The sequence below is a fragment of the Micrasema longulum genome, unplaced genomic scaffold (genome assembly GCF_059751315.1).
Source record: "Micrasema longulum isolate JH-2025_06_02 unplaced genomic scaffold, ASM5975131v1 h1tg000773l, whole genome shotgun sequence".
NCBI classification, from domain to species: domain Eukaryota; kingdom Metazoa; phylum Arthropoda; class Insecta; order Trichoptera; family Brachycentridae; genus Micrasema; species Micrasema longulum.
The window spans coordinates 3245-75333 of NW_028277967.1; the positions used below are offsets into that span (position 1 = coordinate 3245).

Consider the following 72089-nt stretch of genomic DNA (forward strand, 5'->3'; position numbering starts at 1 on the left):
TGAATTTCTTAGTTTGGATAATCAGTCTAATGAATTTCTTAATACAGACAAACATTCTAATGAATTTTTGAATTTGGATAATCATTCAAATGAATTTCTGCATTAAGACAATCATTGTAATGACTTTCTGCATTCGGTCAATCATTATAATGGATTCTGAATTTTTAAAATTAATTATTGGTTCTCGGACTTCAAAGCTAGTTATGAAAACGAACCACCTTATACCCAATATTTTCCTCAAGCACTTACTCTGAAAACTCAGAAGTTTGGTGTTTTGAGTTTTGGTTAGGTTTCCCATATAAAAATACCGGCATTATACAAGAGTTGAATAAATATCATTTCCTTTTGACCGCACAGACAGCACGCATTGTTTCAAAAGTTGCTGCAATTCCTGGGCAAGTTGCAAGCTCTTTGCGCGTGCCACCATACCCAGCTATATGAACTCACAAGTATTTAATGATTTAAAAAAAATAAATATATATTTATTTATTTCACATGAAACATTATATTTTTTCTTTTCTATATAAACACCTCACTGGGCATAACCCGTTTCAAGGCATTCATTCACTTTATTTTATGTTCTAGTACGTGCACCATGTACCAATATCATGATAAATATAAAATAATAGATAACACTGTATTGATATAAACATAAAACATAAACAGCAGACATACAACAATAATTCCGAGTTCAAATATACTACTGTTTTGGTGGGTCGACCATCTCAAGGCAGTTTTCAGGACCCAAATCCAGAAGCCATTTTTTAACAAACAAATTAAATTTCTGTTTATTTGTATTCAATTTTAAATCAAGAGGTAGAGTGTTGTAAATTTTGGGAGCAAGGTACATGTGACTTCTCTGACCAAACGATGTTGTCATTTTAGGTGGCACAAATAGTTGTCTCTATTTTTATCTTGTTTCATAGATTGTATTATATTTACTGCCACCATTTTTATGTGTGTGAACGAAAAGTGCCCTAGCGTACAGTTGCCTGACGTCCAGAACACCTACTCGTTCAAACTGTTGGTTCTTATTTTCATCTGTCACCCCAACTTTAAGCATGTACATATTCTATGTTTTGTGATAAATAAAACGCATTTATAAAAATAATTTAGTTTCTGTATTTGTTTATACACATTTTATTAGCAAATGATACAATGCAATATATCAAACACAATTCATTGAACAAAATTTCATAAGAATGACTTAAGACAATATATAAATTACGCTTAAAAATAACATTATTCAATATTGGCAGTGATAATTGTTACAATAGACCATTTACAATCGATTGATTCCTTTCAAGTCAAATTTATTTCCAACAATTTTGGGTAAAATCAAAATCGAAGTATAAAATTATGCACTTTGAAATTATAAATAATCGTTGCATTTATGCTGACATGTTGTAGGTTATAAAAATAGTAAAATATTGCATTTAATTTAACTTATAAATGGCTAGTTTAACTTTTAAAAGAAAAGTGACACTTGGAAATTGGTCGATACTGTCACTTTTGTTTTTTAAAAATAAAATTCTAATTGGCAGAGAATAAAGAAGCGTGTGGTATTGGGGGAATTCTGTGACTGTTTTCTAGATGTGTAGGGGGTTTGTGTTGTTGTTTATTTTACGTTTTTCTTCCGCTGGATCTGGGAAGTATGGCCGCTGTCCAAATTTGGAACTAACACTGTATTCCTTCACTGTCATACAGAGAAACTATAATGAAGTGAATGTACTGACCATGTATATTTGGTGACTAATGCAGTGAGGTTACAATGAAAGCTTTTAAAGTTTCTATGTTTTGTTATTTTCGCCGTTTGGTTGTAAAGAAATATTACATTTTTGCTAAATTGGTTTAAAAAAATTGATAACAGTCTTTATGAACAGTTTCAGAAAAGGGGTGGGCGCTTTTATTGTATTGATAGTGAAAGCTAAGAGTTCTTATTTAAAAGCAATCAGATTATTGTATGCAGTACTGATTTCAATATTTTTTTACTGTAAAAATACAGAAAAATGAGAAAACTCATGTTGAACAAAAGGCAATTTTCTTAAGTATTTTTAAGATTCAAATGAAAAATCTGTTCAGAATAAAAATGAAATGTTTCTCTAGTGACACAATTCAAATCAGGAGTTCAATGACATTTTAAGCATGGTTTATTTTTATATTTTAATTAAAATTGCGAGTTTTATGTTTGAAACCACAAAAAACGAAAATGTTTTTAATAAGTATGTATTTTTAGATAAAAAAAATCTGGTGCTTGTTGGAAATCTGAGTCATTAAATACAATTTAAATTGAGATATTTCTTGATAAAACTCATTCAGATTCAAAGTATCTATCAAACTTCTGTGTTTAGTTTTACTTTTGATTGTCGAGCGGTTTTATCTAAGTAGACATCTTCTATGGAAAAATTGCTGTTAGTTTATGAGGATTCACAAAATACCAAGGTTATATTTTATGCGTGGCGAATGCAATGAGGACATTAGCAGACAAAACTCTAAGTGATCGTACAAGGAACAACAGAATAATAGAGATATTTGAGGCTGAGGACATCATAAGATAGAGTAAACAGCGAAGGAGGGACTCGTACAGTCATGTCCAAAGAATGGACACCACTAGACTCCCTTACATTGCACTACATAACCAGCCTCATGGGAATTGTCCTTATGGAAGACCTCCCAAAAAATAGGACAGCTGGGAATCCACCTCATGGGAGCAACCCTCTGGAGAACAGACTACATAGGTCCAAAGCAAGGCAGAAGATTACTAAATTAACTATGGTGTAATAAGACTACATAAATACTTACATACATTTGAAGGTGAATGCGAGTATCTAAATGATGATTTAAATTTAGTATTCTGTCATTAACCTGAAGCCTTTACACATTGTAAAAATAATTTTAAAAATTAAAGGAGTTCAACATATCAATTGTTTAAAGTCCCATGTAAAGTGTCAAATAATAAGTTGAATGAAAGAATTGTAAAGTCTGAGCAACACAATTGGCGGAGTAGGGAGGGCGCTAGTGTAGCTTTCTGCTTACACAATGCATGAAAATGTTTTAGTACTTAAACTGGCCACTCACATAACTGAACTGGTGAGACTATCGGAGACTATTAGGTACAGTTTGACCGATGCAAATCGGTGAAGCGGTGAGGGCGCCGGTGTAGTTTTCTGCTTACGCGGTGTATATATGACATGTTAGTACTAAATCTAGCTGTCCGCCAATTTGGACTGGTGAGACTATGGGATATAATTAAGGTAAGACATTTATGAGTATTTGTTTGTTTCTGGTGGGATCGCAGTTTGTTTTGTTAAATCAATACTTGTATCCACCGCTGGGGGCTCCGTAGTTGCTGTTTGGCTTTTGGTCTGGAAATCTGGCCTCTCCTTCATAGGAAACCTACAGAATAAAAACAGTATATATGAACAAATGAAAGAAACTGGCTTTATTTCTTGTAAATGGAGGTCAGTGGTAAATAAGCTTCTTAAGTCACTGCGATCTGTGAAGATTTATCTTCTAAGCCTACATCCTTACCGCTTAAGGACCACATTCGAGATAACTCGGGTAAACTTTACTTGCAGAAAAGATTACTCTCAAATATATTCGGGTGAAGAAATTATTTTATACGTGAAACTATGTGATATGTACTTAATGCATGTATTCTGAAGTCATTCAAGTTTTAAAATATGCGCAATCTTTGATTTTACCTCTGCGTTGAAGCCGTTCTTCCAGTCAGCTGTGTATCGGACAATCTGCAGTCTTCCGTCGGGGAGTTGAACTCTGTATTCTCCTCTTGTGATGTCGCCGTCAGAGACCGCGTTGTGGCTGTAGTCGTTGCCGTACTCTGCTTCCTTTACAGCGTAGTTGAAGTCGAAGGGCATTCCTGGCTCATGGTGATGGTGATCGTCGTGATGCTCCTGGAATGAAAGCAAGGAATGTTTAACTAGATGATGGATCCCACTTCGCCTGTTTATCTGAGAGAGCTCCTCCAACCTTTATCACAACATGGACTATCTCTTCGTTCTAGTAACGAGAGAACCCTTTTAATACCCTTTCATCGCTCTAATTTTCTTGCCTCCTCTTTCACAGTAGTAGCTGCTCGATTGTGGAATAATCTACCCATTAATGTTAGAAAAGCCCCTTTATTTACATTTAAGTCAAGATTGAAATGTCACTTCCGGAATATTTGAGTTTTTCCTTTCTCCTCCCTCCTCTTTTCGTAGTATAGTGTAGATTTTTAGTCAATTTTTATTTGTTAAAAAAATATATATGTACATTAAAGTTTTGTTTTATAGTGAAAATATTACAGTATACCTACAATATGTTCATATACTACTGATTTTCTCTTTGGGTAGGTAGGTGGAAATTGCTTTGCTAAATATTGAAACTGTTCCTTTATCCTTCTTTCCTTCCCATCCCCTCTCCTCTCTTCATAGTATAGTGATATTTTTTTATATTCATAGTGTAGTGTTAATTTTTTATATATTTTTATTTTGTTAATCTTTGTTTTTAATTTTTGTATAAAATTGTAATGTTCAATATGTCCATGTGCTTGTAATTTTCTCAAACTAAAAGGTTTGGGTAGGTTTGAATAAATTGCCTTAAGGCAATATGCCCGCCTTTATATATATATATATATATAAATTGTATATGTATATAAAGTGTTAAATAAATAAATAAATGTCTGTAGGACTATTGCCTACCATTCTACTACCCTTTTCTATAATCAAGACAACCGCTCCAGGATTTGGACCACATCAATAAATGGACCAAAAACTAGCTAATCTCACTAAATGTTGAAAAATGTACTGTTCTTCACATAGGCAAAAACAACTTAAATACTTATCTTTTGGGTGGTGTCCAACTCAAACCCGTAAAGTATCAAAAAGATCTCGGCATAATCATATCAATGGATTTAAAATAGGAAGCTCACATCACGTATATTGCCAAGAAAGCCAAGTCAATAATTAGCTTGATTAAAAAGGCATTCCAAAATATTACTCCAGAGATATTTCTCAAAATATATATAAGACCTATGTAAGACCTTTATTGAGTATGGATATCAAGTATGGATTCCCTATTTTACTAAAGACATCGAGCTACTGGAAAAAGTCCAAAGATGTACCACAAAAATTCAAATTACTCAAAAAGATGCCTTACCATGACTCCAAACCTGCGAAATTAAAAAATTCCTGTTATTTTCTGAACACATCTCGTACGAGTAAAACATGTGATGATTCATAATCAACTCTGAAGATGGTTTCTGCAATGGTAACCGAAACGTCGGAACGAATCCAACTAACATGGGATCACCCAAAAAAGATACACGAAGATATTAGAAGCAAACTTAGAAAGCTCCACCAAAAATGGAAAATTTGTTATTGATGCCAAAATAAACCAAATATAAAAAACTACCTACCTAAATAATAGCGTAATTCAAAACCGTCTCTAAATCTTTCAAAAACAGATTTCAATTATACTACTCGTCACCGCAAACTTGGCATTCTCCATTGAGTTAGTGAAGCATAATTAGAAATCTCACAATTATTTTTTTTTCAAATATCTCCGTAACTCCTTCAATGGAGATTCCTAAGTTTGCTTCAAATACCCTCACATGCTGATAATATTGACCGTGAAAATCTAAACACATGTTTAACTATGTATAAATGTGATTCCAATCCGCTGTATTATTTCAAAAGCAATCAAATCTGGCACTCACTAATCTGGATAATTAGGGTTTTACTATTTTTTTACTTATTTGTATAATAGTTGAATAATGTTATTAAATTTATGTAACTTACATGGTGGGGCGCTGGGGTTCCATAAGTTGGTCCAGGGGTAGGTTGAATTGGGCGAGAAGGGAACGGTACCTGTAATTTAAAATTTAACTTTTTATAACACAGAATGATAATGAATGATAAATTCAACACACGTTTGACAAAAATGAAAAACAAAAATTGAAACAATCATGATCATTCCATGTCCGCTCCCTAGTTGTAGCATATGGTGTCCAGGCATCTCTGTCGGCTGAAAGCTCATGTGCATCCACCCAAGTCAGGTTCTCGCCCCGAAGTTGTGATATAAACTGCCGACCAACAGTCAGCAGTGGACGTCCAGGACGTTGAGAACCTGATACTTTGTAAAATAGGCAATTCAATTCAATTTATTTATTTTAAATATAACATATACATTACAAAAACATATTCAATACGTACATATTATAAAAAAGAAAAAAAAATACAGGAAAGAGACTCATGTCAAAGTAGTCAAAGAATCCTGCTCCGGAAAACCCCTTCGGATACATGGAACAGATCAATATCCAGAGCGATGTTGTTCAGCATAGCGGTAGCCCTTCCAACAGGCATAACCATAGGCACGTTGGTCCTGAATATCGGAATATGAAACAATCTATGCTGACGCTGTCTTAGGTAATTATCAGGAACATACAAACCAATGCTCATCATAATTTCTGAATTATCGATTACACCGCGCAACAATCGATAAAAATGTGTGGTCAAATACACATTCCTTCTAGTCTCTAAACTATTGTAGCCAAGCATACCCTGGAGAAACTCGGTCGGGTAGAGCCAAGGATAATACCCTCACTCTCTCATGTAGAGATATCTCAGAAACTTCTTTTGGATTTTCTCTATCATAAGAGAGTACTTCAGTTCATGTGGCCCCCAAATCACCGAGCCACTCTCGAGTCTACTTCGCACCAAGCGTAGTTAAGGCTCTCGGGAGGCATCCGCAGTACATGGTCAAGCCAACCGAATCACCTCCGCTTGATGACAGCTGTTACCGGAGTTTGCTGCGAACGTTCTCTTATCACTTCATTCTGTACAACGTCAAACCACCGCACAACCAAGATTCTTCTAAGACACCTATTCTCAAAACTCAGTATTTTGGGCCCTAGTGAGGTGCCACGATTTGCATCCATAGAGGAGAATAGGTGTTATGCAGGCGTTATATAAGCGGCATTTGGTTTTCACTGAGTAAATATCCGATCTCCAGATAGCCTTCATACTGTTGAATGTGGCGCCTGCTACTGCTAACCACACTCCCAGTTATTTTTGAAAGCTGCCATTTTCGGTAACATATACTCCAAGGTATTTGAAACTCTCGACCCTTTCGATGATTTGGTTTGACAGTCAAGGGATTTTGGGCATCAAGGCATGAAGTATTACACAGTACATGCGATATTAATTATTAGCGTGTCTCTATGTTTGTATTTTTTTGATACATAAGGAAATTCAGGGTTTTTTATTATTTAATAATAGACTGACCCAAAAATATTTTTTTTCAATTTTCATAAATCGTATTATCAGTGTTACGATTTTTTTAAGTTACGCATTTATGAAGCGGCTCCGCATGTGACGTCAGAGGTTCTTTTCCGCTTATTATCGATCAGTTCTGCCCATCGGTTCATGTACAGCAAGCAAACCGGAAATCTTCCATAACTCTCTTATCACTTGTTGATTCATATGAACAAGTGACGTCGTTCAGCAGACAGTTTTTTTTTTTTTGCACAGGAATCTTTGCCTTACAATTTAATGCTCCAATTTTTACCGCGCGCAAGAAAACATTTATTGTATCCAATTTTTTGTAGGGCTGAAGTTCCTTGTTATTTCTTGTGGAGCCTGACCACCCAAAAACCTGGTGCCAAAAGTACGGCATACAAATATTAGAAATAATTTTCGAAATCGCAGAAGTTCCGGCATAGAAAATTTCATTCTGATACTTTTTCTTTAAAAAAACAAAATCCGTTCAATATTAGAGTTTGTCCAAATATTTGTAGACAAAAGACTGGATTTCACGACCTCGGGAGTCATTAAGATTAACAAATTACGACAACATAAGTCAAATAAATAACAAAAGTCTACGATGTATGCAAGAAAAGCGATTTGCTTATGAATGTTGATAAATCGAAAGTTATGGTTTTTGAAAGGGATGAAAATATAACTAAATGTGAGATCAGTGTGAACGGAGATATTCGGAATCAGGTAGAAGAATTTGTGTACTGGGAAGTATGTTTACTAGGGCTGGAAAGGAGGGTAAGTGCCGGGAATAGGGTGAACGGTGCACTGAAATCTACTTTGGCAAACAAATGTTTATAGCAGGAGACTAAACTAGCAGTTCACAACGGAGTTCTAGTGCCAACTCTAATGTATGGAATTGGAAAAATGATGATGAAAGTAGGTTGAATGCTATCGAAATGCGATCCCTCAGGCGAATGTGTGGTAAAACGATGTATGATAGGTGCAAAAATGTCGAGATCCGTGAAGTGTGTAAGGCTGAGACACGCCTTATCGACAGAACCAAGAAAGGGGTGCTGCGTTGGTTTGGACATGTAGAGCGAATGGACAGCGAAAGAACGGTTAACAGGATCTACGATGCGAATGTTGATGGACACAGAAAACGAAGAAGACCGAGAAAGACATGGCACGACCAATTTCATCCCTGTGTAAGTTGTTAATTAACAATAACAATAAATCCGTTCAGTTTTGGGGTCCCGAAATCGGAAATACGAGACCTCGATTTTGTTGATGTAAGTTAGACATAATCAGAGTGACGGAAAAATATATTCAAGTATTTATTCATTAAATTGCTCTCCCACCGCGTATCCCAACAACATGGATATTCACAGAACGAGTGGATCACGATTCTGATATTTTGTATTTTTTCTAACTGGTCGCGGTACGTAAGTATTAAATGTCAAATAAAATTTCGCAGATAATTGGACATATATTTATAATATAATAGGTAAACAAATTTTTAAGTTAAATAATAGGGTATTTTCACATTTTTTACTCTATGGATGCATGAACAGGCACAATGAAGTATTTAAGTTTAAATAAACTTTTAAATCAGTATGTATTTCACGTCCGCGAATCGAACACAGGGCCTCAATTCGGGGGTTAAGGGTCATAAGGGCGAAACTACAAAAACACAGTTTTGAGACAAATGATAAAACAGTTTTCAAAAAATAATACTGTCTTTTAAGGGTAACAAATAAAGAAAATAAAAAATACAGTTAATAGAGCATAAAATGTTTTAGAGTTAAAAATATGAAACTACGCTTTCGTCTATATGACCCTAACTTGCGCTTACATGAGTAAATTAACAAAATGATGTAAAAGGTGTTTTATTCTTCTGACTTTAAACAAAACGCTTCATTTGTAGTTTCACACAAATTTAACTAGGTAACTACTTATAGGATGAGTTTCATCTTTTTGTCACTAACAGGATATTTTGTTTGGATATCAGATTAGTACTTAACACAAAACAGCATTTTTTGTAGTTTCGCCCTTATGACCCTAAGCCCCCGAATTATGAACGCTTGTGTAAAGTGGCCACTTAAACCACTAAATGACAGGTCATAAGCCCTGTAAATGCATATAATTACATATTTCCTTATCAAAAATGTTTTTCTTCTCTGCTGCAACTAACTGAGACCTAGATAACCCCGAGGGAGGAAATCCAGTCTTTCTACAAACATTTGGACATGCTTAAAACATTGTTGTATCGCGACTTGTTTAGCATTCATGGTAGAAGATACAAAAATGTGTTTTTGTGGATTACTCAAAAATGCCTTTCTAAAAATTGTAAAATAATGTTCTCCTCACAACAGTAATATGTCGATTAAATAAATCAATAATTTCATTATGATACAATCAAACTGAAATTAACATTGAACAAATCCAGAAATGCGAAAGTAGTTAAAAATTACGTACACATTTGCTGTTTAATCGAAAATAATGACCATTACGTCAGTTGAATTTGGTTTTTTTATTTCTGACCGGAGGTTATCTAGTCAAAGTTCATTACAACCTGTATTTAAATCTAAAAAAATGTATTGGTTATTTACATCAGTGATTTCTAGGTCACTATGCCTTTATAATGCCGTTTATCATTTTACGTCAATCAGACCCGATTCGCCTACCTTGAACTATCAACAATTATGAATTAGCAGTGGAAGATTCTATAGGTTACTAAGTTCCGTGGTGTTACGTCTATAATATGTAATATTTGTTTCGCATCCAGTAAATAAAGTTGCTCTCTACCAGACGAAATTTGATCCTAATTGCGATGTTTCTATTCAATAATTATTATTAAATGTTCGTGCGGTTTTTTTTAAATAAAAAGCAATTGCTAACTCTTATGTGGCTGTGACGTCACACTGATCGACATGGGACACAAAATTTGATATGTCTCTCTTATTTTTTGAAATGACGAACTCGTATTTTTTGTAATACTCAAATTAACGTTTTCACGTCGGATTTGGAAAGTAAAATTTGCATCTCTATGCTGAATGTTAATACAAAAAATATTTATCCTTGCTACTCGAAGAATGAATGACCGCTAATTCAGTAACACATCCGCATAAGAGAGAGCACGAAGATAGAATTAATAACAAGGAAGACAGAGACGATGTTCTTTGGCGGGTGTTGTGTAAAACATATTCAGTCTCCAGTCGGTTGATGACGGTGATATGCTGAACGCATAAAAACTGAATCATAAATACGCCACTCATTTTACGCACGCGCGTAAAATGAGTGGCGTATTTATGATTTTTAATTTATTTTGCTATAACAGGGCTAAATTATATGTTTATTTGCATTCATTATGGAAAAGGAATTATTAAACAGCATGTCTCCGTGTTTTTTTTTCAAATGTCTGAACTTAAAAATATTACGTCTTTTACTAGTGGTAACACGATGTTACATCACCGCGCGCAAAGGGATTATTTGCCACAGTATTTTAAGAGTTAGAGAGGCACTTGTGAACTTCTGGAAATCTGTAGATAAATTCAGGACACAGCAAAACATACGAGGGCGGATTGAAAATGAAGCTACCTAAGTAGGAAAAAAACATTTGTTTTTTTCAAAAACCATTTATTTCTCAACATAGTCTCTTTTTACTTCGACACACTTAGTAAGACGATATTCCAACTTTTTTATACCATCTGAATAATGCGATTTCGGGAACCTCTCAAAATACGCGTTAGTTTCGGTAATCACTTTTTCGTTTGAGCTGAATCTTTTTCCTGCGAGCCATTTTTTCAGGTTTGGAAACAGGAAAAAGTCACTAGGAGCTAAATCTGGACTATAAGGTGGATGATCAACCAATTCGAAGTGTATTTCACGTAATTTTAGCATCGTATCTAATGCTGCGTGAACCGGTGCGTTGTCTCGAAGAAAGAGATTTTTTTTCTTCTTTAAATGTGGTCGTTTTTCCTTGATTGCATCATTCAATTGATCCAATAATGCACGATAATACTTTCCTGTGATTGTGGATCCTTTTTTAAGATAATTGATGAGCAATATTCCAAGTGCATCCCAAAATACAGTGGTCATAACCTTGCCAGCCGATTTCACTGCCTTTGCCTTCTTCGGAGCACTCCACCAGCTTCCACCCATTGTTTCGATTGATTTTTGGTTTTAGGTGTATAGTGGTGCACCCACGTTTCATCAAAAGTTATTAATCAACTCCGAAAATCAACAGGATTACGCTTTATCATGTCCAAACACTGCTGTGAAGTGGTCTCTTGATTTCGTTTTTGTTCGACACTGAGCAAACGCGGCACCCATCTTGCCGATAGCTTTTTCATATGCAAATGTTCATGCAAAATATTGAACACACGTTCATATAAGATGTTTACCATTTCAACAATCTCACGCAACTTTATTCGGCGATCATTCATTACTATATCGAGGATTTTCTTGATATTTTCTTCAATAACAACCTATTTGGCCTTACTATTGATGGTATTGTTGCAGTGCTTGTTCGGTCACGTTTAAATTCAGCAATAAAATATTTTACCATGTAATCTGACGAAACAGATTCATCGTAATGTTTATCGATCTTTTCTTTTGTCTCTTTCACCGTTTTCCCTTTCATATAATAGTGTTAAATCACTGCATAAATTCGCTTTTTTCCATTTTTAAAGAAACACAAAAGTTGTTTACCTCAAACGACTACAACAAATAAATTAATAGATGAATTTGGGTGACATTTTAACAGCTGCCGTTTGACAGATCGCAATTTGGAAAAAAAAAACTTTTTTATGTTTGTGTTGCCATCTAGCGCGCTAGGTAGCTTCATTATCAATCCGCCCTCGTTCAGACGCGATCAGCGGGAAGGATTAATAACCTTGGCCCTACCACTCACTCGAAGCTAGCACAAAGAAACTTTACCTTCCTGGCTCCGAAATTTTTTAATCAACTTCCTGCAGCCATAAAAAACTCCACAAGTGCCAATGTGTTTAAGAAAAATGGTTGCAAATGGTTGCTGCACATCGATAGGGACGAGGTTGTCAATTTTTTTATTGTTCGTGATTAGCAATTACCAAAAATTGACAAATCTGCTTTCCTTCCGTACTTTTATTTGCTTTTTATATATCTAGATATTTTTGTTTTTTTCATTATGCATTTTTGTATTATTTAATTTAGTACTCAATCTTATTTGGCATATTACTTATTACTCCTATTTCTTACAATTGTGTAGAGTGAGTTTATAGAAGCCATATCTCAATTATCGTTTTATATATATATTATTTTTTCTGTTGATTTCAATGATACTTTTATTTAGTCTTTTTTTCGATACTTCTATTATTATTATTTGTTTATTTAAATACATAAGTTTATTGTACATTATTTGAGACATAAGTCCCAACTCCGTGGGACTAAAAGTCCTGTGTTGAGATGGGACTAGCAATTAGTTGACACAGACACATGAGTATATCACCACAAATATAGGATCAGAAACACAAAAATAATTTTTAAAAAACATGTATATGGCACATCAATATGGTAAACGATAAACTCAAACATTCGGAAAATCATCAAGGAGTTTCCCACTCAAATCCCCCACACTAAGGAAAATCCTGTCTTTAACTACTTTCTTGAAAATAGTTTTTGTCCTTGAGAGTTTAATACGCTCTTCCAAAATATTGAACACTCTCATTGCGATACATAAGAGATGCCTCTGAGCAAAAGTCGTACGGGTTTTGGGTATGACATAATTCATGCTAAATTTTACTATTATACTGTAATTTTGGATATTTGATTATGTATGAATCTAAATTTAATAATCTTTTTTAAATTGCATCTTTTTTTGGATTGTTATTATATTGCATCACATGTCAATATATTTTAACCTAGTAAATTTTACTATGTATTTTTTATTGTTAATTATTATGGCTTGACACGGGCACAGCCTAAAAAGCCTTGATAAGTTCACTTATATTTAAACGAGTGTAAATTATATTTAGATATTTTTTTAATTTCGCCTTTTTTTCATAGATTCATAGCTGAAAGCCTTCGGTATAATTTTTAACTAAAAATTTGATGCTTTTTTGAAAAAACGAAACAATCGACGAAAGAATACGAAGGTGACACAATTTACATTCTTCTTTTGCAATTTCCCAAAAAGTTGATTTTTTTAGATGAGTCGTTTTCGTCCTAAAGGTGCGATATTATATTTCTAATTGTAGAATAAAATAAAACAGAAAAAAAATATTATGTATTTTACCAGATTTATTGATTTTAATAACAGCCAGATCTAATATTAAATGAAACGTCATACACAAATGCGGAATGTATGAGGTGACATTCATTTTGATGACATTTTGAGATCATGAAATTTTTAGAAAGTGATTATTACAGTTTTTTGTATTAAACCGGCATGGCTGTTTTAAACAGAACATAGAATCGACCTTCCTAAATTCGATAACATCAAAATCTTTGATCGGGTAGTGGTCCCGTGGCTAGTGTCTCGGACTCACGGCTCAAAGGTCCATAGTTCAGATCCCACTCTAGCCCAACTTGATCCCATTTTCTAATAGTGAGTTATTTACAACTCGTTGAAAATGGCCTTCAAAATGAAATATTTTGGTAAATTATAAGAACGCAAATAATTCGTTTTATTATTTTTTTTTTTCTGAATTGTGGACTGGCTGCTTTCTGCATAACTACGTTCAATTGTATGTTTCTTTGTTGAATTACCTCATAAAAAAATAGGGCATGGGCCACTGAATTACAAAAATTTGACACTCAAATCAAATACACATGAATCCAAAATAAATACAATGAATTTTGCTGTATAAATGAATCGATGAAGATTGTTTTTTACCTTCGTATTAGTGTTTGTCCCTGGGAATGGCACCAGAGGTGGTTCATAGTTGTATCCCTTATTCGGGGGAAGATACCCCTGTGGAGCGGACAATACTGAGCCCAGAACTCCGCACACTACAGCCAACGCTAATCCAACCTGCAAAAATAATATTATTTGTTTTTAAATCTTGAGAAAAACACATCGCACCCCGGGAATAATAACAACGACAACAAACCACAACGCCGTTTCCCCGAAAGGGTAGGCAGAGAGGATAGAACGCCACATCACTCTATCTTTGCATACAGATCTTGCTTCCTCTACATTCATACATCTTCTCATGCACGCGCGTCGGTTATTTCGACTTTTGACATGTCCATCTTCAAGTTTTGTTAAATTTAATCATGCCATGTCTTTCTCGGTCTTCCTCGTTTTCTGCATCCATCAACATTCGCAATGTAAATATTTTTAGCAATTCTTTCGCCGTCCATTCGCTCTACATGTCCAAACCAGCGCAGGGCTCCTTTCTTGATTTTGTCGATAGTGCTTATCTCAGCCTTACATAATGTACGGATCTCAACATTTGTGCATCTATCATACATAGTTTTACCACACATTCGCCTGAGAGATAGCATTTCTAAAGCATTCAACCTACTTTCGTCCCTGTTTTTCCAAGTCCATATTTCGCTCTCATACATCAGGGTCGGGATCAGGACTCTATTGCGAACTGCTGATTTTGCCTCTTGCGACAAACATTTATTTGCCAAGGTTGATTTAAGTGCACCGTTCACTCTGTTCCCGGCACTCACCCTCGTTTTAATATCATTCTCAGTCATTCCATATCTAGTAAATATACTTCCCAGATACACAAACTCCTCTACTTGTTTTAGTATAATTCCATTCACAGTGATTTCACATTTAGTCATACTTTGATTTCTTTCAAAAACCATCACATTCGATTTGTCGACATTCATCACAAATCGCCTCCCTCGCATACATCGTAGACCTTTGTTACCAAGAGTTGCAGTAATGAAAATCGTCATCGGGTTGTGGTCCTGTGGCTAGTGTCTCGGACTCACGGACCAAAGGTCCGTGGTTCGAATCCCACTCTACCCCAACTCGATTCCATTTTCTAATAGTGAGTTATTTACAACTCGTTGAAAATGGCCCTCAAAATTAAATATTTGGGTAAATCATAAGAACACAAATATTTCTTTTAAAAAAAAAAAATGTTTTTTATATTTTTCAATTATTTAGGAAAAACAACAGTTTTTAAATAAGAAAAAAATTTATAAAAATACTACATATATCCAATTAAAGTTTTGAGAAAAAAACATATAAAATGGTCGGACTTATCATGCGAGTATTGAAACCATTTAAACATGCAGAGACATATGAAAATCTTTATAAAACATTTGTTCGTCCCCAGGTAGAATACTGTACTCCTATTTGGTCACCTTACTATAATGTTAGTATTAATAAACTAGAAAGGATCCAACAAAAAATCTTTAAACAGGTCGAATACTGGTTAAACCTTAACTTCTCTAACCATGCTGAAAGTATGCAGTACCATGGAATAAACTCTCTTAAAAATCGAAGAATAATGTTAGAGCTGTTATTTTAATACAAATCAATAAATATTAAAATTGATTCCCGTAATCTACTTGAAAGACTTCCATTCCTTGTGCCATCTAGACCGACAAGACAAAGTCTTCTGTTTTACACAGATAACGCGTCAACAAACTATTTGAAACAATCTACAATACCTAGAATATGCGACTAATATAACAATTTATCAGGGGCGAATCGTCAAAATAAGCGGTTATGCACAGCTTACCATTATATTTGACTTTTAATAATAATATTTTATAGTAACCATGTTTATGGGAAAATAAATAAAATAATTGTTATTTATTATAAATCACCATATATATATTTCGACAAAAAAAAATCTATGAAGTGCGCCTAGCGCCAACGTCCAGCCCATTCTCACTGAACGACGAAACTAGACGATTACCTCAGCTTATTCTTCCATACAAAAAAGTACACTGTATTTTTTGTCTTTAACCCAAGTCGGCTTTTTTAGTACTAAAACAAACTTGCAGATTACAAATATTATTAGAAGATTCTCTATTTGGAAACTAGTATTTCGAACATTATTTCCGAAGGACTATTTTTCTTTGATAAGATACCGTTGACATATTATGTATCACATAAGACAGGTGGCGTTCGCAGTGGCCGTTTTAGGCATTATTCATTTAAAAAGAAATCGGCCAGTGCTCAAGTCTTGACAGTACCACGACAGTATTGTCAATGACAGATCATAATGGAAATATCTGCTGAATGTTATTGTGGTATTTGTTAATAAACTTTTGTACAAGTTTAGTATTGTATTAAAATAGTGTCGAATAAAGCTACGTATATCGCGTGGTTAATAATAATTGTTGTTTGAGTTGATTTTTACAGAACCACATAAAAAATAGTCCTATATAATAACATTACTTACATGTTATGTAGGTACTTATATTTAGTACAAATTAATGAACATTTTTTATAGATTACCAATAAAATAAATCACGGCTCGCCACTGCAATTTATTTACCGAGGCTGATATTTTTTGTGACAGTGTATGTAAATTTCGGTCAAAAATCATAGAAATATTGAGAGAAGCGGATATTTAACTTTATTATTATAATACATATTTTTCATTTATTTTCTTTTACATTTGTTATATTTAACATAATTTAAATTATTGCATTAATGTAAACCATTTTTTTTGGTGTGTGCATGAGTGTCCTACACTTAATATACAAAGAAATTGTCAATATTTGTGTACATACTGTTTGTTTACCAAATAAAATAAAATAAAGTTTTTCACAAATATAATGACAGAACATGTGACACAATAAAGAGGAAAAATAATAAATTATGGGCCTTACATGTAAATCGTAAGAAATTGACATTGTTAAGGACATATTTATGCATAGAAAATTATCATAAAGAAAAACAGAAAGACACAATGGTATTTAGTAGCTTGGTAGGAGTGGAAGCGGGAGAGAGGTGTTTATAATTAATTTGATTCAGTGATCGTTTGAAAGAAGACAACTTGTTATCAAAGAAATCAAGACTGGTATGTTTGTTGGCAGACCTAAGAATTCTGGGCAAGGGGAATGAAAACCATAGTTAGTTCTATGGTTATCGGTATAACAAAGCTAGTTTTGTCTGAGGTTTCTAGTTGGGATATTTAATTTTATTGAGCTCAGTAGTTCAGGCGCATCAAAGAGTGAGTTGAGAATTTTAAATAGGACTAGAAGGTCGGATTTATTTCGACAGTCTTGAAGAGAATATGAAGAAGATATGGACCATCGATAAAATAGTTTAAAATTTTGAAGATGAAAGACAGATCAGAAATGCTTCTAATAATGATTCCTCATAATGATTATTAATTATAGTAACACATTAGCAATGCTCCATTAACTATAGTAACACTCAAATAATTGTTTAATGAGTTACGCAATGCGACTAATGGATACCCACTTTTTTGTTTGTTTTACACTCCCGTCAAAATTATTGTTATCATCTTTAAAAAATAACACACATTTTTTTAAATAGCTGTATTTCAAAAAACCAACCGCTTTTGCGTTTGCTCGTTTGAAATATTACGAATTACTATAAAATGATAAATTTTATGAATGTTTCGACACAAAAATTTTGAAAATGAATTCGTTTCAAATTTAGTACACTCAAACGTCCGGTTCCGTTTCGAGAGACACCGGCGTAAAAAAAATAATTTGGTAATGTATCCAAAATAAAACAAGTTTATTGGATTATAATTCTACTTTATTTTTTATAAAATATACAAAGAAATTGTGACGCGTTTCGTCTTGTTAGGACATTTTCAAACAAAAAAACTCTCCTATAATCCAATAAACTTGTTTTATTTTGGATACATTACCAAATTAAATATGGAATTCTACCAATTGTCTGCATACACAATAAGTAAAAAAAATTGGCGTAACATGAACACAAATGTAATAGAAGTTACAAGGTTAGGTTCTGTGTCAAAATTCTAAGAATAATCTAACATGTTTATTTAATACATATCCTATATATATTTAAATAAATTATAAATGCATTTTAGTACAGTTTAAATTCGTTTATAAAATAAATAATAATATCTTAATATAAATAATGTTTTTTTTTATAATAAATACTAACCAACTAGTTCGTCGGTACTAAATGAAATTCCCACACTTTTTTGAAAAAAGCATCCAATTTCATTTGCTTCGATTGTTACTTCCTTTCTTGCAGAATCATAGCATAAACTACAAATATTTTAATCTTCTTTTAATTTTAATAATAAAAAAAACATATATTCATGTATTTTTATTTTTCTTAAAAATAAAATGAAAACCAACTCAGAAATAATTTCACACAAACAATAGGCTGCTCGCGTACACGGTAATAGAATAAAACCACGTGTAAAAGTGTGTCTGCTATTAGAATCGCGGCGCCTACTGTCACCTGGTGTCGGCCAAACCGGGGAATCCCACGCCGGCAGCAACCGTCCTAATTGTAAATGAGCGTAAATCGAACCGGCGCAAAACGACGTTTACGCGTATTCGGAGATTTTTGCTATATGTATAATAAATTGGGTGTTTTAACATAAGTTGTGTCCTTTGTTACAAATTTACAAATGAGCTTTGCCGTTCAATTAAACGCCCTCTTATCGCGTGTACGAAAACATTTTTCATATTTAATTTTCCATAGCACTGAAATTCCTCATTGTTTACGTTTTTCGAGTCATCTTGCCGTAAAACGGCTTTCATAATGAAGGTTGGATCAAAAAATATACTGAATATTTGGATTGATACTTTTAGTAAGTAATTGTGAGAGCCTATTATTTTCCTAGACTGGCACACATGTTTATAAATAATCACTAACCGACAATGATTTTGTTACGTGAACTATTTTCACTAATTCTAAAGGAATTTTCTGCCAAATCAGAATGTGTCCGTCACTCTTTGTTTTTCTTAGTTTAAAAAAAAAAAATCTCCCAAATTGACATATCTCGCTCTTCATAGATATTTAATTTACAGAATTTCTATTTTTTGTAGCTTAAAAAAATATATATCTTTAACCGTGCACTTTTATGTAACAGCGTATTGGTGAAGATAAATCTGATTTTGGACAATAATTGGGCAACTCGAGGTTTCTCGACAATGATTCATTGAACGTAGTTATGCAGAAAGCAGCCAGGCCACAATTTCTAAAAAAATAGATATTTGTGTTATCGGGTGCAGTAAGGTCAATTCTATGTTCTGCTAAAACAGCCAGCCAAAAAACTGGAATAATTCGCTTCTGAAAATAGCGTTCATCACAAAAACGGCATGTTTCAATTATTTAGAAAAACTGTTATTTTTTTAAACGCCTTCACGAAACAGCTTTATTTGTGAAACTGTAACTGTTATTGTAATTTTTATAAAAAAAACGAAATGCCCACCTTTAGTGTGATCGGCGATTTTTAAGATTATTTCAGGGCAAAAATGACGGACGCCAGCTGACGTCTCGCGGCTTTTGGTTTACGACTTTTTGACGAAAAACCGGACCGCATTGATGTCCAATACCGTATTCACCGGACTTGACCCCTTGTGACTTCGAAACTTAGAAACAAATACAATTATTGATATTTTTGCATCCTTTTAAAAAATATTTTCTATTAAAAAGGTCTTGCAACTTGAATTATAAAAATAATTATAAAAATTAAAAGTTCGCACAGAGGCACTTCTTACATGTTGGTCGTCCAAAATCTTTCAATCTTCTAACAAAGGAACTACAAAACAGTAAATCACTGGTACAGTTAAAAGTAGGTTTGAGGTCTTGGATTAGCATGGAAGGAACACACTCTTTAAAAAAAAAACATGTTTTTGTAATATCAGCATATGTTTTGGTTTTCTTTTTCTTTTATTTTCTTTTCATGGTCATGTCATACCATATTTATATGCTATAAACTTTTTAATAATTAAAAAAGGAATGGCCCACGCTCAGACGCTGAAGACTTTGTGGGCATTTTTTCCAATTTATGTTATAGCTTAATTTTAAGATGTATTTTTCCAAAGTGTATTTTTGTAATTATATTTCTATGTAAATAATATATTTATTTGTACTTTTACACTGTTTGTGTTCTTTTTTTTATACGGAATAATGTTCCCTCACTGGGGTGTCCCGTGCCGAGGGAAACATTTTACAAAATGTGAAACATGCCTAAGATTAGCTATTTAACAATATTAACAAACAAAATAATATCAATAAAAAAAACGTAAATAAACCAATTAACCTAATTAAAATTAACATAATAAACAATAAATAACAAAAATATTCATAAAAAAAAAACAATTTAAATAGACTGATTTAAAAAAATTCATAAACGGTGCATACATTTTACATATTTGTCTTGATCCACTCATCGATCCGTGCGCAACCCACCTCCACTATCTATTTCTTATTAGCAATTTTATATTGTGAGAACTTACTAATTGTCCTTATGGATAATGGAAGTAGATTGTACACTTTAACCGAGTAGTAGGTCAATCCTCTTTGACCGAAGGTTGTAATTATTTTTTTATATTTTTGCAGCATCAGGGTGGAGTGTCTAGTAACTCTTGTATTTGTAACGGAAGGTAGAGAATAATGTTTACGTGCGTATAGTAACAATGTATGGAATTTTTTATATATAACTTTTATTTTATTGGTTGGTTGGGAGAAATTTACATTAAGCAATAAGCCCGCTAATGTAAAATTAACATTATACACAAAATGTAAAATAAATTGGTGCTGGCTGGTTTATTTGCTTTTTTATAAATACCAAACTTGATACAGTGATTTGCTCAAATAATGTACATGTGTGTTCATATTCAGTAAATTTTCTCATCATTACAATTATTTCTGAACAAATATTTAAGTGTTTCAGCTCGTTTAGAAATATAATAAAACATTAAGGCACGGATTCTTTTAGAGCATTAGCCTACTTAGAAAAATTCAATTAAATGTTACAATTAGCCAACTGGAAAATGAATCAAGGATCCAATTTGAGCAATTTGAATAAATTCTTAAAACAATATCATGAATTGATTGTTGATGATGTGGCGCCTCCGTCATAGACAATCCTCAAGGACCTACCGAGGAGCGAAACCACATAAGCGAACGCAGCTCGTCAAGTTACCAGCCTGCGGTTCGATGCCCAGCCGGAAGTAGAGGGAGACAAGAACAAAGGCTATAAAAAGCGCGAAGTTCAAGGCCCGTTCTTCTCTCCTTGTCCGAAATTCAACTGCAGTGCTTCCTCACATAAAATTAGTCTTCTATAAAACACGCGTTAGAAGTAAATTTGAGTTAAGTTAGATTTTATTGAATGTCTAATAAAATATCTTTGTATTACACGCCAGTTTCTTATAAAATAAATAGTGTTATCCATGTAAGTAAGCCGTTCTTATTTCTTGTGTGATAAAATATATTTATATGAATCCTTTTCCCCGCCACCTTCTGAAAAGAACGTAGTAGGGTGTTGAGCGAGAGGTCATAAGGCACCGACGGGACCGATTGCAGGCTCCAACAGGGGCGCGAGGCCCCGAACGGATGGATGCGGGTAAAAAGGAAGATAGCCTAATCCTACCTCACGCACACGCCTGTGAGTACAAACAGCGTGTAAAGAGGGACCCCAACAGGTAAGCAAAACGCAATACACCCACAATGACAATGAAAGACTGATTGAACGCATTAACAAAGCTGGGAAAATATTGCTTATTATAATGTTAATTTCTTTTTGCAATATTTTTAAACATTATGTGAATTTTCGATAAATGAATTGTAATCCTGTACCGTGGGATGAAAACGATTTAATAGCAACACTCACATACAAAACAAAATAATATATTATTAAAAAAATAGGAGTTGATTATTTTTGCCTTGCTTATCATGTACAAGGCTCATATCGTCGGGCCAATGCCAAAATCGCGAATCTACATTTTTCCTATTTTGAGTTTAATATACCGCGTTTTAAATTTATTTCAACAGAGATAGAAAATCTTAATCGTCGTGATGCTGATCCTAAGCTCTTTTGAGTAATGAGTTTGCTGACCACTGTCCCAGTATGAAACAGTCAGCGATAGTGGTATAATTGATTTAAAAGTGTATAAATTACAACATGAATTTGCCGATTATTCGCACGCAGCGACTTGCAAATCAATACAGTGATGATTTAGATTTATTTTATACCACGCCGCTGATGATCAAGTCCTGTGTTTTGAAAAAGAATTAACAATTTAAAATTCAAATATGATTAGTTCGTTACTTTTGCTTTTTACTCTTGTGTGTATACTTGTTTTTTAAATTTAAATTTATTTCAACGGAGAGGGAAAACATTTTTGAGAAGGTAATATGGAAGTCTAGGCATTTACAGGGCTTATGACCTGTCACTGGCTGGTTTAAGTGGCCACTTTACAGACTGTGTAACATTCACCATTCTGCCCGTGTTTGAACATCCATATTTCCTCAACTCTTCTATCTGTTGACTTTTGTGAAGTAAAAGAGCTGAAAACTTTATCACGCGGGTGAGATTCATCCGGCTGAACCAAATCGCCTACTAGGCAACGCCTGAAAACAATTTTTAATTTTGTCTACTTCTTCTTTTACCAGGTCGTTAATTCAACAATGTTTGATTATGTCTAAATGCTTGCAGACTGGCTGGATTTTCTCCTCAGGGAGTTATTCATTATACTCAAATATTTTTATTTGCAGAATGGTGAATGTTACACAGTATGTAAAAAAGCACCAAGCCAAAATTTTGCTGTTTTGACTTAATGATGCGATTATACTGTTGAAAAAATACTCTACTATCTGCACAATCGCACCGAGTCCTAGCTACACTACAAGTCGAGATGTTTTCTTTAATAAGTTAGTTTAGAGACTAAAAGGAATGTGTATTTGACTACACATTTTTATCGACTGTTGCGCGGTAGATCGATAATTCTGAGATTATGATGAGCATTGTTTTGTATGCTCCTGATAATTACCTAAGACAGCGTCAGCATAGATTGTTTCATATTCCAATATTCAGGACCAATTTGCCTGTTGGAAGGGCTACTGCTATGCTGAACAACATCGCTCTGGAAATTGATCTGTTCCATGTATCCGAAGGGGTTTTCCGGAGCAGGATTCTCCTACTACTTTGACATGAATCTCTTTCATGTATTTTTTTCTTTTTTATAGTATGTACGTATTGAATATATGTTTGTAATGTATATGTTATATTTGAAATAAATGAATTGAATATAAAATAAATCCGTTCGGGGAAAAAACACCGAAGGACAAGGGACGCCGTACTGGTGGGCTATCAATAACAATATTTCCGATGTATTCAGCGGAGCTTATGGAACAGTACTGACTTGAGAAAAGGTGAGATTGTTGGTCGGCGATATGATATCCTGGAGATGTCTAGTAAGTGACGTCAACATGATTCACTCAGGGGCAAACGTGGCCATTATTATTTTCTGTCTTTTCTCTTTTTACTAATTAATTTATTATTATTATTATTATTTTATTTTATTTTATTATTTTACATATTTATTACAGCAATATACAAGTAATTATTTATACAACAAATTAATTCAGTAGTAAAAGTAAGCAAACATATTTTTTATTTTTGCTGTTGGTTCATTTAAACTGCCTAACTAGGGATAGCTTCCCCGTTCTAAGGCAGTAAATTATGTATTTTATAATGATATTTAAAAGTATTTACAGTTTTATCATAATGTGTGCTTTTTCAGTCTTAAAGGTAAACAATGAATATCCAGAGAAAACATAAATAATACTAAAATCTCTATATCCTAAGTCCCAAGTCATTACTAGTAAAACAAGCAACCAGCTTACGTCCTTCTACATCGGACGACAAATTCTCTGACTCCCTCCGACCAATATGGATTAAGAATGCAGTCAACACCTTCCTCAGCCTGGCAATCCTACCACATTTCTACGAAACTGGGATAAGGTTATATACCCTCGGGCCTATATAATATTGCTGCCTTTGAGCCAAAAAAGTATTGACTCCTCTCTGTAGAATCAGATCCTTATTGGAGTGTTTAGTATTATGAACATGACAAACCCTTGCGTATTTTTCTTACTCAAATTACGTCAAATAAAAAAAATAAAAAATTAAAGACTGTTCTCACAGCGGGTTATATGTTACTAGAGTTGCCGAATTCGGTACGAAAGTTATTAAAAGATAATTGATGACACTAACCAAGATAGCTTTAATGATCGTATTTACTATTAGAACCTTACTTAATTACCTTCACACAGATAATATTCTCAAATTAGGTAAAGCGTAGATTGCAAAAACTGTGCTGTAATTATGTGAACTAAAAACCCTATTGCACAAGTTGGTAGTTAGCAGGTTCGGTAATCTGAGGCGAACTGTGACTTCGCTAGGTTAGCTTGAGTCAGTCGGTAATTCGCAGAATGATCAAGGACAAAAAATATATACCATGGAGTATTTATTTATTTATTTATTAACGGACATGAATGACCAGAATCTTATGCGGATTGCGAAGGTTAAAGATCTAGGCATCACTTTTGTGAGTTCCCTGACATTTCATGATCAGATCGAAACAGTTTGTAGTAGTTCATTGAAGATGTTAGGATTCGTCTTGCGTACTGCCAGGGTTTTTGGTAGTACACGAGTACTGAGAATTCTTTATAACTCGTTGGTGCGAAGTAGACTCGAGAGTGGCTCGATGATTTGGGGACCGTGTGAGTTGAAGTACTCATAACAAGTACAGTAGAAAAATTTCTTCGGTTTCTCTACACGAGGGAGTGCGGATATTATCCATGGTTTTATCCCACTGAGTTCCTCCAAGGTATGCTTGGTTACAGCAGTTTGAAGACTAGAAGGAATGTGTATTTAACAACGCGCTTCTTTCGATTGTTGCGCGGTATTATTGACAACCCTGAAATTATGCGGAGCATTAGCTTTTATGTTCCTGATAATTACCTTAGACAGCGTCAGCATAGACTGTTTCACATTCCAATATACAAGACCAACCTGCCAATGGTTATGCCTGTTGGAAGGGCTATCTCTATGTTGAACTATATCACTTTGGACATTGACATTTTTCACGTCTCTGAGGGAGTTTTTCGTTACAAGATTCTCTTACTTTTTTAACATATTATTCTTTGGATATTATGTATGCTTATGTGTTTTTTTTAAATATACTTAGGTAATTAGTTTTACCTAATTATTTCTATATGTATGAATTAAGATATTTCATTTTGTAATGTACATATATATGAATAAATAAATAATAAATGATAATTGTCAATTGGGTTGGCCGATATTTTTTTTTTCTCCGAATTTTGAAATGAAAGTGGCCTGAAAAGTTGCCTTTTAGATTACTCGGAATGCAAAAAATATTTAAAAAATATTTGATAGTATTTTTCATCTGTATATTATATCGAGGCGGTATACTTAACTTCTGTACTATATGTATCTACCTCGGTATGTTCTACCTATTTGTTATCTCGACATCATGTGATCGAAAGAAACCAATGAATGACCGCAACAATTTAGTCCGCGTTCCTTACGCCATTAGCATTAAAAATAGTTCTCATTTATATTTTAAATAGGCTTCTGCCACACTAGGGCTTTGCATCATTTTGGAACAATTTAATAGTAATAAATTCAAGTTTCCTCTCAAACATAACCATAATACACGCTTCACGTCTAATGATGGCTTGGTAGTACCAAAAGTATGTAATAAATATGGAAATAGAACTCTCAAATATTTGGTACCTAGAATTTTTAATTTATTACCAAAAGAACTTAAATTTAACTCACATTGTAACAAGAGCAAAATAAGAGAGTAGCTACTCGATCAAGAGTTTATATATGAATAGTAGCTTAGGTGTAAGTATTTTAATTTTTCATATATTTTCTTGTATTTAAAAAATTAATTTATATATTATTATTTGTATAAACATGTTTATTCTGATCTTTCCGGCTGTTAATTTTTATCTGTTATTCATTGTTTTTATAAATGTAAATAATATTTTTAAGTCAGTATAAATATAATCTTCACCAACAAGCTACAAAAAGTGGCTTGGTGGGATTTTAGTTTTAGTAAAAATATAACAAGTGATTTTTTTTTTTAAATTTTAAATTTTTTAAATGCTATTAAATAAAAAAAAATAAAAATTCTAATATAGAGTAAATTTATTATTTATATATGTAGTTTGAACCGTCGGCGTCGTCGCTTTATTGCAGTATAATTTAGTGAATACATTTTTCATAGTTTTTATTCATATTCATTTAACTAGTAGCTCAATCACAAATAACTATCGACGTGCTAATAAGCGACGTGATAACAATTTCTCACCACGATTGTTTATCGTATTCGCGATCACAATGCAACATACGTGAACACTTAATATTAAATGTCAAAATATTAACGTTTCGCTACGTATAATCCTGCTGCGCAATCACATATTTGAATTTCACCGGTGTAAAAATCGAAAATATTCCAAAACTGCTGATTTTATTCATTTATTTATTATTTATCTATCATGCTGTTTTTTGCATTTAGCCGGTGGTTGGCGAGCCAAATGTCAAGAAAAGCAGTCACCATAATAATTCTATTTTTTTTATTTTTTTTGTATTAGATACTCCTTACTATTTTGCAAATGCCAAATATTGTATATTTTTAATGTAAACGCCGATTTTTAACAGTGAACTGTATTTATTTACGAGGAAAACAAAAATAAACCGACTCGAGCGTTGACTTAGAGATTACACAAGCGTTGACTTAAGACCACGATAACTTAAGGATGTTCATTATTGTTCATTGTGATCGCTCAAATGCTTGGCATGTTTTTCAGCACATTGATAGTTATTTGTGATTGAGCTACTGTACATCTGTTTGTATTTGAAATAAATAAAATAAAATAAAATACTATCAAACGATTAATGACTCATTTGACGAAGCTATTATCCACAATTGTTGAGTTGACATCACGCGCTGAACCACACAGCCACGAAGCGTCAAATTAAAATTTATGGACAGTAATTTTACGCTCGCCTCAGTTGGACACCTGCGTGATTAAGAGTAATTATAGCTTATATCGCTCGCTTTCTGCTCTGGGAAGTGAACCCGGGACCTCCGCTCTTTGACACCAGTCGCGAGTTACGACACCTAACCACAAGACTGCGGTGTTCGGGGGCGCGTGTGAATATGCACCGATTGCATACAAATGAGGCGTGTTTATTTTAATAATATTTCGAGTATGTCCAAATATGCTGGTATGTTTAAATATCCACATTTCCTCAACTCTTCCATCTGTTGACTTTTGTGAAGTAAAATAGCTGAAACCATATAATAAACTAGTCGTCGAGTGATTAACGTGTCTGAAATCACTTTTGTACTTATTATCGATTTTTAAAACTTTTTTTAAAGCCAATCAACAGGCTTTAGTTATCCCTAACAAATTGGAATTAATAAATAATAATTAATCTAAACATTCTTAAAATCTACTTAAATTAACGAAGCGTATAATTAACAAAAGGTATGCATATAGAATAACCTAGGCGGAAATGGCAAGTGCGACATCGCGAGTCAGGAGAGACAACACCGCTTGCTTCTAAAATGCCTGCCCTTGCTGTAGGAACACATCGACAGTACCGTTTAGTGAGATTTCGTTCACTGTTCTAAGGATCCTTGGCAGAGGGGAAAAGATCCGATGTTAGCTTTACAATTTTCCACAGCAAAGACAGGATTGGTACGCTAGTTGCGGCGAGGTACATTAAAGTTTATCTGAGCAAGGATATCAAAGGCATAATATACAGTTGGATATTAATTTGTGCAAGAATATCAAACCAGCCAAAATCCTTCTGAATTCTAAAGTAAAGATATGAAAGTACTCTAGACGATCATAATAGTTGAAAATGAAAGTATTTGATCCGATTCTAAATATTAACGATTTAAAATTTTACGTTGCACCAATTCAATCCGCGTTATATGAATATTATAATTAGGAGACCATATTATAGAATCAAATTCAAGCAAACTACGAACAAATAATTTACACAATGTAATTGCAATTTTTGGACCATTGAATGGCTTAGATATTCGCAAAATAAATCCACAGATTTTGACGCTTTCTTTGAAATATGGTCAATGTGAGGGTTGAAATTAAGTGTGTTATCAAAAAGTATCCCAACATCTCGAATTGTCTCGACGTTCATTAAAATTGTAGCAGATCGTCTACATTGGGCATTGTAGGGTTAAAACATGAATATATAAAAGGAAAAATAAACATAACACGATAAATATATCAACATAAATGTATGTCAGCATAAAAGATATAAAAAAGTCGGTATATTATGAACATAAAATGAGTTAACATCAGATCATTAGCATAAGTAGCTTTTGCAAATTAATCGTTAATCGTTACAGTAGAACATCTAAAAATATTTATAAAGAGATGATCTGAATTCACAGAGACTCGAGTCAAAAATGTCGAGATGAGAGGTACATTCATTTCCTAGTCTGTGTTTGCATATATCCATGTTTTAACCGTACAATGCCCCATGTAGACGATCTGATACATATCGTTAATGGGTGTAAAAAAAGAGATTTCTAAAATGTTTATTACTCGGTGACAAGTGTATAAATAGGTACTAGCCATTATTATTTATTTTCAAAAGTCGTCTATTTACAGGTAAGCTATAAAAAAATATCATATATTTGTACCTACATAGAAGGTACATAATATAATGTAAGTAATATATACTATAAAATGATATTTTTCTAAAGTTATGTGTGATACAACAACTCGCATCCATGAAATCAACTCAAACGACGTAATTTCGTGATATATTTTATTATATATGTAGATATATTTTCCATTACTTTAATACAGTACGCATTAAAAAATAAATAAAAAATAGGACTATGAATTCAGACGATATTAGGTATTCAATTGAAATGTCAACTGACCGAATCGTTCTAGAAATGAATAGTGCTAAAAACGGCGGCGTCGAGCGCCATATGTTCTGCAATATGACGCATGAAAGTAATTATGGTCTTATGTCAAAAGTACCATCTCAAAGAAAAATAGCCCTTAAGAAATAATGTTTTAAATACTGATTTCCAAATCAAGAATCTTCAAATAATTTCTGTAATCTGCAAGTTTAATCTAGGAGAAAAAACCCGCATTACATTCAAAATATAGTATACTTATTTGTATGAAAAAATAAGCTGGATGGCTAGTTTCTTGGCTCACCGCAGGCGCTGGGCGCGCTTTATTAATATTAATATTTATATCAGGATAAAAACACAAACGGTGGAAATGATTCAATTTAAATATTAATTATTTATTTTATAAATTATAACAGGGATGGAGAATACCTCAAATAAGGGAATATGGAAGTCAAGGCATTTACAAGACTTATGACCTGTCATTGGCTGGTTTAAGTGGCCACTTTACACACAGTGTAACATTCACCATTTTGCCTATGTTTGAACATCCATATTTCTTCAGTTCTTCCATTTGTTGATTTTAGTGAAGTTAAAGAGCTGAAACCTTTATTGTTGTGAAGAGATTCATCTGACTGAATTATTTCACATACTAGGCAACGCCTGAAAAACAATTTTTCAATTTTTAAACTTCTTCTTGGACCAGTTGGTTTCATTACAATATTTGAGTTTGTCCAAATGTTCGTAGACAAAAGACTGGATTTCACCCCCTCGGGAGTCATTGAGATTAACTTATTAAAGCGGCCACTTAAACCAGCCAATGACAGGTCATAAGCCCTGTAAATGCCTTGACTTCCATATTCCCTAATTTAAGGTATTCTCCATCCCTGTTATAATTTGTTAATTTTAATGACTCCCGAGGGGGTGAAATCCAGTCTTTTGTGTACGAACATTTGGACAAACTCAAATATTGTAATTATTTAAATGTTTTTCTGTAAATAAAGTTACAGTAAATCATTATTACGGTCAGTCAAATATAATGGTAAGCTGCGCATAATCGCTTCTATACACGGTTCGCCCCTGCGGTATTCTACTGAAAGATTTGGTAGACTACGGTATTTTTACAACTGTACTCAAAACACAAGTGAACGCTGTTCTTCTACAAAACTACTGCGCGTATAGCTCTATGGTCTACACGTAATAAATCACTCCAGAGTAATAGATTAATGTTTAACGAGATTATGTTATGTTTCTCGGGTCTAGAAGATGTCTGCGGTGAACGGAATAGTGAGGTTACTTACAGGTATAATAGTGTGCAGGTATAATGAAAGTAGACAGATCGAGAGACAGGAAAATCGTGCAGATTTGAGACATTATGAGGTTATTTTGTAACGCTTTATAATATATAATAGTCGCTTCTGTTGCAAATTTACAGACATTGTATCATTACATTAATTTATTTTGTTCGTACCTTTAATGATACATACAAAAAAAGTTGTATTTAAGGTGATTCCAAACGAAAATATGCAACTAATTATTCATAGATGGCGCTTTTATATTTTTTTTATTGAAAAATGCCATTTATACGTTCATTTTCAATGGAAATTTTACAAAACTTGGTGTGCTATAAATATGATAAGTCAATTTTTATTTTGTACACCATTTTGTAAAACGGAGCTAAATTATATTGATATAGTTTTTCTTACAATCAATAAAGTGTAAAGTTTCCGCAAACCACGTTTTATAAAATGTCCAATGAAAATAAACGTAAAAATTGCATTTTTCAATAAAAAAACATAAAAGCGCCATCATTGAATAATTAGTTTCATATTTTCGTTAAGAATCACGTTAAGTTATTTTATATTGGCAATTCTTGATGGAATTCGATTGTAACAATGTTCTGAGTACGTCCAAATGTTTGCAGACTGGCCTGGAAGTTATTTATAGTAAAATTTATTGCAACAGAGAGGGAGAACGTTTTTGAGAGGGGAATATGGAAGTCTAGGATGACCTAAGATGACCTAGGATGGTCTAAGAGTGAGGTCGACAGCCGTATACATCAAGCCAGACTTGCATTTAATAAAAGGTCAAAAATAATTGAATCAAATAATATAGACCCAAAATTAAGAATACTCCTAATTAAGACCTATGCATGGAGTATCTTGATGTATGGCTGCGAGATATGGTGCCTATCCGAAAGAGATAAACGGAGACTAGAGGCTTTTGAGATGTGGTCCTATAGAAGACTACTAGGAATTTTCTGGAGAGACCACATTACAAATGAGGAGGTTCTCCAAAGAATCGAAGGTGGAAGGCACCTGCTCAGGACCTTGTCCGAAAGGCGAGCGAGATGGATCGGCCATGTAATACGTCAAGAAGGCCTCCTGCATGTCATAATGGAGGGGATGACCGAGGGGACAAATTCTAGGAGACGCCCACGCCGAGAGTACCCGGAGGACCTATTAAAGGACGTGCGCTGCTCATCATATGTTGACTTTAAAAGAGCCGCAAAAGACAGGGAGGAATGAAGGAGAAGAATGCATGTAATTGCTGCCAGCCAATCCCAGGATTGAGACCAGAGAAGAAGAAGGATGACCTGTCATTGGCTGGTTTAAGTGGCCACATTACACACTGTGTAACATCAACCATTCTGCCAATGTTGAAACATCTACATTTCCTCAACTCTTCCATCTGTCGACGTTTGTAAAGTAAACGAGCTGAAACCTTTATCATGGGGGTGAGATTCATCCGACTGAAACAATTCACCTACTAGGCAACGCCAACGCCTGAAAATATTTTTCTAATTTTTATGTTTTTTTTTTTACATTAGTTAATTCTTGATCATAAGCTCTGTAAATGCCTAGAATGCCACGTTCTTACACCTTCTTCTTAATGGAAAAATATTTACGACAATAGATAAGTTTTTTCACATAGTGTCACTTTATAATTCTCACAAATAATTTCTCTTATAAACCATTGTATCACATCCAAATTCGTTTGTTAAAATGTTCTCAAGTCTCCTAGTGTTTTTGCTTGAAAACACACTAAAGCAATGATAAAATATAATGAATTAAATCTTTTACACGTCTATGATAATATTTACATAGTAAAAACGTGTGATTAGCACGCAATTATTCAACAAGTAAATGAACAATAGAACCAATGTACCATTCAGTTTGCAGGAATTAGAAATAAATATATTGACCCAAAAAAAAATAATAACTTTTTATCATTGAGTATACACATAGGCCTTTTTTTGGTGTACATAGCACAAAGATTTTTTACAGACGTAAACACACATATATACACGGTTTTTTCGGGTCAGACTGTGAAACTTCAGAGGAACATTCCTCATGTCAAGCTTTAAAAAAAATCCAAATAAAATTTTTCCAAAGTGTCATTTAAAAAAAATTAAAAAATAACGATCTTAAAATGGAAAAAAATCTTAAATTTCTTGGACTAGCAGTCTTTTCACAAACCCCTACCTCTCTAAGGGATGCTTGTCCGAAAAATTAAAGATTTACGCCATTTTGAAATCATATATATATTTTTTTTAATGACTTTTTGGATAAAATTTATGAGGACTTTTTAAAAAGTTTACCATGCGGAATGTTCCTCTGAAGTTTCGCGGTCTGGCCTTGAAAAACCCTGTACAATAGATTAAACATAATAGATTTGTTGCAACAGTAGGAAAACATTTTTGAGAATCGAATATGGAAGTCTAGACATTCACAGGGCATTTGACCTGTCGTTGGCTGGTTTAAGTGACCACTTTACACACTATGTAAAATTCAACATTATGCTTATGTTTAAACATTCACATTTCCTCAACGCTTTCCTCTATTGACTTTTGTGAAAAACAAGAGACAATTCGAGTCTAGAAAAAGAGTCGAGTTTGACGATTTTTGCAAATGTCAAACTCGATTCTTCTAAACAACAGGGGTGCACTTCATACATGAATGCGATTTTCAAAAATGTATTGAATGTCAGTTGATATTATTTTAGTATTACCTAAAATCCAGAAAAAATAAATATATGGGTAGAAATTATAAGGAATGTTAGGAAAGAATCTGATTGGGATCCATAAAAAACGAATGTTGTTTGTAAACATTTAAAAACACAAAAAAAACTTATTTTAAACACAAAAAAAAACAACATCCTTCCATTTTTTTTGTATTTGCATTCTCGTTGAATGTAACCCTGGTAGGTCGATGAAAAAAAGATTTGTGCTTCCAACTTTTTTTTTGCAGTTTCGATTGAAAATCTAAATATTTACGAACACGCGCAACGCAAAGATTTACATTTCAGACAGGTGTTACCGTTTTGTAGCAACAATTCACGAACAGTGTATACTTGTAATGCCGTATTAAACAGACTTTATGAACTCGGCAATAGTTATTCCCACGTATCTGATATATTAAGTGTAGGGTATTGATCCTATAGAACAAACCTTTTGAACTTTTTCAAAGATGGTGAATAGTAATTATTTATTCATGCATTTCATAATATATACAGTTTTTTGTTCACTTTGCCCAGCTGTATGAAACAGTACTTATGATTTTTTTTTGTATTACTGTAGAGTGTTTTATTATTTAAACTTTCTACTGAATACGCTGTGTAATTATTAGGTTATTTTTCAAAATATAAATCTTGTATAATTTTTAGGTTTATTTTTTTTCTATAAATCTTGGGTATAAGGAAATTTATGTTTTAAAAAAATATATTAAGCCAAATATGTTAGTATTATAAATCTTTGCAAAAGGCAGATTTGCCGTTTACGTTAATAAAATAAAATAAAATAAAATAAAATAAAATAAAATAAAATAAAATAAAATAAAATAAAATAAAATAAAATAAAATAAAATAAAATAAAATAAAATAAAATAAAATAAAATAAAATAAAATAAAATAAAATAAAATAAAATAAAATAAAATAAAATAAAATAAAATAAAATAAAATAAAATAAAATAAAATAAAATAAAATAAAATAAAATAAAATAAAATAAAATAAAATAAAATAAAATAAAATAAAATAAAATAAAATAAAATAAAATAAAATAAAATAAGATAAAATAAGATAAATTAAAATAAAATAAAATTAAATTAAATTTCGTTGAAAACCGCACTAAAATCGGTTAAGCCGTTAAGTAGAAGATCAGTGACATCACACGTACTAAAGAATTTTATTTTTTTCTATTTTTGCTAGAGCTACTGTAAGTACTTCTAATGTCTGATTAAAATATCGCATTTTAGCATTTATCCTAATCACTCCTTAATATTTAAACTAAAACGTTCACCGACGGAATAAATCTTCAAGAGGTTATTGAAGGTTTTGTATATTATGTGCAATAAGAACGGATAATCTGTCTTGTAGTTTTATTGACTACCTAATTTATATAATGAGAACTTATTTTTATTTTATATTGCATTTTTTATTCTAAATTTAATTAAATATTTGTACGAAATATTTACATATTTTTGTACTGCAATATTTGTAATATTTTGGTGAATAAACGTTATATTACGGCACATCTGAAATGTTAATGTGGGAAAGAAATGAAATAAAGACAGCTTCCAAAGAATTGATTTTTACCTGTGAAATTGTTTTTCAAAAATTTTAAAGATTCAGAAGTATTAATTTATTTTGTTCATTAACGCCCAAAAGGCAATTACAAAAAATAAAAATGAAATAGATGCTAACATACTAAATAATAAACACAGAGTATACATAAAAAATATGTGAAATTAGTTAAAAAGGATATAATAAAAAAATTAACAAAGTAAAAAAAAACAATAATTACAAAGGTATGCAAGAAAAAACAGTAAGCATTTAAACAAAAAATGCAGAGATAAAAATTCTGTAAAGCAAACAATAAATCTCTTCGCAACAATAAAGGTTTCAGCTCTTTAACTTAACTAAAATCAACAAATGGAGGAATTGATGAAATATGGATGTTCAAACATAGGCAAAATGGTGAATGTTACACAGTGTGTAAAGTGGCCACTTAAACCAGCCAATGACACGTCATAAGCCCTGTAAATGCCTAGACTTCCATATTAAATGTTTTGATTTAAGGTAATTTATAAACAAATACGTTTATTTCTATTTTTATATATCTTTAGCTTTTTAATATTTTTTTTCTATTGAATATGTTCAGTAATTTGAATTATAAAAATTAAACTTTTTTTTATTTTATTGGTTGGTTGGAAGAAATTGCCATTTGGCAATAAGCCCGCCAATGTTCAAATAACATTATGTACAAAAAGTTAAATAAATAAAAAACAAAAATAAATAAATAATAAACAACCTATAAATAAATAAATACTCTGTGCAAATATCACGAACAGCTTTGGCAGCATTATTTTTTCAATTGAACGCGAACAGAAGGTGTCAAAATGCTTACTTTCGCCTAGTTAACATTCCATTTTGAGGGCTTGTAATCAAATAAAATAATACATAAAACTTAAAAGCGAACCACTTATTTTGACCCTCAAAATATGGCTACCTAAGAGAACTATGCATTCCAGATGAACTAGCTGACAGGCGTATCACGCTTAGATCAGCCACGTCTACTGTGAGCGGAAAAGTTATTATACCTCTACGAAAACAGCGCACTAAATTCAGTGAACGCGCATTTGCGCGCCTTGGCATGGAAGCTCTCCCAGCAGAGGTGCGAGGCTGTGAGATGAAGTGTTGTTTCGGAAAAAGCTTAAAACTCACTTGTTCTCTAAATTATTTGAATAAATCCGTAGCATGTGATAAAAAAATAATTGTTTTAATTAAATTACAAATTTAAAATCTTCAATTAAATTTATTTACATATTACAACTGAGATGAATAACATTTTAGAGAAGGTAATATAGAAGTCGAGACATCTACAGGGCTTATGACCTGCCATTGGCTGGTTTAAATTGCCACTTTACACACTGTGTAACATTCACCATTCTTCCCATATTTTAACAGATGTTCATAAATAGATATGTTTATAAATATATTCCTTCAATTCTTCATATGTTGATGTTTGCGAAGCGCTGGAACCTTTATTTATGCGGGTGAGATTCATCTGATTGAATTATTTCACCTATATACTAGGCAACGCCTGAAAAAAATATTTTTTCAATTTCTATACTTCTACATCAGAGGATAGAATAGATGCCTTCGAGAAGTGGTGTTGGCGTCATACTGGAAGAACTTAACATAAAAGTTCGCCTATTGGCCATATGCTGCCAACGTATGCTGCAGTTCTTCAGTCATATAGCTAGACGTGACCAAAAAAATCCGGAGAAAATAATAATCACGAGAAGTGTGCCAGGACGAAGAAGCAGAGGCAGAGCTGCAGCTCGATGGATCGACCAGGTGAAAACCACCTCACTGGCGACCCTATATAGAGCTGTGGAGAGGGCGCAGAGCCGTGAAGAGTAAAGACGCTTTGTCAATGGAATGGCTGGTGAGAGTACCAATGATTACGACCCTCAGAACTAAAGAACGACAGAGAAGAAGATACTTCTACACAGTGTGTAAAATAGCCACTTAAACCAGCCAATGACAGGTCATAAGCCCTGTAGATGCCTCGACTTCTATAATACCTTCTCTAAAATGTTCTTCATCTCTGTTTTAGTATGTTAATATTAACAGCTCCCCGGGGAGTTGAATCCGGTCCTTGTCTACAAAAATTTGGACAAACTCAAAATATTGTTTATAAATTTATTTATATATGGAATCACTATGCGCCCTTGAGGATTTCTATTACGAAAATGGCGCTGTTTAAGTTATCCATAATAATAATTCTGATTCAGTATGCGAGAGGTAAACTCAGGTAACTCTCAATTTGATGAAATAAATTTATTACTTTGTCTTTAAGAAATTAACTGACAAGCCGGTTTCGCGGTTTAGAGGGTTTTATTATTTTACTATTATATTTTCTAAATGCAGACAATCTGTAGAATTCCATATTAAATTTGATTTGGTATCTTTAATAAAATAAGTTTATTGTATTATAATTTTACTTTATTTTTTAAAATATACAAAGGGAATATTGCGACGCATTTCCTCTTGTTAGGACATTTTCAAACAAACGAAACGCGTCACAATATACCTTTATATAAGAATTATAATCTAATAAACTTGTTTTATTAAAGATACCAAATTTTATATTTTCTGTTCATGTACGAGTATGTATCCTCTTAAATACAAAAAAAATCGTCCTCTATTACGAAGTAAATAGCATTAACTCCTATTTTTTTAATAACATAGAAAAATTACATTTTTGTATTTATTGTGACTTCACACCATATTAGAGGCAAAAGATAGTAAAAAAAGCAGTACTAAGAGAATGAAAAAGAAAAACTCTAAATAATATGTTTTAGAAAAAAAAAAGCTACAACTTATAAGTACCCACTTATTTTTGTTTTACACAAAATAAAAAAATAGAGTTAGTTATTTCATGAAAAAAAAACTATTGTTTATGTATGGACACCTTTTTAACATTTTATTATTTAAAAAACATTGACTAATATAATTGATTGATTGATTAATTGATTTAAAAAAGTCGGCCTGTGGTGAAGGTCAGTGCATTAGCTTACCACGCAAGTGGTCTTGGGTTCGATTCCCGATACATATTTATTTAAAAACGTGTTTTTAAACTAGAATATTTCATAGTCATGGACGGGCACCTAAAGCGCAAGACTGATCATTTTACCTTCACGTAACAAATAAAATGATCAAGGTACGCTGTGATTAGTGTACCAATGCAGTGTCTTATGTACCGTAAGGTGCGAAAAGGGACATTATGTTGATATTTTTTTTTATTCTTATCATAGATGAAATTCTTTGGATTTACTGTTTTTTTCACATACAACATTTGATGTTGTACCTACCATAAAGGTATTTGTGGTACACAAATGTATTTTAAATTTGACAATTTAAAAAGTCTAAAAATTAAGAAAAAAACATTATTGTATCATGAACACTTAAAAATTAATGAACTTTAGAAAACAAATTTGCTTTAAAGCCTCTCGCTGTTTATATAGCAGATGTTTAAAGCATAAAGCTTCATGTTTAAATTTTCAATTTAGAACACATAAAAATTCAAGTACTTAAAGAAATAAATTTACTTAAAAGCTTATCGTTGAAAAATACCAGACGTTTAAAGTCTAAAAAAACACTAATTTGTCTTTCCTAATTGGGTTTTTGGGGATAAAAAAGTTTACCTCTGGCATACAGAAGTGAAATGGAAATGGTATAATTCTGACACTTAAGAAAAAATAGAATCACAAAATAAAAAAAACAATAATTAAAAAAAGCTTAAAATTTTTGACGAGTTGATGAATAATGGAATGCCTGAAAGTATGAAAGATGAAAGGAAATTTATAAGTTGAAAAAAAAAGTTTGTTGTTATAATGAAGATTGATTAACAAATATACTGTAGTTAATATACAAATGTTATATTAACTTTTTAAAAAAATAAATATATTGAGAAAATTAAACGGCATTTTTATCGGTGTTTGTCATACATTTTTAAAAAATAAATGAAAACAACTCACCTTACAAGACGACATCACAGTATTAATATTCCTGTTTTATTTTTAAAAAACACAGCTAACACTTCTGGAAATAAAAAAAAACCGTGTCACTACTAAACAATAAAATACACTTTAATTTATTTATTTTAAAACGAACAAACAAAAGGTTTCAATAATATGAAAATATACTGAATTAATAAAAAAGAAGAAAGAATAAAAAAGCATCCCAAATTGTGAAATCATTATTTAAAAAAAACAGAATCAACACCGATTTAAAAAATATTTTTTAAAGTGTAAAAAATACTTAATTTTAGATAATCGAATAAATTGAAAATGTTAAAGCTAATATTTTTTTCGCTACAAATAGTTTAAAATTTCAGCTTAAGTAGTGAATGCAAGAGTTATCCGAATCGAATGTTTGTTTTAAATCAACCGATTATATTTGAATTAACTATTATTTTTTAAATATTATAATATGTATGACCGACCTTCTTCGCAATAGCGTTAAGACTGATTCGAAACAAGATTTAGCGTTCTTATATACCCCGAGATGCGCATTCTCTCGAGACTGTTTCGGGCCAATCAGAGCGCTTCCCGCTTTTTTGTACGCATGCGTGCGACGGAAAATTCGACGGATTTTTTCCGAAAAAATAAACTGTCAAAGTTTTGACATTTTCACCCATTATCATAATTATTTTCATCCATTCATTCATTATTCCATGTTAGAGCATACGGTGTCCACAAAGACCCTCCTAGCATCTCCGTCGGCTGCCAGCTCCTGTGCATTTTCCAAAGTCAGGTTTGCGTCCCGTAGTTCTGACACGAACTGTCGAAGAGCAGTGAGCAGTGGACGTCCAGGACGTCGAGAACCTGATGCCTTGTAAAGTAGGCAAGCGTGGTTAGGGCTCTCAGGAGGCATCCGCAGCACTTGGCCAAGCCAACCCTATCGCCCCCGCTTAGGGACAGTTGCCACCGGAGTTTGCTGCGTCCGTTCTCTTATTATTTCATTGCTCACAAAGTCTAACCACGTCACACCCAAGATTTTTCTGAGACACCTATTCTCAAAACTCAGAATTTTGATGTTTTGGGCCCTAAAGGGTTGCCACGATTCCCTAATGTAGAGGAGAATAGTTGTTATACAGGCGTTATATGGGTGGCATTTGGTTTTCACTGATTATTTTATTTCCATTTATGTTTTCATTTATATTTATATAATATACCATATGGTAAAACTCACCCTTTATTCAGAAGACAGGCTCGTCACAGATATGGGCTCATATAAGATATGTGTACATTTGTTTTTTCTGAACTTAAGTTCAGTGTAGCGGGAAATTGGATACACTTTTTTTTCTTACGCCCGGTAAAAATTAGACCATTTAATTGCACGATGAATTTTTTCTAAAACTACTAAAAAATGAACTTCTCGTCTTAGACCTAAATTTGTTGCAACAGAGAGGGAAAACAATTTTGAGAAGGGAATATGGAAGTCTAGGCATTTACAGGGCTTATGACCTGTTATTGGCCGGTTTAAGTGGCCACTTTACATACTGTGTAACATTAATTATTTTGCCAATATTTAAACATCTATATTCCTTTAATTCTTTCACATGTTGATGTTTGTGAAGTTGGGAGTCCCCAAGGAGTTGAATCCAGTCCTTGTCTACAAAAATTTGGACAAACTCAAAATATTGTTGAATTATATAATTTATACATGTTTTTTTTCCATAAAGAAATAGCTCCTGTAAATGAATAAACTTCCGTATTTCTTGCTCGAAAATTTTTCCCCTCTCTGTTGCAATATATTAAAATCTCAGTAGCTCACTAGGAAATGAAATTCAGCCTCGTCTACGAACATTTGGACATGCAATAAATACGGTATTTTTGTATTTTGATCTTCTGATTTTTTTCACATTTTGTTAACGGCATAAACGGTTGAATAAATAAATTAATAAATAAATAATTATGCGGAATCAAACTGCGTGGGATTTTAACTACATTCCTACATGCAAATAAAAATATGTTTACTGACAAAAAAATTGGCTGTCTTTAGATGATTAGCGCTCAGTGAAGCCTGTCGAAATTCCCACACCTTTCCATCATCATTTAATTGATATTTAATCAAATCTATGCGTTTATTTATATCAATTCGTGAATCCATTATATTCCAAAAAAATAAGTTGATTAGCTATATTGCAATTCTTTATTTCAGAAATAATACATATTAAAACAAGTTTAGAGATAGTCATAAAATAAGTATAGCCATATAAAATCTAATGTTGTTGATTGGTCAAAGGTTTCAGGTCTTCAATTTTAACAAAAATCAACCGATGGAAAAATTATAAATGTTTAAACATATTTATTTATTTATTTAACTTTTTGTACATAATGTTATTTGTACATTGGCGGGCTTATTGCTAAATGGCAATTTCTTCCAACCAACCAATAAAATAAAAGTTTTATTTTTATAATTCAAGTTACAGAACATATTCAATAGAAAAAAAAAGATTAAAAATTTTAAGATATATAAAAATAGAAATAAACGTATTTGTTTATAAATTACCTTAAATCGAAACTATTACTCAATGGGAGAAAGGAAAAAAGAGGAAAGAGGAAAAAGGAAAGGAGGAGAGATTAAGGAAGAGAAAGGAGATGTTTCTTCAGACGTGATTTAAACAGAGATAATGTGGTAACATCTTTGATGGTGGATGGGAGATGATTCCACAGTCGAGCCGCATGGACACTATATGAGTTAGAGAAGAAAGAGGAATTGTGTATGGGTATTAAGAGAGTGCCTTGAGAATGAGAACGAAGAGGTAAACCATGAACTGATAAGCGTTGAAATTTTTCACACAGGTATATAGGAGCGTTAGGACTATGAAGTACATTGAACAGAAGTGAGAGGGAGTGATAGTCTCTCCGCTGTCTAATTTTGAGCCATTTCAGTTGCCTACGATAATCAGAAATGTGGTCATATTTCCTAAGACCAAAAATGTACCTTATGCATGTATTCTGAAGTCGTTCAAGTTTATCGAGTTGCTCACAGCTTAAATCAGTCATGGAAACATCAGCGTAATCTAGAATGGGTAGTAGTAATGCTTGTACAAGAGTGCATTTAGTACTAATGGGTAAGAATTTTTGCAACTTTCTAAGTGAGTGTAGACTGAAAAATATTTTGCGGCTTAATTCATTAGTATGAGCTCGCCAGCAGAGATGTTCATCCATTAGTACTCCTAGATTTTTTTTAAACATAGGCAGAATAGTGAATACACAGTGAGTAAAGTGGCCTCTTAAGAGGCATCATACTCTTAAAATCTTACATCTGTTGATTTTAGTGAAGCTAAGGAGCTGAAACCTTTGCTGTTGCGAAGATATTCATCCGAAATAATCATTTCACATGCTCATAAGCTCAGGTACGGCAGTGCCTCCGAAATGTTTACCTAAGAATCCACTTGTCAAATTTACTTTGCCAAAGAGCCTGGAGCCTATGGGAATGCCTGAAAATCTCAAGGCACTGCAGGGTGGATCCATTCACCCCTGTTCAAGCGATGGGTGGAAATGCCGAGACCGCCATAAAGATATTTTATTTTATTTTATTTTATTAGGGAAATCAACAGTTCTACATACATGTTTTTAGTAAACAAACAGATATAGTGTATAAACTCAGAACTAATAACAGATTTCCACATAGTATACAAAGTTAGTATAGAAAATATATTACATTTCAAATAAATACATCCAATTTATACAAATCAAAATGTTATTTTCATGTAATCAATAATCAAAGATTTTTTAAATATTAATTTTAAGAACATTAAGTTACTGTAAATTGGGCGGGATAAGGACAAAAATGCTTGAAGAGAGGATAAGGAGGGGAGGGGAGATGTAAATATTTATTATTATAATGTCTACTAAGTTACATAATACATTTTTAGTGTAAATTTTAAATCTGACAGAGTGATGTTTGTGTAATCTATATTTTTAAATTTTGTATTGTACATTGAAAAAGTCCTACGAAAAAAAGCATTTTTAACATACGATGTTTTACTTATTGGTACATGAAACAGGTGGTACCGTCTACAAATCCTGGCTGGCACATGTATTGTATACTCGTAATATAAGAGAATTTATTGTATTTTATCTTATTTATCCAAAAAATCATTTAATTATTATTTGATTTTTATTATTATTTTTTTATTCTTTTCTTACAAGTTGATTACTTTTATTCATTTTTGTTTTGTACTTTTGTTTAGAAAGTATTTACCTATTAAAATTGTTATACATGTATATTTTTTTTATTTTATAAATTTATTGCATAAAATAAGTACAGGGAATTTTTCAAATTTTTTTCAAAAGAAATATTAGCGTTCTAATAATTTAACTTAATATTTTAATTTTTCTGGCCATTTTCAACGAGTTGTAAATAACTCACTATTAGAAAATGGAAATCAAGTTGGAGTAGAGTGGGGTTCGAACCTCGGACCTCTGATCCGTGAGTCCAACACACTAGCCACGGGATATAACAGGGAATCTATATAAAATTAATGAATAGAAAATGAAAACGGAGTGTTCTCTGTTTAGGATAGTCTCCATCTAACATGGCTTAGCCAGTTCTAAGATGAAGATTTTTTATCTTTTAAGGCATAAATAGTTCTATTCTTGTATAACAATAACATAAAAAAAAACTAAAACTACTTAATTATAAATGCCTAGCTAATCAAATGTAAGAAATTAAAAATCGTTATTATAGAAATATAAAGAATACATATGTGCCAAGAATACATGTTACTTAAACAAATCGTCATTCCCTTTCCGCACCTAATGGTGAATAGGGCACTGCATTAGTACACCAATCGCAGTGTATCTTGATCATTTTTGTTACATAAAGGTAATATGATCAGTCTTACGCTTCAGGTACCAGTCCAGGGACTATGAAATTTTTTAGTGTAAAAACGCATTTATAATAAATATTTCATTTCAACCATGTCGGGAAGCGAACCCGAGACCTCTTGCATGGTAGCAAACGCGAAGACCACTGCACCACGAGGCCGACTTAAACATATTCTGAAGGTTATCCATACATTATTATATTGAAATGTTTTGTTTTATGTGGTTGAATTGGATCCGCACTATTTAGCCATTTTTTTTAATTTTTTTTTTTATTTTTATTTTTTTTAATTAATTTATTTTTTACATATTTATTACAGCAATTTACAATGAATTATTTATACAACAAATTAATTAAGTAGTAAAAGTAAGCATACATATTTTTTATTTTTGCTGTTGGTTCATCTAAACTGCCTAACTAGGGATAGTTTCCCCGTTCTAAGGCAGTAAATTATGTATTTTATAATAATATTTAAAAGTAATTCATCATCATCATCATCAGCCGTCTCTTGTCAAATGTTGAACATAGGCCTCCCCCTTTAGTCTCCATATTTCCTTATCCTGAGCCAACCGCATCCAACCACTTCCCGTAACTCGTCTTATGTCATCAGACCACCTTGTCTGAGGCCTGCCGACACTTCTTCTACCCGTTCTGGGTCGCCATTCCAGGACTTTTTTGATCCATCTAGAGTCTGTGATTCTGGCTATATGACCAGCCCAGCTCCATTTCTGGTTGGCAGCCCTATGGACCACATCGGTGATCTTTGTTCTCGCTCTAATCCATGTATTGGTTTTTCTGTCTTTCAACGAAATACCCAGCATTCTCCTTTCCATGGCTCTCTGTGTCACTGATAATTTGTGTAAAAAATTTTTCGTGAACACAAAAGTTTCACAGTCAAATGTCAGTACAGGGAGTAGTACTGTGTATTTAAAAGTAATTACAGTTTTATTATTATGTGTGCTTTTCAGTCTTAAAAGTAAATAATAAATATTCAGAGAAAACATAAATCATACCAAAATCTCTTTATCCTAAGTCCTAAGTCATTGCTAGTAAAACAAGAAATCAGCTTACGTCCTTTACATCCTTTACATTGGACAACAATTTCTCTGACTCCCTTCGACCAGTACAGATTAAAAATGCAGTCAACACTTCCTCAGCCTGGCAATCCCACTACATTTCCATGAATCTGGGATAAGGTTAAATATCATCAGGCCTATATAATATTGCTGCCCTTGAGCCAAAAAAGTATATAACTGGAATAAAATTTATTTATTATTATTTTTCAGCAAAGCCTTAAAACAATTTTAAAAAAATTATGCTTCTTTTTGGAACAATTGGTTTAGTTATAATATTTTGAGTTTGTTCAAACGCTAATAAAAAAATTACGGAACTTCACTTTTCATTCCAGGGAGTTATAACCAAATTACAAAAAAGAGGGAGAACATTTTTTAGAAATGAATATGGTAGTCCTGACATTTCCACAGAACCACGTTATTATGTACTTAAATGTAGGAGTAAATTAATGAACATTTTTGTAGATTACCTATAAAATAAATCACTGCTCGCCACTAGTATGTACCTAGTACCAACTGACTGCTTCGGTTAATGTTAATCGGAAAATTTTAATCGGAACATGTTAATCGGTAAAACGGTAATCGGTAAAACGGTAATTGGTTAAACGGTTATCGGTAAAACGGAAATCGGTAATTGGTAATCAAAAATTCTTTGTTTACAAAAAATTCGCGTTTTTTATTAGAATTAACATTTCCTCCTTTCAATGCCCCTATCGCCGTAAGAGCAACCTAGGTATATTTATTTATTTATTTATTCATACATTTTGTCATAAATACAATTTGATATCCACTTTGCCCAGCTAACGAGGGTACATACTTACTGTAAACTAATTTTTATTAATTGTTTTTAATGTTAATTTGTTAATACCATTTTTGTTTGCTTAAACTTTTTACAAGTTATTTACAATTTGCTTTCCAATTCTATCATTTTTCTTATATCCATATTTATCCATTTTTTTTTTACTGTGAAAAGTTTCACCTTTTATTTTGCATTGCAGCATGCTTTTTTTTCTCTACATGTATACAAAAAAGTGTTGTTTATTTTTAAAATTATTACTGACTATGTTTGTACTTACTGTCTAATTTTTGTAAATGCCCCTTGGGCGTATTGTAAAATCAAATAAATAAATGTGATATGTGTGAAATAGGATATTTTCCGTCGGGTATCACGCGTCTTGTTTGTTTATTTGGAAGTTCTTGTAATAATGAACAGACCGTCATAATGTTTATTTCTTTAAAAAGCTTTCTTAAATAATGTTTGCTTAAAATAAACGATCAAAATTTTGTTATACATATATTACTGTTTGTTATATCACATTTACTAATAAATTGGGAGAATTTTGATGAGTTCTTGAATAATTTAATTTATTAATGCGTAGTGACATAATTGGTGAAAGTTTAGGCGGCCTCCATACTTCTGTAACATCTGATTTAATGAAACAATTGTTTTATGGTCATTATAATTTTACTTTCTTCCTGACCAGACATTATAACTAATGTCAATGGTCTAATTAAATTATAATTAAATTCAATTAAAATCGTGGTTGATTCAATTGAAATTTTAAAAAGTAACTGGCTTATTGAATATAACCGATAGAAAGACCCAAATCCTTTAAATCTGTCTTCAGATTAAAAAACCCAGAGAAATTGAATTTTCACGCTAACTATCCGGACATCAACTATCCGAATCGCTGATTGTCCGAATCGCTGATTGTCCGAATCGCTTTCAGAATTTCAGAAAAAAAAATTAAGACGAAAAGTACTGCAATTCGCAAAATAACGAATTTGCTACCCGAAAACGGATGATGACAGTCAAACAGCTTACTTTGACCGAAATGTTCAGTAAGCAATGACTTTCATTTACATTACGGTACGTATATACTGTACTAATGTACATAACTTGTAACCACGCTTAACATGTAAAAATGATACATTTTTATTTAATAAATTAAAACCACATCTTTAATTTTCAATCATTCATTTTCATTTTCAACATTCATAATAATAATATTAATAATAATAATAAATCTTTATTAATTGTAATTAACATATCACATTGAGATTTTTTTCTTGCAACTGGCGGGAATCGAACCCGCGACGCCAGTTTCACAGTTAGCCGTCTAACCAGCTGACAGTTGTGACGTCAAGATTCGTGACGACGTTCTATTCCAATGTAAACGGTCACAATCAAAAGCCAAAATTTAACCGAATCGTGATATATTAGAGGCGTGGTCAACGCAATAAACCGTTTTGGCGGGATTACAAAATAAGAAATGAAAAAAAAAAAAAACTACTAATAAGTACATTTTTTTTAAGTCAACAGTATTTCATTTATCACAATTATGTTAAACTTGTAAAAATAAAAGTGATATTTCCCCTTTTTTACGCGTCACACGCGCGAACATCAAAGTTGCCAGTACTTCTGACAGACGCCGGTTGGCCGGTACAAGAACAAATGAGTAGCTCTCCGGATTTCGCTATGGGCGGTTCTTTCGCCCGCGCTACGACTGCGAGCAAGAGAAAATTTTTTTTTATGTTTTTAGCAAAGAGATCAAATATATTATCACTTTTAACTTCAGCTTTAAATAAAATAAGCAATTACTTATAAATATTTTATTTTTCTGATTTAAAATAACTCATTTTTTGAATGTGCAGACGTTACACATCACCGTAATGCGGGAAAGTTTTTGGCACAATAAAGGAAGGATTAAAAACTCAAATATTTCCCTGATAAAAAAGACAAATAGCAAAAGTGGGTCATATACAAAATAAGTTTACAACATTTTTGTAGGATATAAAAATGCTTGTATTTATTTGAAATTCACAGGATAATTCACAAGTAACATCTTTTTCTCTCAATGCCCTGTCAGGTATCCCTAACGTTGGCAATCACTCTGGCAAAAGTCTCTCTGACCTGTGCTGCCCGGAAAATCTGCTCCACAGTCCTAAAGCCAGTCCAGTCTCGTATATTTTGCAGCCAGGACATCTGTCTTCTTCCAGCCCCTCTGTGACCTTCAATCTTGCCTTTCAAAATTAAATGAAGCAAGTGGTACTTTTTTCCACGCATTGTATTCCCCAGATACGAAATATTACGAGCTTTTATGGTGGTTAAAAGTTCTCTGTTCGTTTTAGCTCGACTTAAGATTTCTGAGTTCGTTATCAGGTCTGTCCAAGATATCTTAAGCATTCTGAGATGCAACTGCATCTTAAAAACCTCCAGCCTGTTCATAGTGTTCACCTTCAGAGTCCAAGTCTCGCACCCATACAACAATACAGACCACTCATAACATTTTACCGATCTTTGCCTTATTTTTAAGTTAAGATTAGCATTGCAGAAGAGGGATTTCATTTAAAAAATACAAAACAAAATGTATAACATTTGGCCGACTTAATTACTCAGCATTTTCTTTCAAATAAAAGGGTAGTGACATTGAAAAAGTGGACAAATTTAAGTACCTCGGCAGCATTTTAACAAAAGCTCTCGATCCAGATATTGAGACAATAGGAGCTTTTTTTAACGAGTAACATGTATGAAACAATTTTTTAACGTAATTGCCGTCAAGATCGAGACATTTTTGTAGTCAGGACACTAGTTTTTGGACCCCAGTGTCATAGAAATCTGTTTCAACTGGTTCTTTACTGCTTCTTCGACCCCTTGATCGTTGAAAAAATGTTTCTCACCTAAAAACTCTTTAAGGTTAGTGAAAAAGTGATAGTCCAAAGGCGTCAAGTTGGATAAATAGTGGGGATGGATGACAATATCCCATCAAAACGAAGTCAACAGCTCCTTTGTGACTCACGCGGTGTGGGGCCGGGCTTTGTCATGCAGGATGTTTACTCCCCGGGTTAGCATTCCCCCTATGCCGTTCTGTACGGATCATTTGAGTATTTAAGGGTATTCCAGTAAGCTTCAGCATTTGTGTACGTCCATTTAGGCATAAAATCAACCAAAAGGTACCAAAAAACTGATGCCTTTACTTTTTCGGCTGAATGGGTCGTTTTGAAGTTCTTGGTGGATGGATAAGATGAATGACGCCAATGGAGTGATTGTCTTTTGGATTCTGAGATGTAGTGGTAGTGACGAACCCAGGTCTCATCTTCCGTCACGAGAGTCCAGAAAAGCTTCTCCTTATTGTGCAAAACATTCAAAAAATTCACGCGCGGTGGTCACGCGCTTATGACGGTGCTCCGGTGTCAGCATTCTAGGCACCCACCTCGCACACAACTTCTTGCAACCAAGGTTTTTTAGACACAATTTCACCAAAGAGTCTTCGAGTAATGCCAGGGAAATTCTCGTAAAGATCGTCAGGCGTCACGTGGCGGTCCTTTCAGACTAGTTCTTCATTTTTTTGCACGAGTTCATCAAAAATCACTGATGGTCTTCCGCTTCTTGTCTCGTCGTGAGTATCAGCACGGCCTTCTCTGAACATTTTCACCGACTTTGTGTCATTTTTTTGACTCATCAATAACTACCATAAACTTCCACGAGTCCGATGGATAATCGCGACGGTATTGTTCTGCAAAGTCAAAAAACGAATGACCCCGTGGATCTCGCACAGACGGGAGGTAGCGGGAGCGCGCGACGTGCTCTTCATCGGAAAAATTTTCTACGACTATACAAAATGGCCGACAAATACGCGCGATTAAATAAACTGACCGCTAGGATCTCTTTGATACGTCAGGTGTGCCACTATGGAACAAAAAAATTCCTGCTGTCTCAGGAGCCTTTGCAATCTTATTTTGTGGATGACAGTGATTGTATCTTGCACACCATGATCAATAGTAAAATTATGCAAGTTGGCCTCGTGGTGTAATGGTCAGCGCGTTTGCCTACCAAACAAGAGTTCTCGGGTTCGGTTCTCGACATGGTTGATACGAAATATTTATTTAAAATAATGTTTTCACACCAGAATGTTTCATAGTCCCTGGACTGGTTCCTGAAGCGTAAAACTGATAATTTTATCTTCATGTAGCAAAAAAAAATCAAAGTGCGCTGTTATTTAAAAAAAAAAAGTTTTATTTATTTGAACAAATAAGTAGCACATATAATTGTATTTTTGCTCCCGCAAAGTCGAAGCTTGTCTGCAGGTTACTTTACATTTTTTTTTTCAATTTATAAAAAGTAAGAACAAAGTTGATTAATAAATAAGGAATAAAATATATTTATGTGCACAATTAACTTTCACTTGCTGTTTTTAAAAAAAAATTGGCTATTTTTTTAAATGAATTTAGGTTTTTTTCCTCACGATTTTCAGCTGGGATTAAATTATACAGTTTTGGTACAACACTCCCCATTGTTCTATCTCCATAGTAGTTCTTCTGTCTTCTTCTTCTGGTGGGTTACTTTGGATTTAAAACTGAAATCGAGGAAATGATCTGTCATTATCTTATACTGACACTGTTCGTTAATTGGCAAAACGTTAACATAATCCAATAATATTTTATTGTTGTCTTTTGTACCGATGCAGTGCCCTATGCACCATTAGATGCGTAAAGGGAATGATGATGATGATAAAACAAAATGGCCGAAAAACACGCGTGGCCAAATAAACTGACCGTTGGGATCTTTTGTTTACGTCTGGTGCGCCAACAATGAAACGAAAAAAATTCACGCGGTCACAGGAGCCTTTTTTTTTTTTTTTTGTTTTTTACAATAAACATAAATGATTAAACAGAGTTTTAAAAAAATAAAGCATTATTACATAGCAATGAAATACATATTAATGGTAAAAATAGTAAACAAAAAATCCCACAAAGTTGCCTGTTCGTGGGAATACAAGAAAATGTTAATGAATTTTTGCTCCTATAATAAAAATTAGACAGTTATTATAATTTTTGTGTAACATAAGAAAGAAAAAATAACATATTCTGTAAAAGATAATATGGAATTTTTTTTATAGTAATTAAAAAAGGAAATTAAAAATATTTTAATAAACACCAAAATATTCCTTATTATTAAAGGGCAACAAAATATATCATAGAAAAAAAGAGTTAATATCTTAAGTTTGAATCCAGGATAGTGCATGTTTTTTTAAAGAAGGAAAATTTTGAAAGTTTGTTATCAATGAAATATTATCAGTAAAAAAAGAATTAAAACATTTTTGGGCCTATAAAATATGCATGTCTCTGTGCGAGCCTCGTTTTGCAATGTGGTATTTCTAACACACGATTCGTTCTTTGAGTTGATCTATTTGAATTACTTGTAAATCAATTTTGGTTCTTAAATGTATATTTTAAACATTGAAGACAATATATTTGTCTTAGGTCTAAAAGTTTAGCTTCTTGGAACAATTGGAAAGAGGGAAAAGTGCGATTTTTGTGAAGCATTATTTGAAATCTTTTTTTGTGGATGACCGCGATCGTATCTTGTACATTATAAGCAAGATCAATAGTAACATTATGTAACTCCCATATTAAAAAAATACAGTCTTGGTTTCGATAGGGGTATGATGAAGACGCTACTAGTAAATTATGAATGGCCATGAAAAAAAAATATTACTCACTTGAAAAATACAAACGATTGAATCCATCAATTATTTAACTTGGCAAAAAATATTTCCGGATTCATACACCCGCATTATTTGTTGAATTGAGAACAGCAACCTTCAAATTTACATTGTACATCTCAGAAAATCTTCTTAAGGACTGTATTATGGATACAATTAAACTCCTACGATATGTTTTATAATGATTCTACACCTAAACACATAAAATAATTGATTTTTAAATAGCTGGGTTTATCTTTCGATAATCTTTGAGCTTTTAGCTATTTTTTTTTTATTTTTTTATTTTTTTTTTACAATAAACATAAGTGATAAAACAGAGTATAAAAAAAATAAAGCATAATAACATAGCAATGAAATACATATTAATAGTACAAATAGTAAACGAAAATCCCACAAATGCATGGCATGTTCGTGGGTATACAAGAAAATGTTTATGAATTTTTGCTCCTTTAGTAAATAATGGACAGTTATAATAATTTTTAGTTGTAACATAAGAAAGAAAAAATAAAATATTCTGTAAAACATAATATGGATAATATTGAGAGAAGAAATAGCATTAAGACTCACAAATTACAACAGAGATGAAGTAATTTCAGAGAAGATACAATGGAAGTCTTGGGCTTATGACCTGTCATTGGCTGGCTGTGTAATATTCACCATTTTGCTATGTTTGAACATCAATATTTGTTAAATTTTCCACCTGTTGATTAAAGTGAAATAAAAGAGCTGTAGCTCAATCCTATTAAAATAACGACATGCTTAAAAACATGCTGAGCATTTGAGCGATCACACTGAACAATAATGAACATGCTTAGGTTATCGCAGTCATAAGTCAACGCGAGTGCAATCTCTAAGTCAACGCTTGTGTCTGTTTGTTTTTTGTTTTCCTCGTTAATAAATTCGTATTGGCAAAAAATCGGCGTGTACCTTAAAAAAGAATACAATAAATTGCATTTGCATAATAGTAGGGACTATCTATTACAAAAAAGTGATAATTAAATTATACTTACTATGGGGACTGTTTTTTTGACATTTGGCTTGCCAACCACCGGCTAAATGCAATAAATAGCACGATAAATAATAAATAAAAATAGCAGTTTTAAAATATTTTCCATATTTACACCGGTGAAATTCAAATGTGTGATTGCGCAGCAGGATTATACGTCGCAAAACGTAAATATTTTGACATTTAATATTAGTTGTAGCCAAGCATCCGGTTGAAGTGAAACAAAATTTAAAAATATATTAATCCCGATCTCACGACTGTTTCATTGTGATCGCAAATACGCTAAACGACCATGGAGAGAAATTTTTATCACGTCGCTTATTAGCGCTTTGATGGTCATTTGTGATTGAGCTACAGTTCATTGGAACAATACGCACCATCCCTCGGTAACGGCACTCCCCGGAATCAGCGAGCAGCCTTTTAGCCACATGTTACTTACAATCTACAAAAGGTACTTTTCGGATATCTTTCTTTATTTCATATAGTTGAAACAGTGCTCTATTAATTTATTTTTTATTGTTTACTTTTTAGCACGAAGACTTGATAAATATGTACTCTGCTCAATGTTTTTTTTGAAAATTAATTTGTACGATTTTAAGTTGCTAGAATTACACTCGTCCATGTGCTTTGTAGCTGCAAGACGATTGGTAATCTTGCTTCAATATGTAAATGTCATCAATTATAAAATGCTTAAATTTGTAAATGGGGTCTAGAATTTCAACAGTCCATGTGCTCAGTAGCTGCAAGACTCGTTATCATCAAACATGTGCTTTTAAAAATGTGTTTTTTAATTGATTAATTTTCATATCATTCCAATAAACTTTACTCTCAAATTAAAACATAATGTAAATGGGGGCTTGATTACTTAACGTCCATGCGCTCTGTAGCTGCAAGACGTGCAGGGATATTTATTTATTGTACAGTGCCCTTGAGGCGATTTTCGCAAAAATGGCGCTGTATAAATTTTCGAACCATAATATAATAATCAAGTCTTGTATCCTATGCAGACTCGTATTACATCATAGTCACGCAAGAGTTAAATTAATAACAGCATTGTAAACATTTTTTTTATGAATGTGTGTGCGTAAGTTCTAATTAATGTTTGAAATGCATTATAAATTTTCCACGGCATTTTATGCTGTTTTAGATAGTTAATTTATTACAAATAGCTTGTAAATTACTTAAATTATTGATTTAGGTATGCAATTTATGATTTATTGACTGCTTTTAAATTCTGATAAATGGTTTGTTTTAAAATTTTCAAGATCGTTGGAAATCTTTCACGCCTAGATTCCCACCGATTGAAAATACCGTTTTGTAACATATTACAACGGAGACGGAAAACATTTCAGATAAGGGAACATGGAAGACAACGCATTAACTTATGAACTGTCATTGGCTGGTTTAAGTTGCCATTTCACACACCGTGTAACATTTAGCTCATAGAATTAAGAATAGTCCAGAAGGAGCGTAGAATCATATTTGAATACATCGGACTGTGTCCGATAATTCCCCCACTTAGACACACTTTCGCCGCGCGCATACTTGAAGTCACCGAGTAATATTGCCAGATCGCGAAGAATATAACCATAACACAAATGTAAGGTGAAAAAAAAAAAAAAATTTTTATAGAGTTATATTGTGCACCCGGAAACATTGATTTTTATTTTATTTATTTATTATTTCACGTTTTACATAAAACTTTTTTTAAAATATTAATACCTCACTGGGCACAACCCGTGTCGAGGCATTCATTTACATGATTTCATATATTATACTTATAGTGTCTAAAAAATATATATATAATACATATAAAATATTACATAATCACATTTAAATCCACGCAGATATATATATACATATAAGAGAGAAAAAAAAAAAATTAAAAATGAAAGGAAAAGAAAACAACATTATATTATTAGTACAGCTCACACGTTTAATTACTGTGCAGGCATTAGGTCAAGTAACAAGCTACTGTCAGCTCCCGGTGGCCCAACATTTGAGTCAATGCAATGACACGGGACCATCAGCTAGTGAAGCATTTGCCAGCCATGAAACTGCGTTGAAGCGGATGGGTTGCGGATTTATCCGGTGGAACTAAGGGACGCGGGATTGACGTGGAAGGGGGCGAGAGTGCTCACGAGGGTTAAATTAGTTTTGGTTTTAGTTCTGCATCCTGTTATGTAAATATCCTTGCATCTGTAATGAAGTCGCATCCTTTCTGACAATCTCGAAATGAGGTTCGGTACATTTTACGACCCCACCTTAATTAATTATTTGCCATCTTAAATTCCTAATAACGTCTTGTTAATTCTAACCTTTATCGTCCTTATTTAAACTTTTACATACTGATGACGTACATATTTTCAAAAACAAGGTTGTCTAAATGTTTTATTTAAAAAAAAAAACAGAAAAACACTGCGATACTCGTTAATTAATGATTTTTTCAGGAAAATAGCCGAATTTTCATCATTATGTTCGTATCCAAACTTTTTTGTAAATAAAAAGCTACTTACATCGGCGCGAAAAATCAAGCATATATTGAGGGTAAGGTGATCAGTCTTACTCTCTAGGTGCCCGTCTAAGAACTATGAAACTTTGTACTGTGAATCGGGTTGTGGTCCAGTGGCTAATGTTGTGGCCTCATGGATCAGGAGTCCGAGGTTCGAACCGCACTCTACCTCAACTTGATTTCCATTTTCTAATAGTGGGTGTTTTATAACTCGAAATCGAAATAATTGTGTAAATCATAAGAGCACAGAAATTTATTTTGAATTTATTTAAAAAAATAAAATAATAGTAACCAAAAATTAATATGTCGCGTCCACTCTGCAAGGAATAATACCTACGATCTTAATTATGGTATGCGGACGCGCTAAATACTACACTTCGAGGCAGGTAGTATTCAGGGTGAGTCGCGCTCCATACATTTTATTAAAAACTTTTTTTGTTTTTGGTGTAATAGGTCCCAAAAGTTGTTTTAGGTTTATTTATTTATTTATCTATTTATTTGACGGACTTATGCAGTCCATTTTAACGCTGGAAAATACAATTTCTTATAATAAATACAGGCACTTATGAAATAAAACACAACTAAATAAAATTAAAGCTAGCACAAAAAAAAATTGCTACCTCAAGACAAGATCCGGTCTATCTAAGGATTTTTTTCAATCTGTAAAGACTTACACCAAAAACGTCCAGATCTTGTCTCGAGTTTACAATACTACACAATCGGGTCATTTATTGGTTTATGGCAACAAGATAAATCTTGAGGTGATTTTCATAAAAATGACGCTGTATATAAATATATGTATAAGTAAAAAAATATATATAAATAATCATGTTTGGCTCGCTAAAATGAATTGAAAATTAGAAAAATTAGAAAATTATTGCTCTGAAGAAAAAAACGAAAAGTTTTTATGTTTAAATATATAGAATTTTATTGATTGGTTAACTCATTGAAAACAGATAAGACGAACATAAAAAAATATCAAAAATAGCATATTGGACACAAAAATATAAAATTCCTCAAAAATCTTTGAAAAAAAGTAATTTATATACTTACATAATATTTTTTTTTTGCATTAAAAAAATCATTATTTGTATTTTTTTACTTTTTTCAAAACTTTGCGGCATTCAAGCGAGTCAAAGACTCTAAAAAAAAATTTAAACCAAATTCTTATTTCTTTTCTAAAACGCAACTTTTGAGACATAATACGTATCTGAATGCGAAAGTTGAAAAAATTGACACTCTAGGAAACATATATACCGACGGATGCGGTGCGGATAGCGAATTGATGATAATGAAATGCAAATGGTTTACAACTCGATATTCTCGGTAGAAAAGAATATACGGAATAGGGTCAAAGCACCACCCCTAGTAAATGATCATTGGTTAATAGAACACAATATAATAAGAATTGCTACATGTGTCCAGTCAAAAAACTTTTAACACTAGAAACTATGACAAAAGCAGTAGGCGGACACTTCTTTTGGTAAAAAACAAATCTATCAGTTTTGAACTGTGAGTTGTCACAAGGTAATAGTGCGTCTTCCCGTTATTGTTCTGAGATTGATAGTGTTTTTATAAGGAAAGGTGTGGTGAGTGTTTTATTTGATGCTATTTCTTATGCCATTCTTTGAATATATCCATATTATAATGTGTAAGGGTGTTTTATAATGTTATGATGTAACTAAATCTGAGTATTATTTTTACCGAGGTAGTTGTGGTCATTCACTGGCGATTCTGCTATTTTTTAATATTAATTATAATTGTAATACTCGTATTTCAATATAAAAGTAAAAGTACTTGGAAACTAACGTGTTTTTTATTGTTTTCTTTTATTTTGTACGCTTAAATAATTTTATTTATGCGTTTAATGTGGATTTGACTACAAAATGAACCTTTAGCGGTCATTCATTGGTGCTTTATTTATTTATTTATTAACGGACATTGTCCATGTATACAATTTATAGGGTTTAAATATTACAATAAAAGAATAGTTTGAAACATTTTTTAAAAAAGTAGCATTGACAAACATAAAGAACATCGAGACAAGAGCTGGACTATTTATTTAGTGCTCGTTTAAATCGTTGTAAACTTAAACCAAAAAAGTCCAGATCTTGTCTTGAGTTAACAATACGACAAAGACGGGTCATTGGAGAATTAAGGCCATAGTTTGATCTATGCTGTTCTATGTTCTTTGACCCTAGTAAGTTTTTAAATTGCTGGCAGATAACCGACGCACAGATGAACTAAAGATAACCCGATATGAGTGTAAGGACGATGTTTCAAATAACATTTTCTTTTAAAAATGTTAAACAAAATGTCCTATTGATGCTTGATCCAGATAGTTGGGTTATTTGGGTGTGGCAACCCTGATATTTAAATGCCACCAAGTCAAATGTGAACCTTGCCTGTTATGTTTTTAACACTCTCAGGACCATGTTACGGATGTGCTCCGTGGCGCCTAATCGTTTAAAAAAAGATTATGGTAAGTATGAAAATAATATGAAAATAAACAGGAGCAAAACCAAAGTAATGACTGTGGCCCGTAATGAGCAACGAATGTATATAGTAATGTCAGGAGCAACTCTGAAAAACGCAAAAGAGTTTGTGTACCTTGGAAGCAGGATCACCTGGGTTGGGAGAACAAAAAGAGAAGTCGACATTGCCATGCCCCAAATATAAAATTTTACCCATTTTCATGGTTCGTTAAGAGTTTTTGGTTCGTTTTAGCTCTACTCAAAACTTTCAAGTTCGTTACTTGGCAGATCAAAGATATCATGAGCATTCGGAGATGTAAGCACATCTCAAAAGCTTTCAGCTTGTTCATAGTGCTGTTGGATTTCACTTTTTGTGGTGGGTTGGAGCTCCTACCCCAGTTGAAGATGGACAGGTATCTAGACACATTTCAATTATATATATATATGTACACTTGCAAATACGCTGCATTTATTTTATCAATACAATACCAAATGCACCATCTAGTGTGGATAAGGGTAAGACAATATATTATATGATAAAAAAGATGACAAAATGCACCTTAAAACATCATGACACCGAGCCTTGAATATAGACCGATACAACCCACACCCACCGACTGCGGCACGGTACAAATTTTTCATAAGACTACAACACACTAAAATTACATCAGCCCAGATGATGAACGCTGTAGCGCTGTCCGTCGGGAAAAATGTGAATCAATCATTATTTCCTTTCCGCACCTAATGGTTCATAGGTAACTGCATTAGTACACCAATCGCAGCGTATCTTGTTATTTTTTTTACATAAAAGTAAGATGATCAGTCTTACGCTTTAGGTACCAGTCCAGAGACTATGAAATATTCTGGTGTAAAAACACTCTTTTAAATAAAACATTTCATATTAACCATGTCGGGAATCGAACCCGAGACCTCTCGCATGGTAGGCAAACACGCTTACCATTACACCACGAGACTAACTAATCACGATGTATCAATATACGGCACAATTACCCAGAAAACATCAGAATAATCCTACGAACTTAAATTATTATTAAATCGTTTTGAATTTTTATCCTTACAGATTTTGAATAAATATATCTCGAAGATTTCGGTAATCTATGAAACCGGTCCGTAGTAATTCCGAAATTATGGATTTCAATATCACTTTTCGTTTCATTTTTTTTTTGTATTTTTTTAAAATTTAAGGTAGGTAAAAATGAACAGAAAATATAAAAGGAAAAATAATGAAACACTAAACTGCGAAACCGGCTTGTCATCAGGTTCCTATTTTTCCTTTACAAAGAAAACCGTTAGAGAAATTGTATAATTTTAAAAAGTAATATAAACATTATTAAGAACTAAAAGCATTCGTATTTTTAAACAAATTTATTTACAAAAAATTAAATATATGACTGATAACATAAAATAATAATCGATATAAAGCCTTGGTACATATGAGCCATTTAATTATTTTTTCCTTAAAAGCTTTGTCAACGTTTTCTTTTAAGATCTGCTTAGGAATCTTTAAAAAAAAATAGTAATTGCATAATGAAGTGTTCTTTGGCCATACTTGCCAAGCTTTCACGTTGTGCGAGCCTTGTATTATGTGTGTGCATATACATTTTTTGTTAATTACCATCGAACCAATTTTTTTTTACTATGATAGTAAAAAAACGTAAAAACAATTTATAAGTTTGGGTTCATGCGTGAAAGGGTTTAGTAACATCGCGCGAAATAGTACACTTCACTTGTTCCAAATACAAATTCCTCGGGTCTTAGGTCACTCTTGTGTATTGTGCTCGCTCTTAATACCATAACCTACCTCAATAATGTTTGTTTGATATAAATATTTCATACACCTACTTTACAAACATCGTGAAAGCGATTGGATACAACCATTGAAAAATAAAAAATATAATCAACTTATGTACATTTTTTATTGATGAAATCATAGAATTAAGGATAGTCCAGAAGGAGCGAATCATATTTGAATACATCGGACTGTGTCCGGAAATTCCCCCACTATGCCCCACTTTCGCTGCGCGCATTCGTGATGTCTCCGCGTAATGTTGCAAGATGGGGAAAAATATAATTATAACACAAATGTAAGATAAAAATAAAAGCAATCTGTTAATTTCTCTAAAATTTTCTTAAAATTTTGTAATAATATAAAAAAGAAATATTGATTGACACGACAGAGTAGATAAGTAAAGGGTTATTTTATAAGAGTAATTGAATTAAGGAACTTTAAACTTATAATATAAAAAAAAAATATTTTATAAAAAACGGATATTTTTATATCATGTTAAATAATATTTAATATTTTAAAGATAATGTCGGTCAAATGTTCACCACAGAGTTGTTTAATTTGAGGTCCAATTTTCATTAGTTCTTTCATTAGATGAGCAAAGTCGGGTAAAAAAAAATACTACCCTGGCAACACTAACGAAATGTTCATTTTGTTTCTTCGACAATCTGACAGATGGAAAATTAAATTAATTTTAATGCAATGCATTTGCTAATTACACATGAAATGTGATTCCATCCTGTTGCTCTAAAATCCTAGCAGTATTTCTACACTTTAAAAGGACACAACACGGCATAGTTAAATTCAAATCAGAAGTTGCGTACTGAGCGACGTCTGTAAAGAAACTTATAGGTCAAAACGTAAACCTACTCATTTTTTTATCATCATCAGTAGTTTAGTCGCCTTCTGTTTGATGTGCGTATGCGTTTTCTGGACTCTTCTTAATTCTATGGATGAAATATTAAAAAAAAAAACATAAAATATCATCATCATCATTCCCTTTCCACACCTAATGGTGCATAGAGCACTGCATCCTACATCAATCGCAGCGTATCTTAATATTTTTTTGCATGAAGGTAAGACGGCCAGTCTAACGCTTCTAGTACCAGTCTAGGGACTGAAATATTCTAGTGTAAAAACACCATTTAAAATAAAAAATTATAATGACACGACTAATATATGGTTTTAAATGTTTTAAATATATATTTAAGAACCAAAATGTATTTACAAGTAATTTAAATAGATTAAGTCAAAGAAGGAAACGTGTGTTAGAAATACAACATTGTATAACGAGGCTAGCACAAAGACATGCATATTTTATAGGCCCAATTTTTTAAATTCTTTTTTTACTGATAATATTTCATTGATTCCAAACTTTCCTTCTTTAAAAAAACACGCACTATCCTGGATTCAAACTAAAGATAAAAACTTTATTTTTTCTATGATATATTTTGTTGTCCTTAATAATAATATTTTTATGTTTTTTGTTTCCTTTTTTTAATTACTATAGAAAAAAAAGATCTTATAATCTTTTACGGAAATTTTTTCTTTTCTCTTTTTTTTATATAAGAAAAAAATATTATGCCCGTCCATTTATTATGGGAGCAAAAATTCATAAACATTTCTTCTAAACCCACGAACAGGCCATTTTTGTTGACTATTTTTACTAATATCAATGTTTTTTTTTTGGGTGATACCGTGTGTGTTGGATTTGTTCCGACGTTTCGGCTACGATTGCAGAAGCCATCTTCAGGGTAAACTGAGTGTTTTTGTAGAAAAAAGTGTGCGTACTAGTAATTTGTACTATGTCGCAGTCCGCAGTAGGCACATTTCTATTTATTTTTGTAGTATGTAGTGATGGGAACCATGTTGAGTTTAATTTAAGCCCGTCGTCTTTGTTTATGTTATTTGGGTGTCTGTGTATTTCAATTGACTCTTTTATTATTCGTGCACTGTAATTACTGGGTTTATGCAAACGTTTCGGTTCGAATTCGAAAAAATGTCCGGTGTCTATAAAGTGTTCCGCTCATGCAGATTTGTCAGGATGCCCAAGTTTACACGCTCTTTTGTGTTCGTCAATGCTTTTCTTTGCTGCGCGCCCTGTTTGTCCTATGTACACTTTATCACAGCCTTGGCAACTTAGTTTATAAACAGCTTCCGTTTCATTTTGCACAAGGTGCCTAATATTTAGGTGCCAAAATAAAAATTATTTTTCCAAATTCGCAAACCACCTGTGAGAAAATAATCATAATTTATGTTAAGGCATTTGCTGAAAATACTTCATGTTGAAAATAAAATATTAAAATTTGGTAAGATGAAAATTCTAGAAATTAAAAAAAGCGATGTGCTTTTTTTAAATTATGTTTTTGTAGTTACTTAATGAGGAACTTCAGCCATACAGGAAATTGGATATAAAACATGTTTTCTTGCGCGGAGTAAAAATTAGAGCATTAAATTGTACTGCAAAGTTTCTTGAGAATGTACGGAAAAAATTATAAAAAAATATTTTAATAAAAACGCACTACTTTGAATGACGTCACTGGTTCATGTGATTCAACCTATGATCTGAGAGCTATGGAAGATTTCCGGCCTGCTTGTCGCTTCTGGACCAATGGGAAGAACTGAATGAGAATAAGCGGAAATGATAATACGATAAATAAAAATTGAAAAAAAAAATTTTTGACTTAGTTTAATAGTCTATTAACAAATAATAAAATTTAAAAAAACCACTGAACTTCCTCATTATGTAATTTATGTATATTGTAATTGGCAGAAATACTGTATTGTACATTTAAATAAATAAATAAACTACAACTTGCAGATTAATGACACTTGAAAAGTTACTTAAAGTTATTCAAATGAGATGCTAAAATGCATTCAGGATGCGTTGCTTTATGTACTTTACATAAATGAGTGATACTTCAGCATGCATTTCATTCTAAAAGCAAAGTAATTTATAATTTATCCGGATGAATACAAAGTGCCTTTCGAAATAATCTGAGGAATCCATTCCCAAGTTTTTTGCATACTACCAATATATGTGTTTTGAATTGTCTTTGTGTTTGTGTGAACCTTTTTAAATATTCTTTATTGACTGGATACCAATCAATTCGATTAACAAGGATTTAAAGAGTAAGTGAAAACCTAAGAAAACAGATCAATGTATTCCTACATTTAATAATGTAATCCGCTCAAAAATCAATAATTAAAATAATTTTTAAAAAGCCTTTCAGGTACCACAGCATCAAGTTATTTGAGGAATTTGAGATCTTAGGTATAAGGCAATTGTATATTTTTAGAATAATAATGTTTGTGAAAGCAAAGTATTCTACCAAATCCCAAAAGGAACACTCCCACACTACCAGAAGTCAAACTAGATGGGTCATGGGGTCTATCACAAACTCTGAATTCGGGCACATAAATTTCGGGTTTCTGGGCCCCAAAATATTCAGTACGTTACCCAAAAATTGCAAAACCATGACCCGGATTCAATTTTATAAATTTGTAAAAAAATGGTTACTGGTTTTAGGCCGAGAAAAATCTGAAAATTTACTCAAAATACATTATTTAATAATAAATGCGATAATTTAAAATTTTATAACTGTATAGTAATTTAACTAGTAGGTAGTAGTGTAATTGTTTAAATATTTAAAAAAATATATTTAATTTAGCGACAAAAAAAATATTAAGAATTCATTTTTCAACTTTTTGATATCTGTCGAATTCTTCCAGTAGCCATTATTTCAATTTAAAATAAAATGTATACCCACCACATGTCATGCCTTTGCGGGATTTTTGTTTTGTTTTAATGTAATAGTTTTTTTTTGTAATTGTAACTAATATATATCTTTTGTAAATTGCAAAGAAAAAAATGTTATAAATTAACACTTTAAAAATAACGCGTACTGGGAGAAATTTGTGAGACAGCGCATTATCGTGATGCAAAAACTAAGAGTAATCTTTTCATATATATACCTCAATTCTCTAGATGAGTTGTGTAAAGAAAATAAAATGTACTTAAACACTAATAAATGTCAGATCATTCGTTTTCATCTAATAAAAAACCGCTCATTTTTTGTTACAGTATTGGCGGTGTCAATCTTTCTACAGTATCGGTGATAAAGGATCTCGGGGTATTTTTTGATGAAAAATTGTCTTATGTATATCATGTCAATGAAATTTCAAGCAAGGCATTAAAAATGTTGGGCTTTATTTTGAGAAATACAAAAAATTTCAAGTCCATCCGATCATTGAAAATATTATACTGTTCTCTTGTAAGAAGTAATTTAGAATTTAATTCATCAATATGGTCACCCTGCTATAATGTTCATGTTTACAATATAGAAAACATTCAACATAAATTTCTACGATATATAAACTACAAACTAAACATTCCAATACAAAATGTGAATTATTACTATTTATTAACACTGCTTAACCTAACAACACTTTCTGAAAGAAGAACTATTAATGATCTCATTGTACTGTATAAAATTGTAAACTCTTTTTTTGACGCACCAAAAATACTTGAATTGATTAATTTTAGAGTACCTGCTGTCAACACTAGGAGTACTTTATTGTTTCATTGCTCCAGTACTTCTTCCAACCAACAAAACAATTCATTGATACCGAGACTGCATAGGTTAGGTAACACTTATGGAACGGCTGCAGACATTCTGTCCAATTCTTTACCATCTTATAAGTCCACAATATCAAGTTTATTTGTAGCTGCTCGTCAAACTATTATTGACAATTCAATTCTATAAATTGAAAAAAAAAAAACTTACTTGTTTTTTATTTTTTACTATTATATCAAATTGCATTGTAGTATTGGCACATACGCATTTCATAGATACATATTTTTATTTCTTATTTTTTCGTGATAATATATGCTTGCTTGTTAATTAATTTAACTTAAAAATGTCTTTCTTGCTTCCCGTTCACTTTATTTATTGTTTGCTTTACATAATTTATTTCAAAAGCTTATATCTTTGCATTTTTTGTTTATATGCTTACTGTTTTTTCTTGCATACCTTTGTTATTATTGTTTTTTTTTTTTACTTTGTAAAACTTTTTATCATATCCTTTTTAACTAATTTCACAATTTTTTTCTGTATATTCTGTTTATTATTTAGTATGTTAGAATGTATTTCATTTTTATTTTTTGTAAATGCCTTTTGGGCGTTAATGAACAAAATAAATAAATAAATAAATAAATATATCTGGCCTTTTTAACGATCATTCTCCTTCAAATGATTTTATACGCTTAGAAAGTTTGCGCTATTGACTGTTTGTCCTATTAGAAAGAACTCCAAGTGCACTAAACCATGATAATCGAAGAAAACCGACAACATACGTGATTTTTTCCTGAATGTTTTTTTTAATGACAGTGTTCTGTGCTGTAGTTAACTGTAATCGGGCCTCCTGTAGCTCAATCACAAATAACTATCGACGTGCTAATAAGCGACGCGATAACAATTTATCACCATGGTTGTTTATCGTATTCGCGATCACAATAAAACATCCGTGAACACCTAGTACTAAATGTCTAAATATTTATGTTTCGCGACGTATAATCCTGCTGCGCAATCACATCTTTAAATTTCACCGGTGTAAAAATGAAAACTATTCCAAAACTGCAATTTTTATTTGTTATTTATTTTGTTTTTCTAATGGGGTCTAGAATTTTAACCGTCCATGCGCTCAGTAGCTGCAAGACTTGTTGTTATCTAAATTCTAATTTTATAAATCTGCTTACTAAATACTTTATTTCGTTTTTAAAATATCACTTAAACTCTAAACTTCATTATCAAATAAAACATTTAAAAATAAAAATGTAAATAGGGGCTAGATTTCTTATTGTCCATGCGCTCTGTAGCTGCAAGACGTTCTGTTATCTAGCTTATATATATCATAATAGTAATATATCATAATTGGAGACGAGGAGCTAGAATCCCAACCGTCCATGCGCTCTGTAGCTGCAAGACGTGTTGGGATATTTATTTATTGTACAGCGCCCTTTAGGTGATTTTCACAAAAATAGCGCTATATAAATTATCCAAACATTATTATAATTATGTTATTCATTGTATTAAGCCAGCGGTTGGCCAAAAGTAAAGAAAATCAGTCGTCTGTAATTGCAATTTATTTTTCACTTTTTTGTATTAAATACTCCTCACTATTTTGCAAATGCAATGTATTGTATTATTTTTTATAGCAAATGCCGATTTTTCGCCGATAAACTGTATTTATTTACGAGGAAAACAAAAACGAACCGACACGAGCGTTGACTTAGAGATTACACACGCGTTGACTTATGACTGCGATTACTTAAGCATGTTCATGATTATTCATTGATATCGTTAAAATGCTTGGTAGGTTTTTAAGCACGTCGATAGTTATTTTTGATTGAGCTACCGGTCAGTTGTGGTGAAAAAATATAAATAAATTATTCGTTAATGTCAATAAATAACATAAATCTAATTATAATGAAATGATTTATCCACTGAGTTACAAATTACGTACTTGATTGGCTAAGTATAGTTTTAATTAGAGATGGATTCTCAAGATAAGCTAAATTTGCACATAAGATAATACTAATTTAACACTTTTACTTCTGAATTAATTATTTTGGAGATGAAAAATTTGCCGCTATATTTTGGCTATCGCCAACTGTTACGTGGAAGGAAATTTGGCCCTTCGGGTCTCATTTAATCGGCCCTTAAGGCCTTGGTAGATTAGTATCTCGGAAACGTAGAAATATGACCCCCCTGCTCATCACAATTTATTTTTTGTTTATGTGGCGGGTCGACAACGACGGCACGAGCCGAACATTGCCGAACGCCGACGTAGAGCGTACGAACGGGCCAAACCGGCTTCGAGAAAACTACTAGGTGCCTACATAAAGGTGGTAACAACACGACTAAATTTACAATATCTTGAATTTGTCCAAATTTTAAAGACAAGAACTGGATTCAACTCCCCGGGGAGCTGTTTATATAAACATATTACAACAGAGATAAAGAACATTCAATATAAGGTAATATAGAAGTCTAGGCATCTACAGGGCTTATGACCTGTCAATGGCTGGTTTAGGTGGCCACTTTATGCACTGAGTAACATTTGCCATTCTGCCCATATTTGAACATCTATATTCCTTCAATTCTTTCATCTGTTGATGTTTGTGAAGTTTAAGAGCGGAAACCTTTAACCAGCCATTGACAAGGCATAAGCCACAAATACTTGAAGATGGACATGTCAAAAGTCGGAATAATCGGCGCGCGTGCATGAGAAGATGTATGAATGTAGAAGAAGCGAGATCTGTATGCAAAGATAGAGTGATGTGGCGTTCTATCCTCTCTGCCTAGCCTTACGGGGAAACGGTGTGATGGTTTGTTGTTGTTGTTGTTGTTTTTGATTATTAATTAACCTTAAATTTTTCTTTCTTGCTCACCGTAACATTTTATTCACTTTGTTTTCTTTACAGAATTTATTACATAAGCTTATATCTTTGCATTTCTTGTTTATATACTTACTGGTTTTTCTTGCATACCTTTGTTATTATTGTTTTTTTTTTTTACTTTGTATAACTTTTTACTATATCCTTTCTAACTAATTACACATATTATTTCTGTATATTCTGTATTTATTAGGATGTATATTTAAAATATTTTTTGTAAATGCCCTTTGAGCGTTAATAAACAAAATAAATAAATGTAGCAAAATTGATTAGAATACACTGCGATGAATTGATTTTAATTTTAACTTTTGATTTCAACTCTTAATTTATACTTATGTATGTATACATCTACTACCTGCATCTAATAAATTATTGTTGGTTGTGAATTTTAACAAAGAAATTTAAATGTTGATGGAAGCAGAGAGAGGGGGAGGAAAGTAGAGTTGGAGCTTTACAATGTCTTCTCCCTTTTATGTACTTTTATTTAATATTTATATTTTTACTTTTTTAGAATTCAATTATTTTTCCCCTCTCCTCCTGCATTCATAATAACTTAGTGTGAAATCTGTAATTGGTCTTACTTTTTTAAATTGTTCTTTTGTACCTTGTTTTATATAAAGACTGTATGATTTCTATAATTGGTGTACCAATGCAGTGCTCTATGCACTATTACGCTATCATTTAATTTCGTGTTTATTTGATTTAACACCCGGGTTGAAAGGGTAAACGGAATCTCGAAGAAATGGTCAGTGATGCAACCGAAACTGCATATAATGACAGAGCTATTGACACAAATGTTCGATTGCTCTCAGATAACCATAAACCGGAGGTAATGCTGTATTCTTAACATATGTTATTATTTAAATGGCGTAATGTGGTGTGATCAAGTGTTGTTCTTGACAATAATTATGGATCTCATCTTCAGTTTGCATTTGAGAAACAAGCTTGCACAGCGTAGGTGGAAATTGTGCATTTAACCCAAACAATAACGGCCATATAGCATTATAATAATAGCCGCAGAATTGTCAAAACACGTTTATTTATTTACGGTTCTATGAACCTTTTACATACTTACAATAAAACCAGTGAATAAAATACAAAAAAAAATAACATAACATAAAAAAAAGAACAAAAATATCGAGAAAAGTTTACAGTGGTAAACAGTATTTATTGGAAAAAATTCCAATCTACGGTGACTTATGGAATTATTGGATGGGGGGGTAGCGCAGCTAGCTTTGGATCCAGTTTTTAAAGTACAAAAACTCGTGCTTAGAACAATGAAAAAAGTACCTTTTCCCTATCCTTCAAAAGAATTGTTTGAAAATTGTAAAGTTCTAGATGTGCGACAGCTATTTGTCAAGGAGGCACTTGTGAAGTTCTGGAAATCTGTAGATAAAGTCAGGACACAGCAAAATATACAGACCCGATCAGCAGGAAGGAATAATTACCTTGGCCCAACCACTCACTTGAAGCTAGCTCAAAGAAACTTTACCTTCCTAGCTCCGATTTTTTAATCAACTTCCGGCAGCCATAAAAAACTCTACAAGTGCCAATGTATTTAAGGAAAATGTTTGCAATTGGTTGCTACGCATCGATAGGAACGATGTTGTCAATTTTTTTAAAGTACGAAATTAGCAAAAACTTACAAATCTGCTTTCCTTCCATACTCTTTTACTTTTATTTGCTTTTATATATATTGATAATTTTTATGTTTTTCTTATTATGTATTTTTGTATAATTTAATTAAGTACGTACTATTATTTGGCATATGATTTATTGCTCCTATTCCTTATATTTCTTACTAAAATTGAGTGAATTTCTAGAAACATAACTCAATTATCATTTTAATTATGCTTTTGAATATTTCAATTTTTCAATTATGCTTATTTTGTGTTATTTTTTTTTAATACTACTATACTTTACTATTATTTTGTTGATTTTAATGATACCACTATTTTGTATATTTGATTATGTCTGATTCTTAATTTGTATAATTTATATTTTAAAAATTATTTCTGATTATCTTTTTTGCATTGTATTCTTTGGAATTTGATTATTTAATACATTTACCTTTTTTTCTAGATTGTGATTCTATGTCATTATAATTTGATCTAATTAATTTTACTATGTATTTTTATTGTTATTTATTGTGGCTTGACACGGGCACAGCCTAAAAAGCCTTAATAAGTTCATGAATATTTAATTTTGTAATTTTAAATGAATAAATAAATAAATCGTCACAAATCTTGACGTCACAATTATTAGTGCCAAACGTATCACATTTTTCTAGCGACATTTTATAAAAATTTATTTTTAAAAGTTATATATGAAAACATTTCTCCACAATATCCATGTTGATTTTGAAAATACAATTAATTTTTGTTTTCGTTTCATACATTTTATTCGTAGTATGTGATATTCCTCCATGTACAAAATAAAAATGTGAATATACAAGGGTGTCAGAAACAACCTTAGAAATCTTCATTGAAGGAGTTGCTGAGATATTTGCGAAAAACATTGAAAAAATAATTGCGAGATTTGTAATTATGCTTCACCAAATCAATGGAGAATGCTCAATTTGTGGAGTTTTAGAGACGGTTTTAAATTACGCTATTATTAATGTAGGTAGGTTTTTATGTAGTCTCCATATTATGATGTTTAGAATATTGAATCACAACATTATTTTTGGTACGTGTACTAGTACACACACAAATCTGGATTTTCTCCCAAGGGGGAGTAGGTATATATTTTTATTTATATCCCTACATGGATGGTTTCTCAATTCGTAACATATATACAAAAATCAAAAATGTTACCTGTGTGGATATTCGCTAATAAGCGGAATGGGGAATGTTGTAGTACCTACTTAAAGTGGCCACTTAACCCAGCCAATGACAGACCACAAGCCCTGTAAACGCTCGAATATCCATAATCCTGAATTTGAAAAAATTCTACCTCATCTCTGTAGGGATATAAATAAAAAAATATTGAATCAGTTTAAAATCGATTTTCGAGAAAGATACGCTGGAGGTTGGGCTTATCCAGAGACCAATATACGTATAATGAGTTAGAAACTAGCTAAAATATATCTTCTCTTAAAGACCGTCTAAATAAATCCGACCTTATAGTCCTATTTAAAATGCTCAACTCACTCTTTGATGCGCCTGAACTACTGAGCTCAGTAAAATTAAATATCCCAACTAGAAACCTCAGACAAAACTTACTCTTTCATTCCGATAACCATAGAACTAACTATGGTTTACATTCCCCTATGCCCAGAATTCTTAGGTCTGCCAACAAACATACCAGTCTTGATTTCTTTGATAATAAGTTGTCTCTTTCAAACGATTTCTGAATCAAATACAATTATAAACACCTCTCTTAAGCTTTCACTCATCCGAAGTCTACTATATAACATTGTGTCTTTCTACTTTTCTTTATAATAATTTTCTGTGTATAAATATGTCCTTAAAATGCCCATTGGGCGTATATATAAATAAATATAGAGTTTATTTTGGCATCAATAGCTACTTTTCCGTTTTTGGTGGAGATTTATAAGTTTGCTTCTAATACCACCATTAATAGGTACAAAGAAATGTTTATATTTTTTAATGTTAAATAAACCGTAAAAAATATGAATGAAATGTAAATAAAATATGAATAAAAAGTCAACGGAAAGTAAAATAAATTATTGTAACTGGGTATTCCAGATGCCATAAAAAAACATTTAGTTTTATTGTTTGTGTACTACTGCAATGCCCTATGCACCGTTGATTCGGATAAGGATGAAATTAAGAAATAATTATGTGATTTTACGAGATCACGTTTCGAAGAATGATTCTAAAATATCCAATTAGGAGGATCCAGTTCGAAGGTGCGTCCCTTAGAATGTGACCGAACGAAAGAGTAATTGATAGTTGTGTTCACAGTCGCATCACGACTTGTGACGTAATCAACTCCATTTTATTATAAGTATTCCACATTCAAAAGTGGCTAAAGCTGGTATGAGAGTATTTCCTTATCGAGGCGTTTCATATGCTATTCCAAAATAATTAATTTAAAAAAAGCCTTAACAATATTCAAAGCGTTAACTTGTGGTCAAAAATTCTACCAAATGTTATTAAATATTTGTATATAACCACTTACCGACTTTGCTGTGTCTACCGGTTTCGAGACGTACCCGTCTCTTCGTTAGGACACAAATTAAACCAACATGCAAAACCCACTGTACACCTTCACCAAAGTTGTTGTACAAATCTAATTATCTATCACCATTTATTAAAATAATAAGTAACGAGAAAATGTTCAAAAAGGCTACAATAAATGGATAGTGGAGCTAAGTAAAATGGATTGTCTCATTCACCCAAACCAATATTGAATCAACTGCTCCACAAGTGTTAGGTTTCTGTTCGTTCATTTTGCGTTTTGTAATATAAATAATATAGATGCACATAAATGAATTAAAAACATAAATACGTAGTGTTTAAAACTGTCTGAATATTTTCTTTATTATCACTGTTTATTAAGTTAGTAAAAATATTTAAAAAAAAAAGTATATTGTTAAGTGTCCTCGGCACGAGTAACTATTAATTATAGTTTGTAAGAGAAAAAATATGAATAAATAAAAATATTAAATAAAAATATAAAAAACCAACACGACATGCATTTTAATAAGCAACCATTACATGCACTGATTAGGTAAAAAAAATAATTTATGTTGTAGGATAATGAGGTTACTGACGGTATAATAAATATAAACGACGAATGTCTTGAACAAGTAGAAAAATTTGTGTATCTGGGAAGTATGTTTTCAAGAGATGACAGAGTATAATCTCTCCTCCTTTCCTTTTTCCTCTTTCCTCTTTCCGCTTTTTTCCTTTTTCCCATTGAGTAATAGTTTTGATTTAAGGTAATTTATAAACAAATACGTTTATTTCTATTTTTATATATTTTTAACTTTTTAATCTTTTTTTTTTCTATTGAATATGTTCTGTTACTTGAATTATAAAAATAAAACTTTTATTTTATTGGTTGGTTGGAAGAAATTGCCATTTGGCAATAAGCCCGCCAATGTACAAATAACATTATGTACAAAAAGTTAAATAAATAAAAGATAAATAAATAAATATAAAAAGATGTTGAAAGGAAAGTGAATGCGGGCAACAAAATGAACGGTGCGCTAAGCACAGTAATTGCCAATAAAATTATGTCAATCGAAGCTAAACTGGCAGTGCGCAACGAAGTTTTAGTCCCAACACTTATATATGGAAGTGAAACATTTGTTTGCCAAAGTAGATTTTAGTGCACCGTTCACCCTGTTCCCGGCACTCATCCTCCTTTCAATATCTTTCTCGGCCTTTCCGTCCCTAGTAAACATACTTCCCAGATACACAAATTATTTTACCTGATTCAGAATATCTCTGTTCACGCTGATCTCACATTTATGTAGTTATATTTTCATCCCTTTCAAAAACCATCACTTTCGATTTATCAACATTCATAAGCAAATCGCTTTTCTTGCATACCTCGTAGACTTTTGCTACCAAGAATTGAAGGCATTCTTTGCTGCTAGCAAGAAGCACGGCATCATCCGCATACAGAAGACAGTTAACAGTTATACCACTGCTTTTTTTTCCCATTCTTAAATCTTTCAGTTCTTTCATACAGTTATCGATGTATATGTTGAACAACCATGGTGACATTACACATCCATGT

General features: G+C 32.3%; 1 protein-coding gene across 1 annotated transcript; it reads right to left on the reverse strand.

The window, feature by feature from the left end:
* Positions 1-2051: 2051 nt before the first annotated feature.
* Positions 2052-38777, reverse strand: LOC148279062 (uncharacterized). Its single transcript, XM_088230497.1, has 5 exons — positions 38674-38777; positions 14131-14268; positions 5799-5867; positions 3705-3914; positions 2052-3396 (listed from the first exon to the last, which is right to left on the reverse strand). Exons 1-5 carry the CDS (start codon positions 38686-38688, stop codon positions 3313-3315), a joined length of 516 nt encoding a protein of 171 aa, XP_088086623.1. The 5' UTR covers positions 38689-38777; the 3' UTR covers positions 2052-3312.
* Positions 38778-72089: the final 33312 nt, after the last annotated feature.

Excerpts from the sequence above, each read along its gene's own strand:
- LOC148279062 (XM_088230497.1), bottom strand. Across the intron at positions 5,868-14,130 it reads GGACAAACACTAATACGAAG|GTACCGTTCCCTTCTCGCCC; the intron begins GTAAAAAACAAT and ends TTTAAATTACAG. Across the intron at positions 3,915-5,798 it reads GAACCCCAGCGCCCCACCAT|GAGCATCACGACGATCACCA; the intron begins GTAAGTTACATA and ends CTTTCATTCCAG.